The 72,089-nt window shown below is 41.1% G+C and overlaps 1 long non-coding RNA gene across 1 annotated transcript; it reads left to right on the top strand.

Moving 5' to 3' along the window:
• The first annotated feature begins 16,375 nt into the window (after positions 1-16,375).
• LOC140847344 (uncharacterized) lies at positions 16,376-41,211 on the top strand. Its single transcript, XR_012127344.1, has 3 exons — positions 16,376-16,531; positions 18,118-18,253; positions 41,041-41,211. It is a non-coding gene; the product is annotated as an uncharacterized lncRNA (long non-coding RNA).
• The last annotated feature ends 30,878 nt before the right edge of the window (positions 41,212-72,089 follow it).

Here is a 72,089-nt window from a genome sequence, read left to right as displayed (position 1 = left end):
GGGGAGATATGTTCAAGAAGAGGTCACTCATGTTTATGTCTAAGAGGTTTTTGCCTATGTTTTTTTCCACGAGTTTAATGGTTTCATGACTTACATTCAGGTCTTTGATCCATTTTGAATTTACTTCTGTGTATGGGGTTAGACAATGGTCCAGTTTCATTCTCCTACATGTAGCTGTTCAGTTTTGCCAGCACCATCTGTTGAAGAGACTGTCATTTCGCCATTGTATGTCCATGGCTCCTTTATCAAATATTAATTGACCATATATGTTTGGGTTGATGTCTGGAGTCTCTAATCTGTTCCACTGGTCTGTGGCTCTGTTCTTGTGCCAGTACCAAATTGTCTTGATTACAATGGCTTTATAGTAGAGCTTGAAGTTGGGGAGTGAGACCCCCCCTACTTTATTCTTCTTTCTCAGGATTGCTTTGGCTATTCGGGGTCTTTGGTGTTTCCATATGAATTTTTGAATTATTTGTTCCACTTCATTGAAGAATGTTGCTGGTAATTTGATAGGGATTGCATCAAATCTGTATATTGCTTTGGGTAGGATGGCCATTTTGATGATATTGATTCCTCCTAGCCATGATCATGGGATGAGTTTCCATTTGTTAGTGTCCCCTTTAATTTCTCTTAAGAGTGACTTGTAGTTTTCAGAGTATAGGTCATTCACTTCTTTGGTTAGATTTATTCCTAGGTATTTTATTCTTTTTGATGCAATGGTGAATGGAATTGTTTTCCTGATTTCTCTTTCTATTGGTTCATTGTTAGTGTATAGGAAAGCTACAGATTTCTGTGTGTTAACTTTGTATCCTGCAACTTTGCTGTATTCCGATATCAGTTCTAGTAGTTTTGGGGTGGAGTCTTTAGGGTTTTTTATGTACAATATCATGTCATCTGCAAATAGTGACAGTTTAGCTTCTTCTTTACCAATCTGGATTCCTTGTATTTCTTTGTTTTGTCTAATTGCCGTGGCTAGGACCTCCAGTACTATGTTAAATAACAGTGGGGAGAGTGGGCATCCCTGTCTGGTTACCGATCTCAGAGGAAATGCTTTCAGCTTCTCACTGTTCAGTATAATGTTGGCTGTGGGTTTATCATATATGGCCTTTATTATGTTGAGGTACTTGCCCTCTATTCCCATTTTGCTGAGAGTTTTTATCATGAGTTTATGTTGAATTTTGTCAAATGCTTTTTCAGCATCTATGGAGATGATCATGTGGTTTTTGTCTTTCTTTTTGTTGATGTGGTGGATGATGTTGATGGATTTTCGAATGTTCTACCATCCTTGCATCCCTGGGATGAATCCCACTTGGTCATGGTGTACGATCCTTTTGATGTATTTTTGAATTTGGTTTGCTAATATTTTGTTGAGTATTGTTGTATCTATGTTCATCAGGGATATTAGTCTGTAGTTTTCTTTTTTGGTGGGGTCTTTGCCTGGTTTTGGTATTAGGGTGATGTTGGCTTCATAGAATGAGTTTGGGAGTATTCCCTCCTCTTCTATTTTTTGGAAAACTTTAAGGAGAATGGGTATTATGTCTTCTCTGTGTGTCTGATAAAATTCTGAGGTAAATCTGTCCGGCCCGGGTGCTTTGTTCTTGGGTAGTTTTTTGATTACCATTTCAATTTCTTTGGTCGTAATTGGTTTGTTTAACTTTTGTGTTTCTTCTTTGGTCAGTCTTGGAAGGTTGTATTTTTCTAGGAAGTTGTCCATTTCTTCTAGGTTTTCCAGCTTTTTGGCTTATAGGTTTTCATAGCAGTCTTTAATAATTCTTTGTATTTCTGTGGAGTGTGTCGTGATTTTTCCGTTCTCATTTCTGATTCTGTTGATTTGTGTTGATTCTCTTTTTCTCTTAATAAGTTTGGCTAGAGGCTTATGTATTTTGTTTATTTTCTAAAAGAACCAGGTCTTGGTTTCGTTGATTTTTGCTATTGTTTTATTCTTCTCAATTTTGTTTATTTCTTCTGTGATCTTTTTTATGTACCTCCTTCTGCTGACTTTAGGCCTCATTTGTTTTTCTTTTTCCAATTTTGATAATTGTGACTTTATACTATTCATTTGGGATTGTTCTTCCTTCTTCAAGTGTGCCTGGATCGTTATATACTTTCCTCTTGAGACTGCTTTCGCTGCGTCCCACAGAGTTTGGGGCTTTGTGTTGTTGTTGTCATTTGTTTCTATATATTCCTTGATCTCTATTTTGATTTGTTCATTGATGCATTGATTATTTAGGAGCATGTTGTTAAGCCTCCATGTGTTTGTGAGCCTTTTTGTTTTCTTTGTAGAATTTATTTCTACTTTTATACCTTTGTGGTCTGAAAAATTGGTTGGTAGAATTTCAATATTTTGGATTTTGCTGAGGCTCTTTTTGTGGGCTAGTATGTGGTCTATTCTGGAGAATGTTCCATGTGCACTTGAGAAGAATTTATATCCTGTTGCTTTTGGATGTAGAGTTCTATAGATGTCTATTAGGTCCATCCGCTCTACTGTGTTGTTCAGTGCTTCCGTGTCCTTACTTATTTTCTGCCCGGTGGATCTATCTTTTGGGGTGAGTGGTGTGTTGAAGTCTCTTAAAATGAATGCATTGCAGTCTATTTCCCCCTTTAGTTCTGTTAGTATTTGTTTCACATATGCTGGTGCTCCTGTGTTGGGTGCATATATATTTAGAATGGTTATATCCTCTTGTTGGAGTGAGCCTTTTATCATTATGTAGTGTCCTTCTTTATCTCTTGTTACTTTCTTTGTTTTGAAGTCTATTTTGTCTGATATTAGTACTGCAACCCCTGCTTTCTTCTCGCTTTTTTTTGCCTGAAATATGTTTTTCCATCCCTTGACTTTTAGTCTGTACATGTCTTTGGGTTTGAGGTGAGTTTCTTGTAAGCAGCATATAGATGGGTCTTGCTTTTTTATCCATTCTATTACTCTGTGTCTTTTGATTGGTGCATTCAGTCCATTTACATTTAGGGTGACTATTGAAAGATATGTACTTATTGCCATTGCAGGCTTTAAATTCATGGTTACCAAAGTTCAAGGTTAGCCTCTTTAGTATCTTACCACCTAACTTAGCTCGCTTATTGAGCTGTTATATACCCTGTCTGGAGATTCTTTTCTTCTCTCCCTTCTTATTCCTCCTCCTCCATTCTTCATATGTTGGGTGTTTTGTTCTGTGCTCTTTCTAGGAGTGGTCCCATCTAAAGTAGTCCCTGTAAGATGCCCTGTAGAGGTGGTTTGTGGAAGCAAATTCCCTCAGCTTTTGCATGTCTGGGAATTGTTTAATCCCACCATCATATTTAAATGATAGTCGTGCTGGATACAGTATCCTTGGTTAGAGTCCCTTCTGTTTCATTGCATTACATATATCATGCCATTCTCTTCTGGCCTGTAGGGTTTCTGTCGAGAAGTCTGTTAGCCTGATGGGTTTTCCTTTATAGGTGACCTTTTTCTCTCTAGCTGCCTTTAAAACTCTTTCCTTGTCCTTGATCTTTGCCATTTTAATTATTATGTGTCTTGGTGTTGTCCTCCTTGGATCCTTTCTGTTGGGGGTTCTGTGTATTTCCGTGGTCTATTTGATTATTTCCTCCCCCAGTTTGGGGAAGTTTTCAGCAATTATTTCTTCCAAGATACTTTCCGTCCCTTTTCCTCTCTCTTCTTATTCCCATACCCCTATAATACGGATATTGTTCCTTTTGGATTGGTCACACAGTTCTCTTAATATTGTTTCATTCCTGGAGATCCTTTTATCTCTTTCCATGTCAGCTTCTATGCGTTCCTGTTCTCTGGTTTCAATTCCATCAATGGCCTCTTGCATCTTATCCATTCTGCTTATAAATCCTTCCAGAGTTTGTTTCATTTCTGTGATCTCCTTTCTGGCATCTGTGATCTCCCTCCGGACTTCATTCCATTTCTCTTGTGTATTTCTCTGCATCTCTGTCAGCATGTTTATGATTTTTATTTTGAATTCTTTGTCAGGAAGACTGGTTAGGTCTGTCTCCTTCTCTGGTGTCTCTGTGATAGTGGTTTGCCTGTAATTTTGTGTTTTCATGGTGATAGGAATAGTTTGCAGAGCTGGGACTAGTGATGGCTGGAAGAACTTCCCTTCTTGTTCGTTTGTGGCCTTCCTTTCCTGGGACAATAGCGACCTCTAGTGGCTTGTGCTGGGTAGCTGTGCGCAGACAGGGCTTCTGCTTCCTGCCTGGATGCTATGGAGTTTACCTCTGCTGTTGCTCTGGGCGTGACCTGGCTCGGGCTGCTGCTCCAAAGTGGTGTATTTGCATTGGTGGGGGAGCGGCTGGGAGGCCATTTATCTCCGTAAGGGGCCTCCGTGCTCCCTGCAGCCCAGGGGATTAGAGTGCCCAGATATCCCACGATTCCCTACCTCTGGACTAAGTGTCCCACCCTGCCCCTTTAAAACTTCCAAAAAGCACCCCCCAAAAGAAAACAATGACCACAAAAAAAAAAAATGGCCCCTCGTTTTTCTTTATTCTCTGGTGACAGCCTCGGGCACCTGCTCACCAGACTTGCTGCCCTGTTTCCCTATTATTGGGGTCCATATCCTTTTAAGACTTCCAAAAAGCGCTCGCCAAAACAATACAACAACAAAAAAAAAAAAAGAAAAAAAGGTGGCCGCTCCCGTTTCTTTTGTCCTCTGGCACCGGTCTCCAATACCCACTTGCAGGTCTTGCTGCCCTGTTTCCCTAGTATTGGGACCCTGTCCCTTTAAGACTTCCAAAAAGCACTCACCACAACAAAAGAACAACAACAACAACAATAAAAAGAAGATGGCTGCTCGTTTTTCTTTTGTCCTCTGGTGCCAGCCTCCAGTATCCGCTCACCATACTTGCTGCCCTGTTTCCCTAGTATCCAGGGCCCCGCACATGCACTGTGTCTGCGCTCTGGTCGGGATGGCTGGGGCTGAGTGTTCAGCAGTCTTGGGCTCCTTCTCCCTGCCACTCAGACCTCTCTACTTCCACCGGGAGCTGGGGGGAGGGGCGCTCAGGACCCGCCAGGCCGGGGCTTATATCTTACCCCCTTTGCGAGGTGCTGGGTTCTCTTAGGTGTGGATGTGGTCTGGATGTTGTCCTGTGTCCTCTGGTCTCTATTTTAGGAAAAGTTGTCTTTGTTATATTTTCATAGATATATGTGGTTTTGGGAGGAGATTTCTGCTGCTCTACTCATGCCGCCATCCTGGCTCTGCCCCAAATTTAAATTTTTAAAAAATTTTAAGTATGGTCCAAAACGTTGGCAAGACACTGGACTAGATGAAATGTAAATGAGCAGAAGGATTGTACCTAGTTGAATCACATATAATTTTGTGGAGGTGTTTATCTTGATTATAACCTTTTTTCCCCAGTCTCAGGGCCTGTTATGAACTGAATTGTGTCCCTCATCTCCCAGTTCATACACTGAAGTCCTAACCCCCAGTACGTCAGAATGTGACTGAATTTGGAGACAGCGTCTTTAAGGAGTTAAGTTAACATGATGCCATTAAGGTGAGAGCCCTGATCCAGGCAGATTGGTGTCACAGGAAAATTTGAACATAAAAACAGACAGCAGAGATATGCATATGAGGACCCAGAGACCATGTGAGGACCCAGGGAGAAGGTGGCTGTTAATGAGTCAAGGAGAGAGGCCTCTGAAGAAACCAAACCTACTAACACCTTGATCTTGGACTTCCAGCCTCCAGAAATGTGAGAAAATTAATATGTCTTGTTGAGCCACCCAGTTGGTGCCATTTTGTTATGGGAGCCTTTGCAAGCTAATACCAAGCCAGAGTCTGATAATCTATTTCTGAGACCTTGGACAAGAAAAGACCCAAGCCAACTGAATGTCCAGCTGATTTCCAAATGAGAGTTTCTGGATTCAGTTGAGTTCTTCACAGAGGAAAGTGCATAATAAACTCTTATTCCACATGTACCTGCATTATTAGAGCCACTCCATCACTTTAATGAAGGCATGACTTTGGCTTGTTAACTTCTCCAAGATTACATTTCCTCATTTATAAAGTTGGACTAGTAATACCTTTCCTGCAAGGCTGATATAAAGCTTAAGTGATGTAATTATCTAGAATCCCTAGCAGTGGATAAATCATTGAAGTTTTTCCTGTTGTTGTCACTGTGGTTGATGTTTATTAGTGTTATTTATTCATTTTGTGGCTGTTGCAATTCCTGTCTTTCTTTCAAAGGTATGGTGTCTCCTGGAAACATAAACCAAAATGGTTAAGACGTAGAAAGTGGGAATGATGGAAGCTGAAAAGAGCAAATATATTTGTTTCAACATACAAAGGGTTGGCTGGGGAGAGAGATGGTTGTCACACGGTTGTGCAATGCAACACCAGTTCAGGAGATTAAGAGGTTGATTATTAGTAAGTGGATCAGAAATCTAAATAATAATACAAAATAAGACTATACAAAAAATAGAAGAAAATATGAATGAATTATTTTTTAAAATTTTAAGATAATTGTGGATTCACATGCAGTTGTAAGAAATAATACAGAGAGATCTTGTGTACCCTTCACCCAGTTTTTCCCCAATGGTGACATCTTGCAAAACTATAGTACAAACAGCAAATTCAGAGACAGAAAGTAGAATAGAGGTTACCAGGGACTAGTGGGAAGGAGGCAATGGGGAGTTATTACTTAATGGTTATAGAGTTTTTGTTTTGAGTGATGGAAAAATTTTGGAAATACATAGTGGTGATGATTATACCACAGTATGAATATGCTTAATGCCACTGAATTGTACCCTTGCTCAAATGGTTAACTTTATGCTTTGCATTTTATCACAATTAAAAAAAAACATTGCAATAGACTGAATGTTTGTGCCCACCCAAAGTGGGTATGTTGAAGCCACAACCCCAATGTGGTGGTATTTGCAGGTGGGGCCCTTTGCAAGTTAATTAGGTTTAGATGAGGTCATGAGAGTGGGGTCCCCTGGATGGGATTACAACCCTTATAAGAAGAGACACCAGAGCTCTCTCTTGGCCATGTGAGGATACAGCAAGAAGGTGGCCATCTGTAAGCCAGGAAGAGGGACCTTACAAGGAACTTAATCTGCCAGCACCTTGTCCATGGCCTTTCCAGCCTTCAGAACTGTGAGAAAAAACTGTCTGTTGTTTAAGCCACTTAGTTTATAACATTTTGTTACAGAGGCCCAAGCTGACTAACACCTATAGGACAATATCACAACCAGGATATTGACATTGATACAGTCAAGATAAAGAACAGCTCATCTCTACAGGGATCCCTCCTGTTGCCTTTTATTGTCACATGCTCCTTATTCCTGATCTATCGCAACTACTAATCTGTTTCCATTTCTATAATTCTGTCATTTTAAGCATGTTATGTAGATACAATCATATATTGTGTTGCTTTTTGGGATTGGCTTTTTTCTCTCAGACTAATTCCCTTCAAATCTATCCAATTATTCTGCTTTCTTTGGGTTTATTTTGCTCTTCTATTTCTAATTTCTTGTTTTTACCCATTTAGAGGTTCATATTTCCTTTCTAAAGTTCCAAATGCTACAGATGCATTTCATGAAAAGGCTATTCTTCCTCCATTGAGTTCTGTTTGCACCTTTGTCAACAAGCAGTTGAACATATTTATGCGGGTGTATTTCTGGGTTCTTTGTTCTATTCCATTCATCTATATGTCTTCCACCACCAATACCAACACTGTCTTGATTACTGTAACTATATATTAGGCTTTAATACTGGGAAGAATCATTCCTGCCACTTTATTTTACTTTCCCAATATTGTTTTAGCTATGTTAGGGCCTGTGCCTTTCCAAATAGATTTTAGAATAAGCTTTTCTATGCCTACGAAAAACTTTATCGATATTTAGATTGGAATTGCAATAAATCTATAGATTAATTTTGGGGAAAATTAGCATCTTTACTATGTTGAATATCCCAGTCAATAAACACTGCATGTTTCTCTATTTATTTAGTTTTCTTTGATTTCTTTGCTCAGCATGTAATTTTCAGCATGCCGATCTCTTACATGCTTTCTTAGGTGTATACTTAAGTATTTCCTTTTCTTTGGTGACAATGTAAATGGTATTATATTTTGAATATTGGTTTCTATGTTTGTTGTTAGTATGTAGAAATACAATCAGATTTATTTAATTTAAATTTTAACTCAGATTTTAAAAAATTTACATGAAAAAATCAATGGTTAGTCTATTAATTTTTAATAAACAAAATTAATCATTTAATTTAAATTTAAATTTAAAATAATTTAAATTTAAATTTAATTTGAAAACCTTAAATTAATTTTTTGTGCTGATGTTGTATCCTGCAAACTTGCTGAGTTCACTATTTCTAGGAGTTTTTGTATATTCTTTAGGATTTTCTATATACATAATCATGCTGTCTGCAAATAGTGATAGTTTCATTTCTTTCTTTGCAATCCAAATGCCTTTTCTGTCTTTTTCTTGTCTTTTTGCAGTGGTCAAAACTTCCAGCACTTATTGAGTGTGAGTGTTAAGAATGGACATTCTTGCCTTGTTCCCAATCTGAGGAGGAAAGCATTTAGTTTTTTACCATGAAGTAAGATCTTAACTATAAGTTTTCTTAGATATTCCTCAACAAATTGAGATGGTTCCCCTTTGTTCCTAGTTTGCTGAAAGTTTTTATCTTCAGTGGGTGTTGGGTTTTGTCAAATGCCTTTTTGTGTCAGTTGATATGATCATATTATTTGCTTTCTCTAGGCTGTTGATGTAGTTGATCACAGTGACTTATTTTTAAATGTTGAAAACCAGTCTTTCATACTTGAAATAATTCCCACTTGGTTGTAGTGTATAATTCTCTTTACGTATTACTGGATTAGATTTGCTAATGTTTTATTTAGGATTTTTTGTGTCAAAGTTCATCAGAGATATTGTTCTGTAGTTTTTCTTTTTTGTACTGTCTTTGGTTTTGGTATCTGGGTAATATTAGTATCATAAAATGAGTTGGAAAGTGCTCCCATCTCTGCTGTTTTCTGGAAGACAGTGTGTAAAATTGGTGTTAATTTTTCTTTAAGTGTTTGGAAGAATTCTCCAGTGAAACCATTTGGAAATTTTTAAATTACAAATCCATTTTTTTCCGAGGTTATAGGACTATTCAGTTGCCCATTTTATTGTGTTGAGTGTGATAGTTTTTGGATTTGGAGGAATTGGTTCACTTTTAACTTTTTGAATTTATGAGCATATGGTTGTTCATAGTACTTTTTTATTATCATTTTAATGGCCTCAGGATCTGCTGTGATATCCTACGCTTTATTTCTTATATTGGTGATTTGGACTTCTCTCTGTTTTATCTTTGTCTGTCTTGCTAGAGGTTTCTCAGTCTTATTAATTTCTTAAAAAGAATTTTCTTTTTATTTCATTATTTTCTGTGTTGTCCTGTTTTTGATGTCATTGATTTCTTTATTATTCCCCTTCTTCTGCTTTCTTTGGGTTTATTTTGCTCTTCTATTTCTAATTTCTTGTTTTTACCCATTTAGATGTTCATCTTTCGTTTTGGAAGTTCCAAGCCTTCTTCTGTTATCATTTCTTTTCTGTTTGGAGAATCTCCTTTAGCCATTCTTCAAGGGTAGGCTTGCTAGTAATAAATTCTTTTGCTTTCCTTTGACTAAGAGTGTCTTTACTTCCTCTTCATTCCTGAATGATATTTTCACTTAATATAGATTCACAATTGACAGGTCTTTTCTTCCAGTACTTGAAAAACGTACTATTTCCTGCCACGGCTTCACATGAGAAATACCTTGTGATTCAAATCAGTGTTCCACTGTAAGGAATGCATTATTTCTCTCTGGCTGGTTTCATGATTTCTGAAAAAACTCTCTTTGGTTTTCAGAACTTTTCAGAAATTTTGTGTCTTGGTATGGATTTCTTTAGGTTTGTCCTGTTTGGGATTCACTCAGGTTCTTGAGTCTTCTTGAATTTACTAAATTTGGGAAGTTTCCAGCCAGTATTTCTTCAAATACATTTTCAATCCTATTCCCTCTCTCTCCTTTCTGGTATCCCATAATAGTAATGTTAGATCTTTTGTTATTATTCCAGCAGTCCCTGAGACTTCTGTTCATTTTTTCTTTTGTTCAAATTAGGGAAATTCTATGATGTATCCTCAAATTCACAGATTTTATATTCTGTCATCTCCACCCTTTCAGTTATTGTATCTTTTCAGTTTTATAACCTCTATTTGGTTCTTGCATATAACTTCTATTTCTTTGCCAAGATTTTCTGTATTTTTTAATTTCTTTGAAGAGAATTTGTAATTGCCTATTAAAACATTTTTATGATGGTTACTTTAAAACCCTTGTCAGATAATTCCATCATCTGAATTATCTTCATGTTGGTGTCTGTTGATTGTCTTTTCTCACTCATGTTGTGATTTTCCTGGTTCTTGGTATGATGAGTGACTTTTGATAGTATCCTGCACATTTTGGATATTATATTAGTAGACTCTGGATCCTATTAATTATTTTTTTTAGAAAAAATACAGGCAGTCCCTTGGTTGAGGTATAGCAGGAGGGCTGAGTGGATGTATATGTTCAGCTTCTCTTTGGTCTCTGATGATATTCCCCTGGCGAAAGTAGGCACTAAGTCTCTCTGCCTCATTGTAGATGTATGGGGTAGAAGTTCAGCTCCCACCTTGGCTCCATCAACACCTTCTCAATGAAAATGGGGTATTGACTCATGACACCTCTCTGCCTCCTAGTGTGGAGGTGAACATGGTTCCCCACTGGTCTCCACTGACATTAGCGTGGAGGAAAGCTGAGGCTTGGCTCACTGTGTTTTTTGCTCTAGGATATGGACAGTAGCTCAGCTTTGTGCTGGGTCCCTCAGACACAAAGGGAGGGGATGGGGAAAGTAAAATGCCAACAAACCACCTCCTGCTGCCCCAGTGATGCCTGCTGGGTCCACTGACACTGGGGAATAAGGAAGCAAAGTTTGGATTAACCCACTTGCACCATGTCATTCTGCCTCACTAATGCTGGGTGGTGCTGGAAGCCCACCTTTCCGCTGGAACCTGCTAATGCAGGGGTGGGGGGAAGAGGAATACCTACTAGACTTGTGTTATACCCTGTTATTCAATCTTGCTGCTACCGGGTTGTAGTGGAGATTCAGCTTACTACTGGGCCCTGCCAACACCAGAGGCAGGGGAATAGTGGATAGTGGAGCATTGACTGGATCCAAATGGTACCAGATAGCAGTGGATACTTAGCGCCTAACTGCTGGGCCCTGCTAACACTTGGGATGAGGGGCAATCCAAGTACTGACTAGCCCCATATTTCTCTGCCTCATTAAGTCCCCTTGCTGCCCAGTGCGGGTGGAGGCTCAGCTTGCTGCTGGACCTGCTGACACTAACCTGCAGATGAATCAGCACTGCCTACTTCTTCCCCAGAGATAGAAACTCAGCTCTTTGATCAGCTTCAGTAGCACCTCTACAGGGGAATCAGAGTACCACCTGCTTCTACCAATGGGGATGGAAGATTCCACAGGGTGGAGGGGGAGAGTTTTTTTGGTTGGAATAGTGCAAGTATTGCTAAAAAACCTTTCCTGTTGTTATGCCATACTTTTCCTGGTCCTTTGGCTAAGGGTATCAGGCTTTTCTTGGAGCTGTTGTTGTTATTATTATTATTATTATTATTATTATTATTATTATTATTATTATTATTATTATTGTCTGTGCTTGTTGGTAGTTCTCTATTCGAGGTTTCTGTAGGGCCCTGTCTGGGTATAAGGGAGGCAATCAGGAAACCCAGGGAATTCCATTTTGCTGTCAAGTTTGAAGCCCCTAGAAAATCTGTGTTCTTTCCACCTTTCAGAGTCTTCCATGCTTGTTGGTTGAGTTAGGTCCAGGGTTTCTTAAGTTGTAAGGTGAAGGCCCTAGGAAGAATGGGGTGCTCCATCTTGGCCAGAACTGAAAGTTCCTTGTATTTAATTTTAACATGGGAGTGGAGAAACCTTTTTGAACTATGACTCAAAATTTAGAACCAATAAATGAAAGATTAGCAAATTTATTTACATGAGAAAACACAGAATCAAAATCAAGTATAAAAGGACAAACCTGGAGAACATATTTGACATGTACATGGCATACAAAAGATTAATCTCTCTAAAAAATAGAGAAGTTAGTTATTAGGAAGAAAAAGAAAAAAATCTTGACAGAAAAAGTTGGCAAATGGCAGAGTTCACAGAGAAAAGCAAGTGAACATTTGAAAAGACATTTACTTTCCCTCACAATAATAGAAATGCCAATTAAAACTACATGGCTACCATTTTGCCCAAATCACATTGGTCAAAATACCAAAGTTGGACAAACCACAGTGTTAACAGGGCTGTGGAGAGCCCAGGACTCTCATATGTTGCTGGTAGAAGCTTAACATGGTAGGATTCCCAAGGAAGCGGTTTGGAAATGTAACAAAATTATACTTGCCCCTGACCCGGCAATCACACATCTAGAGATTTACCCCAAAGATATGCTTCTATGACTATGAAATAATCAATGCATGGGATTACTTCTTGTGGCATTATTTTTTTGTTTTCAGTTATTTTCCCTATTGAAATATGGTTGACATACACTATTATATTGATTTCAGGTGTACAATATAGTGATTTGACAGTTATCTATACATTGCTAAATGCTCATTATGATAAGTGCAGTTACTGTCTGCCATTACTTCTGATAATGAAGACTGGAACTATCTGAAATGTCCACCAATAAAGGACCTGTTGAATAAATGAAGGAATAGCCTCACAATGACATGGGACATGGGGTGTGGACACTCCAGTCTGATGGTTGCCAGTTCCCCCTCTTGCCAGTCTCTAGAGTAATCAGTGAGATGTACTCCCCAGGCTGGGGGCAGGGAATCAAGCCAGGCATCTCCCCTTCCCACGGCCTGCTCCCTCAACCCAATAGCTAATGGAAGACCTCCAAACATGTTGCAACCTCAGTGCTGGGATGCACTAGGGACCTGGATTGGTGGTGGGTGGGAGGCCACCCTTTCCAAGTTACGTGCTGAATGTGAGGTGGCACTGCTGCCTGGGGTGGGGCACTACCACCATGCCTTGTCCCAAGATGTTGCAGGGCAAGTGCACTCAACCCTGACCTGCCCTGCACTCACACTCAGGCTCCCACCGGGGACAGAGGGCAACAGTGATTGCTGGGAAAGGTTCAAGTTGGGGAGGCTGAGCAGGGATGAGTATACTGGTCAGGGATGTAGCCATCAAGAACCTGTCTTAGGGAGCCATGAGTGTGCTGAGGCTCCAGGCCCCGATGCATGCTCCATTATCCCATTAGATTCCACTTACCAGACACAATCATAAATATAAAATTTCAATGAATTTTAAGGCAGTGATTACAGAGCATTAAAGCTCAAGCACAAGGCCCTTCTGAGCATGAGTGCTAGAGTAACTGTACTGGTAGCTCACCCACGAAGCTGGTCCTTTTATTTCGTGGTGCTGTTCACTGGTCTGGCCTGGAAGTAATGACATCCCAGTAGCAATAATCTAACACTGAAACCAGATCTTGGTTTCTAAACACCATTCCCTAATAAAATGAAACAGTACTTCTTGGAGCAATGGCTTATTCCTGGTTTGGTATAGGCAAAAAGTATAAGGTTAGGCTGGGGCTTCTTATGCCAGAAATCAAGGAAGCACACGAAGACCAAAGACCTGTGTCAAAAGGACAAAGGAGGCAGCTTAGAGGGGCTTTACTTTGTCAAATTTGGGTCAATTGAACATCAAAAAGAATAATGACCATACTTGCTTATAATGGTTAAGTAAAACCATGAATCCACCATGTTGGTGAAAGTAGACAAAAACTTTTTAGTGACTGGTCATGACTATTATACCAATACTTTGTCCTGAACACTGGTAACTCAAAGATTAAAAAATTAAAGAGTTAAGCATTTACCCTGGCTTTTTAGGAAAAGCTTTAGTTCATCTCCATTTGACTCTTCTTTATAGAAGAATGCCAGCTACCAGTTGCAAATGAATTTCCATAATAGCATTATCTTTCCATCTTCTAAGAATATAATGCACTCAAATTGGGTGACAGGTTGTTGGAGGCAGCAGCATACTTATGTGGTACCTAAGTATCACCCCTCAAATTACTTTTTAATTGCAAAGGGAAAAAACTTGGCTTGGTTGTCATGACCTTAACCCAGTGATCACCTAACATCACTTATAGTGAGACAGCCTGATGCTATATGATGTAGTATGATGTAATGAAATGTAAAGTGTGTAACATCACCTGAGTAGTATTCTTTACAAAAATGTTTAACCTGAATCTAATTGAGCCTCTAGACCTGACATCCAGTTTACAGGCATATTAGTTTGCTAGGGCTGCTGTAACAAAGTACCACAAATGGACTGATTTGAATAACAGAAATGTATCATCTCACAGTTCTGGAGGAATGTAAGATTAAAGTGTCAGCAGTGTTGGTTCCTTCTCAGAGTGGTGAGGGAAGGATCTGTTCCATGCCTCTTGCCTAGCTTCCTTCTGGGGGTTTGCTGTCTGCCTTTCACATGCCTTGATGTGTAGAAACATCTCCCTGATCTCTTCATCTTCATATGGTGTTCTCCCTGTGTGAATGTCTGTCTCCGCACTTCCCCTTTTTATAAGGACACCAGTCATTTTGGATTAGGGAACCACCCTATGCAGTATGACCTGATCATAACTAATTACATCTACTACAACCCTCTTTCCAAATAAGGTCACATTCTAAAGCACTGGGGTTTAGGGCTTCAACATATAATTTTGGGGGAGGACACAATTCAACTTACAACAACCAGAAATCTACGAGATAGAAGAATAAGTTAAATACCACTACAAGGAAATAATTAGACAAGTCCAGAATGTGGACTTTCTATGAAGTCTCTTCAAAAAAATAACATCATAAAAAAAGTAAGGGGACTATTCCAAAAAGTCTAAAGAAACCAAATGTATGAACTATAATTGGATTCTGGTTTAAAAAAGAAACTGTTATAAGACATGATGGAAATTGGGGAGACTTGAATATGGACTAGGTAGTCTGAGAGTTAAATGATATTAGGGAATTGCTGTTAATTTTCTTAGACGTGCTAACGGTATGATAGCTATATAAGAGAATGACCTTAGGATATGCAGAGTGAGGTATTTGAGGTGCAGTCTCATTGAGTCTCCAATTTGCTTTTAAATAGATCAGCAAAAATACACATATACATACACGAAGCAAATCTGTATGTATTCTTGTATATATAACATAAAGCAAATACATCAAAAGTTAACATTTGTTAAATTTAAATGGTGGGGATATGGGGTGGTCATTGTATTATTCTTTCAACTTGCCTGCATATTTGAAGCTCTTCATAGCAAAAAGCTGACAGCAAATGAAGAAAAAGTTTTTTGTTCATTTTTCAAAGCAAAGAGTCTGCTCACCTTTCTATTGAAAATGGAGAGTGAAAAAAGAAATGTAACAGGTTTAAGGTAAAGAAGATGAAAATGTAATCAGTGAAAAAGAAAAATTTGCTGTTAGGGTTGTTAAACAGTTGGGCTGGTTTCCAAATGATTCTTTCCCTCAAAGTCTTTATTACCAAGAGTTCGAGGCTAGAGCACAACGCTGTCAATCAAGAATGATTTGAGGGTCCCCAAAAGACCTGCTGACCTCTAAATATTTCCCCTACTGGCTTCCCATGTGGCCTGAAATCCCTGTAACCAGGTCAGTTCTTAGGAATCAAGCATTTTCTTACTCTTCTTGGGCCCCCTTTTAAAATCCAAAGCTGGGAGGATGCTGGGGCCTATTAAGTGGGGACAATTGTCTGAGGAGCCAGCACCCGCCCATAGGCCCTTAATTCTAATGGCTCCTTTCCCAACCCCTTACCACCGCTAAGACTGGACAATGCATGCTCTAGGAAACTGAAATTGGATAATGTGTGCTCTAAGAAACTTCCTAGGTGAAGATACCATTTCAAGAAAGCTTATTTTCCTTGAATAAAATGGGGTGCATGAGGTCATTGGTGTTTTCACTTTCTAAACTGGGTGGCCTCTGAAAGCTGCTTAGAATACTTCAAAGGAAACCTCCTCAACTCTTTGAGTCCTCCACCCCTTTCCTTTGTAACCGAATTCTTACTGACCCCAACACTTTTCACTGAATGAAGAGTTTCCAAGGGGTTTAAAAAATACCTGAGACAGTTAGAGGAGAGAAAACCAGGGGGTCAAGATGAGTTGACCCTTGGCAGAGGATTTACATAAATAGGTCCTAGCCTCTGGCTGTGAATAAAAGGTAAACGTCCCATTAGGGTCAGAACTACAGTTCAAGGGCATTTGCAGGGCCAAGCCTGGCTTCTCTGGTATGTCAGGAATTTCAGGAATGTCACTGATCATTGTGTGTTGGCAGAGAGTAGCGGGTTGCAGCCCAGCTAACAGAAACCCAGCCCTGCCCACTGGATGAAACTGCAACTCTCCCACACAGCAATCTGGGAGTCAAGAGCATGGGCAACCTGCGGGATGGGAGAGGATCCAGAAATAATGCCTTCGAAAAGGGGAAGGATATCTACTCCTGAAAGGTGACCGAATTCATGTTTTAGATGGTAGTATTAACTTGTGAGGTTGGAGGGAGAAAGGACGTGTCCCCCATCAAGAGCTATTTTTGCTCCCTCTGTGGAGCCCAGCTCTGTGAGCAGCATCTGTCTCTTACCTGTAGATCAGGTGACCCAGGATGAGCCTTCTCCAGCCTGAAGGCCTCCACTATTTCCTTCTACTCCTACCCAAGAAAAAAGTCTTAACAAGGGTATTCCAAGAGCATTTTTAGAAAAAAGATAAAATGGTGACTCTCATACAGATATAAAAACAAAGATGTATTAAAGACTTTATTTTACTCATAATAACTAAGTGAACTAGGCACATTTTATAACTCATTTAAAAAAGAAGCAGCCCAGATTTATGTGGAGTAAAGGATGTTAAATGAATTGCAAATGGAGGCATCTCATCTTCCTCTCCATTGAACTTCTTGCTCTAAAGAGAAAACATTAGCAGGATGGGAACTCAGGACAGAGAATCCACTTGAACGCCCTAATCTTGATGGACTCATTTTGCTGAGTCTCCAAAGTGACCCACCTCATCATGGAAACAAAGAGCAGGGATGTCCTGGGTTTTACTGTCAGTAACTTTATGAGTAAAATAAAGTCTTTAATACAAGTCAGCTTGACCAGCCAGGACAGAATTTGCCTGTTTATTCCTTACCTACAATTTATAGTTACAAAATAGCATCTGTAGGAAGCAAGTGCCTCAGCCAGTAAAGAGTTTTCCATTGGAGTATGATTTTCTTTAAAGGGGCAAGAAATTTTGCTTTCTAAATATTGCCTTAAAAGAAGTGTCCCCTCTAGCTGCTTACCTTTTACTCCTGCCTTGCCACCTGCTCCCCTCACCAAACTCGACCAGAAAGTGTTTATACTTTGTAAACCGAAGAGCGTTGCAGACTTGAGAATCTTTGCCTTGAGCTGATTCCCGCTCTGTACAGTTCTCTCCCTTACGTTATTTCCCTATCACTTGAAAGGGCATGCAGTCATGTTTGGGTTGGCCCTTAGGCAAATGAGGATGACAAAGTTTCTGCCTTGACCATCTCATCTTCCTCTCCATTGAACTTCTTGCTCTAAAGAGAAAACATTAGCAGGATGGGAACTCAGGACAGAGAATCCACTTGAACGCCCTAATCTTGATGGACTCATTTTGCTGAGTCTCCAAAGTGACCCACCTCATAATGGAAACAAAGAGCAGGGATGTCCTGGGTTTTACTGTCAGTATGTTTTTCTTTCCTGTTGCATCCGAGAGGTCTGTTAAATTTTCTACAAGTACTAACTCTAACCTGCTATCTTCGTAACTAATGGAAATTTGGGCTTTTAGGTGGTGTTTCTTCCCCATACCTGCATTGAGGTAAAGAGGTGGAGATTCAAAACAAAGTCATGTTGGAGAATTACTTTTCATGCTTGCATTTAACTTCTTATTTTTATATTGTTGCATAAGAAAAGAGTGTTTTCAGATTCAGAAAGTCTTGTTCTAGGCTCATTTACCATAAAGACAAACAAACAAAAACACCAAAACCCCAGCCCGGGCTTTCTCTGACCACTTCTCCCCTCATTCTCCTCTGGAGCAGGGATTGTGAGGCCACTGCATGAATTTTACTCTATTATTTAATGAACAAAGCCAAGGCTGGTGATGCTGAGAAAGTATGAGAGAAAACAAGATGTCACAGTGACAGCACATTTCTGCTGAGCTCCATCTAAAAGCAAGTAAGTGACCTACTTACTGTTCTACAAAACACAAGGCAGATTCTCACGTGGAAAAATGGCCCTCAGAATTATGTGAGACCCTGGTATGTGCATGAAGGAATTTATGTAGGGCTCTCTTCACACTGGCACTGCAGGTTGGCAGACATCCCTTCCTGATCCCTTACCCATTCGGCCCCTGCCCTCTTCCTCCTTAGTGCTTGAGGTACTTTTTTCCTACTTCCGGTGGGCCAGGAGAGAGATTGATGGCATCTTGGCCCTCTCCAAAGAGAAGCTGACTGGGCCCCTTTGCGCTTTCCTTTTGTGGTTAGTTGTTAAGACTTGCGGCCAAGCTGTCAGAAGCCTGGCACAGCTGCCTCTGAGCTGAGACCTCTTGTCTTTCACAGGCTGTGGCACATGTAGACTTTTTTAGCAGTCTGTCAGTCACTGGGCATTTATCAACGAGGCAGACAGTGAGACAGACAGTAATGTAGGGAAGGATAAACTTTTACTCTACCCTCTTAAGTTCAGTACAGGAGACCTGTGAATTAAACTGATAAACACTAGATTAACAGGAGAAATTGATGTTAATAACTTTTACATTCACAGAGTTTTCATGGAAAAGAAATGAAAACCCAAAGAAGTGATTAGGTTTAGGTGCTTAACTGACATTTTTAACAAAGGGTGATAAATTATGGAGAAGTGAATAGATAAAGGAAAGGGGAATGGGTTTTTAGGGGTGATGAATTGTGGGAAGGTGACTAGGGAGATATGGGAGAAATTAATGGTAGACTAGGGCTATTTAATAAAGTTTGTGCAGACTTGTCTTGGTGTCTTCTCTGGCTCCAGTGATGAGTGTTGGTCTCCTCTTGCTGGTATGGGAGAGGGGGACACCTTCACAAGGAAAATTCATGCCTTATTTTTAGGCAGAAAACTCTTCCTGAATTTGCTTTTTCTCCATTGTCTTTGGTTCAGAATAATTCTTATGCCAAAATGGCATGATTTGGGGTGTCATATTCTGATCCCCTTCAGTGAGAAGGACTTTATTCACTAGAATAAGGAAGTGAAATTCTAGTGTGACCTAGAGATCCAGAGGCCATGGCAGGTGAAGCCAACTTCCCCCATCTGAGTAGAGGGCTCAGAGGCCTAGGGGAGCCAAAAGCAGGGATGGGAGTCAAGGATGAGGAGGAGTTGCAGGAAAGGCCTGAGAGAGAGGGTCCTTGATCAAAAGTTGCCCATGGGCCCTAGCTGCCCCCATTGCCCCAAAGCTATATCTTGAGAATAGGGTGAAGAAAGAGTCAAAGTTTAGCATCTTATGTCCTGCAAAGAGGCTAAGAGAGAGAGAAGAAGAAGGAAAAAGGAGTAATGTGATATGAACCTGCCCACTGCCTCAAGTTACTGGAAGTTTCTTGTTGGTTCCAAACCCCCTTTCCTTTGTCTAGTTGCTTCTTCACAACTTATTTCCCTTTGTTAAAAGATCTTACTGCCTTTGGGTTCCATATCTTTTCTGTGAAGTCCCTATGCACATAAAATATTTATATCAAAAAAGAAACACATGTTTTTTCTCCTGTTAATCTATCTTTTGTCAGTTTAATTCACAGGCCCAAGTAACTGAACAGAAGACGGCAGAGGAAGTTTTCCCCCTGCTACACCACCATTAGTATTGCTTTGCTCGACTTTGGCTGCTCAGGAAAAGAGTTACAGGCTCCCTCCAACACTTTCTATATGGTTTAACATTGTACTAGATGAGCAACAATTAGATATTTCCACAGAGGGCCCTCTAACATGTCACTTATTCTGGAAGACAGTAAGTAAGGCTCTCATGACCATGAGTTCAAGGTGTGCTTCTCTGAGGGTTACCACTTTATCCTTTGCTGTGCTGCTTTGCCAAGTCCCAGTACTACAGGAAAATTCCCTGCATTCAGATAGTACCATTATTCTGGAAATCCGTTTTTTTTCCCCCACATGGGCCTGCTTACAATGAGTGACTGTAGACCACTCACTATAAAGTCATGGTCAATTAAAGAAAGTGACTTCTCCATTCTGTGTCTTCAGGGTAATGACAGAGGCCCAGGGACTCCTGAACTGCCAGAGGGAGTGTGGGGAAGTTGGGGTTTCTATGGCCAGGATCCTCACTGAACTTGAACCACCTGATTATATAACTGGCCTGTTGCTAGGCTACCACTTCCAAACCTTCAGGCAATAAGCCTTTATTGTGCTATATAGGGAACTCGGCCCAGTGCTCTGGGTGGAGGCAGAGATGCTAGTGCTCTGACCTCCCGCAGGCAGAACAAGCAGAGTAATAAGCCCTTTCACCCCAAGAACGTTTTGCTGTCAATTTCTTTGATCACACTGAATCCATAGCGAACTTCCCCAGGGCTGAAACCCATTGGCAAGACAATTGGCAAAAGTCAGCCGGGTTCATTGTTGACCAAGGGAAAAGACAGGCTGCCCTTATGGGAGGGATGCTTAGCGGGCTGCCCCTGTGAATGGGGAAACAGTGGATCATCCCCCAATGGGTGTGTGGTCTGAGGTGGCTTGCCTCCTAGAGGATTGAGCCCCACCCCAGGACTGGAGGCAAGTGGAGGTGACACCTGAGGCAGTAGGGTGGCCCTTGGTATAGTAAGCAGATTCTTAGAGAAGAAGAGTACCTGTGAGGCAGCAGGGACTGTGGTTTGGCTGCTTCTCACAGTCTTAAAAAAGTCTACAGAGGAGACCCAAGAAATGGCGGCATGAGAACTCAAGCTGCAAACTTCTGTGGATTCCCGAAGGAGGGAAACGGCATTGATACAAGAGGAGGTGGCATGAGAACGCAAGCTACAAACTTCCATAGATTCCCTGAAGAAAGAGATGGCATTGATATAAGAGCACCAGCAGCAAGGTGCATTGGAGATGAGATGGAAGCACAGCCAGGTGTTCTGAAGGAGGAAGAGGCCATCAAGGAAAAAGACAAACTCCTGAGGGAAGCACAGGCAGAGGTGGTATAGAAAGTCAGCTGCGAAGCATTGAGCTGAAGGTAAGAGACCTTCTGAAGACAAAGGTAGCATTGCTGCGAGGCACAGTAGAAAAGGTAAAGGTTGTAGCAGAGGAGGCACACGGGGGAGGGGAGAGAAAGGTGCCATCAGCCTCAAAAAGGGAGGAGCTGAAGAAAGATGAAGGGGTGATACAGGAGGCACTGGTGCCTCCTGTATTGAAAGCACGCCCAGTGGTTGTAAAGAAAATAAAGACCCAGAAGCTGAAAGTTCCCCAAGGAGAGGAGCAGCCCCCTCTCCAGGTCGTGGAGCTCTCTATGGTCCGCCCCTATACTCAGGCTGAGCCGGTGCATTTGGGCTCCCGGTTTAGGCAGAAGCCCTCAGAGTCAGTATCAGCTCGGCTCCTGCATCAGTGGGACTTAGGGGTGGATGGAATTGTTCTGTCGGGATCAGAGATGGGACAGCTGTCTTCCCTGACAGTGCAGCCTGCCTTGAGGCAGCGATTACAAAATGCACATCAGACCCCAGGGAGTCACTCCCTCCTCGACTGGCTTATGGCTGCACTTTGTGCTGTGTGGCCCAATCCAGATGATCTACCATCCTCTCCTGTTAGATGGCAGACATATGCTGAACTCCAACAGGTACTATGAGAGCTTCACATAAGAAATGCCATCTTTAGTCCAGAGAATTATGGCCCAGATGAAGAGATTTTCACTACCGGGATGAGAAATATTGTACTTCAAATGCCACCTACATCCCTCTTTGGGTCTCTAGTGGCCATTCTTTCCCCTCACTTAGGGCATCCCATAAGTGAGGTGACACGTACAGTAGTAGACTTAGGAGAGGCTGAAGCAATGAGAATCTGGAAAGAAATAAGACCTGTTACTCACAAAAAGAATTTACAGGGCCCCATGAAGGTTACGAGGACTCAGATGTAGGTTGATTTAATACAGGCAGGAGCAGGTGGAAGGAAATTAGATGGGAAGTCAAATAGGATCTTATTAGAAAGCTATGGCAACAGCTGAAACCAGAGCAGCAGTTCCAGCCATTAAGATCAAAGAGGCAGAGGTCAGAGACAGAGCCATGAGGCTGGCCTGTGTGTTTGCAAGACTTCCTGCTGGATAGCGAGCCAATCTCACTTGAGCCCACACAGGAAGGTGATTGTGGAACATGGTTTGACTGAGGGGAAGATCAAGGTATCTGCTCTGAGGGACTGGGGGGGACCAGAGGCCACATGTTGAAATAGCTATCCGTTGGTCCCCAGTGAACATACAACGTGTCCTGGCTCTGGTGGACACAGGGGCTGAATGTTCACTGATTTATGGTAAACCTGAGCAGTTTCCCAGGACCCCCACTATCATAGACAGATATGGAGGTAAGGTTATCAGAGTGGAAAAAGCCCAAATCCCTTTGGGAATAGCATGTCTACCCCCAAAAGAGTGTACTGTGTATATGTCTCCTATCCCTAAGTATATTTTTGGAATTGATGTCCTGCAGGGTCTATGGTTGCACCACCGCAGGTGAGTTCAGACTCAGAGGACATGTGGTGAAGGCAGTTCTGAGGGGACATGCTGGGAACCCACCCATAGCTTTGCCTGTGCCTCCATGGGTGACTAATATCAAACAATGCAAACTGCTGTGGGAAGGATGGCAATGGACTTTCACCATCCACCCGAAGGGATACCTCCACAGCCCCACCATCTGTCATGGACTTGCAGCCCAGGACTTGGCTACATGGGAGAAACCGCCAACGGTGCAGCTGTACCATTATATTGATGATGTCATGCTCACGTCCGATTCTCCTTCAGACCTAGAAGGTGTAGCACCTAGACTGCTGCAACATTTACAGGAGAAAGGATGGGCTGTGAACAGCACCAAGGTTCATGGACCTGGTTTGTCTCTCAAATTCTTGGGGGTCATTTGGTTGGGTAAGACCAAAGTGATACCAGAAGCAGTTATAGACAAAGTCCAGGCCTTTCCTACCCCAACAACTGTAGCATTGCTACAGGAGTTTTTGGGTCTTCTAGGCTACTGGAGAGTGTTTATCCCGCACTTGGCACAAATTCTGAAGCCCTCATACCAGTTAGTATGAAAAGGCGTCAGGTGAGACTGTGATGAGACATGTGCATCTGCCTTTACAACAGCACAATGGGGAGTCAAGGCTGTGTAGGCCTTGAATGTGATAGACCCATCAAGGCCCTTTGAGCTGGATGTTCATGTGACTGAAGATAGTTATGGCTGGGGTCTCTGGCAGAGGCTTGAACAAACTCACCAACTCAGTGGATTCTGGTCACAACTCTGGAAAGGAGCAGAGGTATGATACACTTTGATAGAAAAACAACTGGCTGCTGTGTATCATGCTTTACTGGCTACATAACCCATCACTGGAATGGCCCCAATAAATGTAATAACCACCTATCCCATCTTGGGGTGGGTACGAGATTGGACCCAAAAGCCAAGGAGTGGTGTGGCACAAACACCCACACTAGCCAAGTGGGGTGCTTACCTACAGCAGTGTAGTGCCCTCTCTAGTAGCCCATTGAGTGAGGAACTCCAATGCTTGTTGGGGCTGGTGACATACACTAGTGAAAAGCAGGAAGAACTTGCTTTTGAACCATTAGTAGCAGAGAGTCCTTATCAGGAGGGAACAGCCCCTATACCTGAAGATGCATGGTACACAGATGTCTTCAGCTGTGGGCAGCCCCAAAAATGGAGGGCCATACCTTTCCATCCTAAGACTGAGACAATATGGATGTAAGATGGTGAGGGGTAGAGCAGCCAATGGGCAGAGTTGCAGGCTGTGTGGCTTGTGATCAGCCAAGAGCCCTCCCCTATAGTTTGCTGCACTGACAGCTGTGCTGTCTATCGGGGCTTGACCCTGTGGCCACCAATCTGGTACTATGCCAACTGGCTGGTTGGTCACCGACCCCTTTGGGGGCAAGAATTATGGCAAGACTTATGGGCCTGTGGTCAGACTAAAATAATTACAGTATACCATGTGACAGGTCATTTGCCACCCACATCCCCAGGAAATGATGAATCAGAAAAATTGGCCCAGATACGTTGGTTAGAAGGAAAGCCTGCCTCTGATGTAGCCCAATGGCTACATCAGCATTTGTTGCATGCGGGGCAAAAGACCATGTGGGCTGTAGCCCGTCAGTGGGGTTTGCCTTTGACCTTTGAAGATATTAGTAAAGCCTGGCAGGAGTGTGTCATGTGCTCCAAAAGGGACTTACACCGAGTTCCACAGCAACATGGGACAATAGATAAGGGGCCTATACCCCTCTGCCTGCATCAGAAGGATATCGGTATGCAATGCCTTGTGTGGACACAGCTACTGGACTTCTGGTTGCTTTTCCTTCCCGTTGTGCAGACCAGTAGAGGACCAAAAGAGGCCTGGAGTGTCTCTTTGCTGCCTATGGCCAACCACTGGTAATTGAGAATGATCAGGGCACCCATTTTACTGGTGGACATACACTGCAAGAATGGGTGCGACAGCTGGGAATCAAGTGGAAGTTTCATGTGCCATACAATCCTACCACAGCAGGCATGACAGAGAGGCAGAATGGCTTGTTAAAATGTGGACTAAAGTTAGATGCCAATAGTCTGCGGGGATGGTCAGTCCGCTTATGGACCGTGCTATGGCATTTGAACAAGAGACCCCAAAATGGATCCCTGAACCCCACAGACATGTTAATACATATGGCTGCCTCCCCTATACAACTGCAAGTACAAACCAAGGAAGAATCACTGAAGCCGAGGTTTGGCCACCAGAATAACATCTTGCTGCCAGCACCAACTGCACTGAACCCCGGAGACTCCATTGAGTGGACGTGGCCCTGGACCTTTCGATACATGGACCAATGATGGCTGGCTCTTCTGGCACCTTGTGGACAAGGCCTGGAAGCTGGCTACTGTGTATTCCTGGAATAACAGCAGAGTGGCCACCAAAGGTCACAGTAGTATATCCTGAACGGCCAGAAGGTAGGAGCATCTTACTGGGGAGTTTTGTTTTATCATTATGGCCAGTGCATGCACCTCCAGTAGCACTATATATAGACCCTTCAGTAACCCCCACAGGGAATGGAGTAAAAGTATGGTATACTAGACCTGGAAGCGACCCCCTTCCTGCTATAGTCCTATCACAGGACCACTCTCTTGCATGTATCCTACCTGATGGACAAGATTTGCCTATGTTGGTGGCATTAAAACATGTATCTTATCACCCTTAAAGTCTTGTGGATTGGGAACTTCCTTTGGCTTGAGGATTATTATAACTTTTGTTATTATCTCTAAGTTGTTGTCATCCTCTGTTTCTATTGTGGGATCCGGTTACAGTGCTCCAGCTTTCTCACACCGGGACCATTGCAGAACATTGAAAGCGTGTAGATTGTAAGGTGGGAATCCTGGAGGGGTGGTGTATGGGGAAGTTGGGGTTTCTTTGGCCAGGACTCACTGAACTTAAACCACCTGATTACGTAACTGGCCTGTTGCTAGGCTACTGCTTCCACACCTTTAGGCAATAAGCCATTATTGTGCTATATAGAGAGCTTGGCCCACTGCTCTGAGTGGAGGCAGAGATGCTAGTGCTTGACCTAACTGCTGGAGAACAAGCTGGGTAATAAACCCTTTCACCCCAAAGAACGTTCTGCTGTCATTTCTTTGGTCCCATTGAATCCATAGTGAACTTGCCAGGGGCTGAAACCCATTGGCAAGACAGGGCAGCACTAGGGTAGTCTCCCAGTAAAACTGAGCAGGGAGAAGCAAAGTGAGGACACATCAGGAGAGCCATAATAATTGTTTGGATGTTATGTTTGTAATTTAATTCTATGAATCAAGAAAAGGAAATTCACAGTGGTTCTGTGTAACATGTGATAAACCACAGCATTGGTATCAACAGTTTTCTTCTTTCTTTGTGATCAGTGGCCTCTTAGTAAAAGTGCATATTTTGAGTTTTGCAAGACCTGACACATAAGTTGTAAATAGGGGGAGCTTTTCCCAGGCTAAAGGGTATGGGGAAAGCAGTGATCTCTTATATCTGGGACATTTCTAAGGGGCATATGCTTATCAGAGTGTTCAGTTATTCTATGACTAACTTAATTTTCTATAGTTTTTCTTAAGAAAACATTTGTGAGAATATCCAACTATGATCATGAACTACTTCCTGTGAATTATCTGTGATGTCTACATTGATTTCTCCTGAATATTTATAGAACCAGGTTGCTTGAAAAGCTTGGGCATCATCTCCTCTGATGTGAGCGATTTCCTGTGCAACTGTTCCATGTACCTGATTCTCAAACCTCACACAAATGTAATGTACTCTCTTTCTCCACAAAAATGTCTTTGATGCTGTTTTGCTATTATTCTCAAAGTATACACTCTTTTCTCCTAACCATGGACCCAAACCCCACACAGTGAGGGTGAACCACAGAGTAACAGAGAGAAAAGAATATTGCTTTTACTCCAGGAAGACTTCCCATCAAATTCCACCTTTCTCTTCTATGGACACTATTTTGTTGCTGGGGAAATAGTAGCATCCACAATTTGGTCTTCTGGATTTAATTTGTAACTGTTTCAATTGGTGCCTTTTTCTAAACCTCAAGAAAGCAAATGGCAAACCCTAAATGCCCGTTTTTCTCATCCCTTGGCCCAAAGGGTGCCCCAGGCTCAGAGTCCATCCATCATTACCCACATACGGCTTTGCATATGTTTTTGAGAGACAGAGTTGACTTTGTAATATTTGACAGGCCTGGTCCAGAGCTCTGTGTCCTTTTCTTTTTGATAGTCAGCTTGTATTTGTGACAACAACAGTCACCACGTGGATGAAAGTAAGTTCAGAGCCAGAAAGCAACAAAAAATAAAGATTCCCGTAACTTGGGAGAACCCTCCAAATTCTGACCACCTGACAATCTCATCTTTATGCCTCCCAGTCTCTAGTGATCATAAAAGTGATCGAAGCCCTGAGCTCCTGACATTATCATCAAGCCATTTTTCTTAGTGGGTACCTTGGAGCTGGAGATAGAGAATCCTGTGATCAGATAAAGCCAAGTGGGGGCCAAAAGTTTGCTGGACTGATGTGCAGGGAGCAGTTTACGCTTTTGGAGAATTTCCTGTGTGCTCTTTGAAACCTCTGAACTCAGCTCTTCAAAGTGAGAGCTAACTTATTCTCTTTCCGCTGAACAAATAAAGTTGCCGCTTATCGTCTATTCTATGCCACCGCCACCCTAATTGACTTAGCTAACACTGATTTATCAAAGCAAAAACATTGCCCTGACTGACTCATAAGTTGCACTTTTTACCCAACATTATCTGGGATTTTAGAAATGAAAGCAAAGAAAGAATGGAGGTTTTGTACATAGGTCTACACACACACACATACGTGTGTCTCTATTTGCTTCATCAAGCTTTCTAGATTCCCACTGTTTCTGTCCTCCACCCACTCTCACCCACAGTGGAGAGAGTTGTGTTGTTATGTTTTCTTATGAGCGACTGGGTAATTTTTCAAGTTGAGCCCTATTAACATCAGCTCAAAATGCTTGCTTGTCAGAAGTTCCTTTTGGCAAAACTTGTTTTTTGGTAAGACAATTTCTCTTTCAAGAGCCAGTGTGACATGAGGAAAACCAATTTGCTGTACAATCAAATATGGATGTAGGTCAATAAAAGCTGTCCTTTGATCTAGTGCCACAAAGGATTCATTGTCAATACATTACTGCTTAAGAGGGTTTATGACTGCATAACTGCCCCTTGCAAATGGTACCCTCTGCCACCCTGAACATGTGTGAGAAGTGACAGGTCTGGCTTCAGCCTGTCTGGGTTCTTTTATATTATTCTTGTGGTATAAAATGCATAACATAGAATGTTCCATCTTAGCCATTTTTAAGTGTATTTCAGTAGTGTTAAGTACAGTCTCCCTGGGTTTTACTTCACTGATTGTTTTTTTTAAAATAAATAGCCACAGTATCATTTCATTTGGGGGTATCCCCATGAAAGGACAGCGTTCAGGCAGAGAAAGAGCCTTGAAAGAGCAATAACGACAGAGGCAACAAAAACTTAGTGATAAGATGTGAATAAAACCAGCAAGGCCAGCATTCCTATAGATGAACACTTTGAGTCAGCTCTTGTTATAATCCTGTGTTGAGCCCTGGATGGAGGAAAGGAATTGCCTTTTTCTGGTTCACACTGGGCATCAAACTGGGTCCATCTCTCCTCCAGTCTGAGTCAGTGACTCTCATGTTCCCTTTTCATTGTAAAGAATGCAGAGATGGTCAACAACCTCAAGGGGTTTATGCTCCTGTTGTGGGATGAAGGTATCAGAGTAAATCACAGTCACTAAGATGGGAATCAAGACTTCAATCTTATCTAGCTCACACAGTGTTTGTGTATGGAGGCACTTTACCTTTTACCCATAAATGTATAGTCTGTGTAATCAAGTACCAAAGCAGAGCGGCCAGTTGAAAAGGTCATTGAAGTCACAGGACCTACCTAGGTTTAACAAACAGCCCATGGTGGAAGGGGATTTGGAACCAGCCTCCGCCTGAGTGCTGGTGTGGGGCCAGTGCAGCTCATAGGAGTCTCAGTGGGAGAATAAGGAAGAGGCTTTGGTTCTGGAAAGAAAGTGATGTGACCTTGACTGTGTATTTCAGGTTTGGACAGTCAGTGTCTAAGCCTTCTTCTTCTCAGCTGCCTTCTGATACTGGAAGGCAAACTGGGACCCAAAAGATATAACACCTGCCCCCTAATTACTAGATTGTCAAGACAAATAAAGGAAGACAATCTCCTTCCTTCCTCCTTCCATTTCTCTCTTCTTTGCTTCCTTCCTGCCTTCCTCTTTTTGAAGATATGTCTGGCTGGCTGTGTGATGAACTATTAGAAAATGTGCATCATGAAATCCCTAAAACAAAACTGGTGTGTGTTCCATGGATAAAGACTCTACCTCTGAGATCCCATTTAGATTGTATCCTTGTAGAGTTTATGCTGCTTGCTGTTAAAGTCAGTCTGCAACTACAGGCCATTCACTGAGGCCAAGGTAATCATCTAACAAGTGATAACACATGTGAAAGCATTTATACTCTTTAAAGTGCTAAGCAAATATGAATGATATGGCTTCAGTTGTTATGTTATTAAAATCAACCTTTCAAAAGTAATTTTTCTGCTATTCCTGTAAAGGCAGTGTTGCCCACCCAGGGTCCTGGGGGGAAAGATGGAGGAAAGGAATTGCCTTTTTCTGGTTCACACTGGACATCGAACTGGGTCCACCTCTCCTCCAGTCTGAGTCAGTTACTCTCATGTTCTCTTTTCATTGTTTGCCTTGACCTATGCTGCAATCAGGGGTACATGTGTGCCACGCCCCACCCCTCACGCACCAAGCCAACACACTTGACAAAGCATGTTGAACCACGTTATTGCTATAGTGATAACCTTGGATCTGTTCTACTCTGGGAAAGAACACATCATTCAGAAACTGTCATCCTTTATTATCACTAACAAATTACTTATGACTCACTGCATAAACGACCCAAGCAACTCCTGTGATTGGGATGAAATGTTCCCAGCTTCAGTCTGGTGCTTTAGCAATGGAATTGTTCCATTTTCCCTTGCACTGATTTCAGTTCTGGGAAGCTTCCAGATCTTTTCAGTTCAATGATTTCTATTCAGTTCCATTGACATTGAGCACCTATGTTCAGGTGCTTGGGTGGGTTCAGGGCACACAGACATAAAGCAGACCTGGGTTCCAGCTCCCTGATGCTCACAGTCTAGCAGCAATGGTCTTCCCAGCTTCCTCTTGCCTTTTTCCCTTGGGGCTTTCTGGTCCCAGGTTTCTCTTTTCTGCAACTGAGGTCCCAGCAAGGCTTGTAAGAGAACTTTCAGGGGGTGTCTGAGACTCCTCTTTGCTCTTATACTGGACTTATATTAACAAAGGTACCTTGTATTGCATCTTAGCCTATGTGCCAGGTGCTATATGCTTAGTTCTATTTAATCCTTACAACCCAGTGAAGTAGGTGCAGATGGGGAAACAAGTTAAAAAAAGCCAAGTAGCTTGTCCAAGGTCACATAAGCAGTATCAGAAGAGCCCTGGCCTGAACTAGTCAGTCTGATTCCAGAATCTTTGTACTATGCTAAGAGTTAAGTAAAACTTGGTACCCATGATTTTTAACCATCAGCAGGTTTACAGCATTTAAATTATATTCTGACCATGATTATTTGAAGACCCTATAGTTTTTTCCATTTCCATCTATCCCTGATTCATGACACTGGGTCTTAAGAATATTTTATGACAGCTATATTTGCTGAAATATTAATACATTTATGACAAGGAGTAAAAAGAATACAAATAACTTCTAAAATACCCAGTGTTTATCAATCCCCATCCCCACCTGCTAAAGTGTACCAGGATTCTAGCCTAATAGATGAACACTTCCTATGAGGCCCATCAGCCTGCTGATGACAGAGCGTCCCATGCCAGAGCCCACAGAATGGACTCAAGCAGGGGGCAGAGCCCCAGAAGCTTTTGTGGAGAAGCAGCCTCCACTTTCTATGTGAAGAGGCTTGGCTTTGCTTTTTCTTTGTGTCTCACCTGAGGGGATTGTCCCCAGGCAAGTTCACTCTGGATTTGTTGAGACCAAATAACAACGGAATGTTAGGGGTTAAAGAGTTTATACAAGCTTTATTCTCATGGTGGCAGGTCGAGTGCTGGAATCACGTCTGCTTCTGGCAGGTTCATAATCTGTCTCCATCTCTGCCTCCTGGCAGAGCACTGGGCAGAGCTCTATATAGTAACACTGACAATAATGGCTCATTGCTAATGGGTGTGTAAGTATCAGCCTACTCAGTAGGCCAACTACATCATCAAGTATTTCAGGGTTAGGCGAGGATTGTGGCCATAGGTACTTTCATTTTCAATATACTCCACCCCCCAGGATTCTTGCCTCACAATCTACATGCCCTCAGTCTTTTATAATAATCCCTATGTGAGAAAGCTGGAGCACTATAACCAGATTCCACAACAGCAACAGAGGATAACACCAACATACAGATAACAACGAAAATTACGATACAGATAACAACAAAAATTATAATAATCCTCAAGCTTGAGGAGATTGATTGCCACCAAGTGGCCATACCAACTATAGTCAAACCAGTTCTACTCAGATGAGTTCATGACTCACTTTCCATGGGAGAAATCAAACTTCTGTGATGGTCCCTGTGTGAGAAAGCTGGAACCTTGTAACAACAAAAATTATAATAAAATAGTTGTCCTCCAGCCTGAGGAGATTGATTGCCACCAAGAGGCCATTCCAGCTCTATTAAACCAGTCCCAGTTCATGATTCACACTTTCCACAGGAGGCCAGTAGTGGTACTGATAGGGAACTCTGTGCACACTTAGTGAGTAGCAGTTTTTGTGACAGTGTGTGCCCAATCCACAAAGATGTAAGAGGGGACTAACTTTAAGGGTGATAAGACATGTTTCAGTGATACCAACATAGGCAAATCTTGTCCATCAGGTAGGATGCATGCAAGAGAGTGGTTCTGTGATAGGACTGCGGCAGGAAGGGGATCCCACCCAGGTCTAGCATACCATAGCTTTACTCCTCTCCCCATGGGGGTTACTGAGGGGTCTGTATATAGTGCTATTGGAGGTACATGCACTGGCCATAATGATGAAACAAAACTCCCCAGTAAGATGCTCCTACCTTCTGGCTGTTCAGGATATACTACTGTGATCCTTGGAGGCCACTCTGATTTTACTACAGGAATACACAAAAGACCAGCTTCCAGGCCTTGTACCCAAGATTCTAGGAGGGCCCGCCATCACTGGTCCATGTGTTGAAACATCCAAGACCATGTTCACTGAATGGAGTCTCCAGGGTTTATTGCAGCTGGTCCTGGCAGCAAGATATTATTCTGGTGGCCAAACCCTGGCTTCAGCAATTCCTCCTTGATTTGTACTTGCAGTTGTACAGGGGAGGCAGTAATGTGTGTTAACATGACTACAGGGCTCAGTGCCCCTTTCTGGTGGTTTCTCATTTGAATGCCATCGTGCTGTCTGTAAGCGGACTGACCATCCTCGTAGACTATTGGTGTCTAACTTCAGGCCAGATTTTAACAAACCATTGTATCTCTCTATAAACTCTGCACTGGTAGGATTATATGGTACATGAAACTTCTATTTTATCCTTAGTTGTTGAACCTATTCTTGTAGTGCATGTCCAGTAAAATTGGTACCTTGATTACTCTCAATTATCTGTTGTCAGCCATAGGCTGCAAAGAGATGGTCTAGGCATTTTTTGGTTGCTTGTCTGCGCAATGTGCAGGAAAGGCAACCAGAAGTTCAGTAGCTGTGTCCATGTCAGTCATGACATATTGATACCCCTCTGACATGGGCAGAGGCCCAATATAGTCTATCTATCACCTGAAGTGTGGCATCGACCCCTTAGCTATTGTCCCATGTTGCTATAGGACTTGGTGTAAGTCTCCTTTTCAGCATACAATGCACTCCTGCTGGGCTCTGCTGATTTCTTCAAAGGTCAAAGGTAGCCTCCACCAATGAGCTACAGCCCACACTGTCTTCTGCCCCACATGCAAGAAATGTTGTTGTAACTGTTGGGCCAGGTCAGTGACAGGCTTTCCTTCTAGCCAGCGTACCTGGGCCAATTCATCTGCTTCACCATTTCCTAAGGAAGCCAGCAGCAAATGGCCTGTCAAATGACATGCCATGACTGATTTAGTCTGACCAGAGGCCCTTAAGTCTTGCTACAACTCTTGTCCCCAGAGGAGTCTGTGACCAATTAACCAGTTGGCATGGTACCATGTTGGTAGCCAGAGTCAAGCATTGATAGGCAGCTGAGATGTTAATACAGACAACTATAGGGGAGGGCTCCTGGGTGATCATAAGCCACACTGCCCACAGCTCTGCCCATTGACTGCTCTTTCCCTCACCATCTTCCAGCCATATTGTCTCAGTCTTAGGATGGAAAGCTATGGCCCTCCATTCTGGGGGCTGCCCATGGCTGGAGTTGTCTATATACTATGCATCTTCAGGTATAGTGGCCCTTTCCTCCTGATAAGGACACTCTGCTACTAATGGCTCTACAGGAAATTCTTCCTGCCTTTCACTGGTATATGTCACTGGCCTCAGTAGCATTGGAGTTCTTCAGTCCAGAAGCAAGTAGAGAGGACACTGCACTGCTATAGGTGTGCACCCCACTTGGAAGTATAGGCATCTGTGTCATGCCACTCTGAAGTTGGGTCCAGTCTTGTACCCACCCCATGATGGAACAGGTGGTTATTATCTTTATCAGGGTCATTCCAGTAATGAGCTCCGTAGCCAACAAGGTGTGGTACATGACAGCCAATTGTTTCTCTATTAAGGTGTACTGTACCACTGCTCCTTTCCAGAGTTGCAACTACAATCCGTTAGGTTGGTGAGATTGTTCGAGGTGCTGCTGGAGACCCCAGCCTTAACTGTCTTTGGTCACATGAACATCCAGCTCACAGGGCCTTGATGGGTCTATCACACTCAAGGCCCTCATGGCCTTGACCACCCACTTTGCAGGGGTAAAGCAGACACACATGTTTCATCCCTGTCCCACCTGACACCCTTTCATACCAAATGGTATAAAGGTTTTAGAATTTGTACCAAGTACTGGATAAATACTCTCCAGTAGCCCAAAAGACCCCCAAACTCTTGTAATAGTGCCACAGTTGTAAGGATGAGGAAGGCCTGGACTTTACCTATGATTGCTTCAGGGATAACTTTAGTCTTATTCGACTAGACACCCCCAAGAATTTGACTGACAAGCCAGGTCCCCGACCCTTGGTGATGTTCACAGCCCATCCTTTCCCTTGTAGATGTTGCAGCAGTCTAGGTGCTGCACCTTCCAGATCTGAAAGAGAGTAAGACATGAGCATGATATCATCAATATAATGGTACAGCCGCACTGTTGGTGGTTTCTCCCATGCTGCCAAGTACAGAGCTACAGGTCTGTGACAGATGGTGGGACTGTGGAGGTATCCCTGTGGAAGGACAAAGTCTATTGCCATCTGTCCCACATGTAGTCAAACTGTTCCTGACTTTCTTGTTCTATGTCAATGGAAAAGAAGGCCTTAGCAAGGTCTACAATGTCATGATATGTCCTTAGTTCATGACCATAAGGCCTACAATAGAGGGGACAGCAGCATGCAAAGGGTGTATGACTTTATTCAGTTCTCTGTAATCCATGGTCATATGTCAGGAGCTGTCTGGCTTTTTTACTGGACACACTGGGGAATTTAAAGGGCTATGGTTGGGCTTTATAATACCCACCTTCTCCAGTTCCTGGAGGGTTTCTCTAATTTCTTTATGCCCTCCAGGAAATTTGTATTGTTTGGTATTAGTCACCCACCAAGGCACAGGCAAAAGTATGGGTGGGTGCCTAGTATGTCTCCTCAGAACTGCCATCACCATGTGTATCCTCAGTCTGAACTCACCTGCTGTGGTCTGCAACCATGATCCCTGCAGGATATCTATCCCCAAAATATATTCGGGAATGGGAGAGATATATGCAGTATACTTCTTTGGGGGTATATGTCCTATTCCCACTGGGATCTGGACTTATTTTACTCTGATAGCCTTACCTCTGTATCCATCTATAACAGTGGGGGTCTTGGGAAACTTCTCAGGGTTGCCATAAATCAGTGAGCATTCAGATCCTGTGTCTACCAGAGCCAGGACATGTTGTACATTCTCCAGGGACCAATGAATTGATATTTCAACATGTGGCCTCAGGTTCCCAGCTAGTTCCCCAAGGCAGTTGCCTTGGCACCCCTCAATCAAACCATATTGCCTAATCTTCTTACTGTGCAGGTTCAGGTGAGGTTGGCTCACCCTCTATCAGGAAGTCTTACAGGTGCACAGGCTGGGTTTGTGGCTTTGTGTCCAGCCTTTGCTTCTTGATCCTTAGTGGCCAAAACCACTGCTCTGGCTTCAATTCTTGCCACAGCTCCAGTACGTTCTGTTTGTTTTCCCATCCAATTTCTCTCTGTCTGCTCCTGCCCCTATTAAATCAATCCACATCTGGGTCCTTATGACCTTCACAGAGCCATTTAGACCCTTCCTTTCAGTAGTGGCCTGTACTTCTTTCTGTACCCACATTGCTTCTCCCTCTTCCAAATCTGCCACAGTACGGGTAACCACATTTGTGGCTGCCCTGAGCGAGGGGCAAGAATGACCACTAAGGCCCACTAAGAGGGATGAGGGAGCCATTTGCAGCACTATATCCCTCATCCTTGCAGTAAACAGTTTACTGGGCCACAATTTACTGGGTTATAAACTGCATTTTTCATGCCTTTTATTCCCATAACACCTGTTGGCACTCTGTTTATGTCTTCCATGTAGTGAGGGAGGATGGTAAGTCATCCTGATTGGGCCATACAATGCAAAGCACAGCCATTACCCACTCAAGAGGTAAATGATTCCCTGGGGTCTGGTGTGTATTCTTCAGTCACTGCTCCAAGGGAGGATGAGTTGTCAGAGAAGCCAGCTTTCCCATCTCTGAACCAGACAGAATGATCCCTTCCATCCTGTGGGGAATATGGAAGTTTTTGACCGGAATTCCCACCTGGCCTTAACAGTGCCCATTGTATACACAAATCAGAGCCTGTTTGCACATCAGTGGGATGTTTGCTGGTGGCAGAACCATTAGTCAGTCATGGAAGTTCTGGCCCTGGGGGGTGAGATGGAGAGGCTGTCCTCTCCTGAGTTCCTATATGTAATTGGGTGGGCTCCTGCCAGTCACCTGGGACTCACTCACAGAGTTCTTCTGGGGAAAGGAGTGGGGGTTCGGAGCAGAACACAGTGTAGCAGGAGAAAGAGAGCTTGGGAGCTGAGTGAGAAGGGGTAGAATGCACCGGGAGAGAGCCAAGCAGTTGGGATTTGGAGTGTGTGGGACGAGACTGAGCTGTGAGAGTAAATCTTTAAACCCTTTCATTTCCAACCCTTCAATCTTGTTTTCCTTTGGTCTCACTGGTTTCATATATAGAGCTTGCCTCAGGTGGGGAACTCCCTTCCTCCCAGAACTACACACCCCTACATCCCTAAGGCACAGGAGCCAGGCTCATATGGACTCAGAGGATTTCTGCCAAAACCAGGAGCCCAAATCTACCAGCTCCACCTGTGTATAGGGGCAGAGCACAGAGTGCTTCACAACCTGGGGCAGTGGTTGCACCTCTCCTGGAGGATCCCATGGTTGCTGTGTCTTTATTGTTTTGACTATAACTGAGTGAGATTTCTATAGAGGAGGGGTTGGTGCCTCTGAAATCACTCTACCTCCTTGTTCTTCCCCAGGTCCATTGCCATTTCCAGGGCTGATGGCAGCTCTCTCATTCTGTTCTGTGTGTGCTTCTCACAGGAGCAGGTTCTTCTCCTTTATTGCCTTTCTTAACGCTGTGAGGAATAGCCAATCCACAGTTCCGGCTGCCTCCTAGGCACTCTGTTTCTTTAAGGAATTCCCTATTTTGCAGAGGGTCTCCTCTACTGCATCAGGCACCACCTCCTCCCCACCACTGGTCTTGGAGTGGGGCCCAATCCTCTAGGAGGCAAGCCACCTTGGACCACATACCCACTGGAGGATACCAGAGTGTCTTCCCATCCATAGGAGCAGTCTGCTGAAGTACCCCTCCCAAGAGGGCAGCTTATTCTGTTGTGTTTTTTTTTTTTGGTTTGCAGCAAATCCTCCTGACTATGCCAATTGTCTCGCCATAGGAATTTTCATTTTCCCTACACTTTGTTATGAGAAATGGCCAGAGAGCTGCCTGATATATTAAGTAAGATAGAATCAATGAGAAAGACATTTCAGGAATGGAGGCACCAACATTAGCTGGGTGGTTAATCTGTAGCACTTGCCACCATGTGAGCCTTTGTGAAGCTTTGAATCCTGTAAATACAAATGGATTTTTCAATGCATTTTGCATTTAAAACCACCCAGATCTGGAAGAAATTGGTTGTTACTATGGTAGCCAGCCTGCATAACAGAAATTTTCTAATGTATTATTTTCTTAGCCTAGGCTTTAATTAATTACTTGTGGAGAGCTTCTACAGACCGTGATTATGCTGTGATCCACAGTCTAACAACTGAGCACATATCACGTCTTTCATCCACTTATGAAAGGCTAAGGCTAAGGACTGGACGGGCCATACAGGGAATCTGGAAGGTTTCAACTGTGTTTATTTTTTTTGGTGTGAGTAGTGTTAAGATACAATCAGAGCTAGCAAAAAACCCCAGAGGAATACACACCTGCCATTGTGTTCAAGAATACTTACAAATACTCAAAAAGATCGGCCCAGTGTTGGAAGAAATCATGCCTCTCTTCTTGTTAAAAATCTTACTGATAAAGCAGGATGCATTGCCTGAGATCACTGAAGATTGTGTTGTTTTATCCTATTCTGCATAAAGCAAAACAGATAAAGAAATGGGGTTAGGCACTTTTCCTACATGTTCCCCCAGGATTCCCTCTATTGTAATTATCTATTGACCTGCTTCCAAGCCAGATTGCTAATTTCACAGGGACCAGAGCTGGACCTGTCTTGTTTGTACCATAGCAAGGGTTCACTAAATATTTGCTGAAATGATGAAATGACTGAATGAATAAGCTTTAAAAATGCTAATTTGATGAACAATTGATAATAGGCCACATTCTGTACGTAATTCAGTGATTTGATTAGAGCCAGCAGAGAGAGAGAGAGGAAAGCTGTTGAATTTGAGGCTCAGGGTACATGCCATTTTGCTTAGAGTTGTGGTGAACACTGGGAAAGGAGCATCTTGGCTGATCAGAGGCAAATCAGTAAGAAAGGCAGGATGGGGTTTAGATATGCAAAAGAGAAAAGGCCCAGGTGAGTGTGATTTTTAATTTGGGGAGCATAGAAGCACAGTGGGAAGGGGTGTGTGGAGACAATCCAGACTGAAATGAAATCCTAGAGAGCTGGCCTATGGCTGGAGCAGGGAGAGCAGGAGAGGAAATCAGCTGAGACAAAAACTGAGCAAATTGAGCACCATCCAGCTGGTTCCATGAGCAGCCAGGTGTTGCTCATGCCTGATACACTCCTGAGATAACTTCACAGCCAGATTTGCACCAAGGAGCTGACTCAGTGGTGAGAGTCCTGGAGGGGCTGCCTGCATCCCAAGGGTGTAGACCCATGGTAGGCAAACTAGGGCCCACCAGTATGACATCTGTTTCTATAAATAATGTTTTATTGGCACACAGCCATGCCCATTTGTTCACATACTGTCTGTGGCTGCTTTCCTGCTACAGTGGCACAGTAGTGACAGTGATCATATGGCTCACTGTCATGCCAATGGGTTTCAGCCCCAGGCAAGTTCGCTATGGATTCAATGTAACCAAAGAAAATGACAGCAAAATGTCCTTGGGGTAGAAGGGTTAAACCCAACTTTATTCCCAGGTGGCAGGTCAGTCATGAAAATCCCATTCACTCAGAGCGAGTCTGCATGCAGCAAGGTGGTCTCTGCCTCTGGGCCCCTCTGCCCGCATAGCGTCACGCACAGCCGTCCTCCAGGCCTCTCTGCACAGTTGTCCCACACAGCCATCCTCTGGGCCTCTGTTCTTGGTGCTGCCACCACTCCAGCCTCTGCTCTGCTCTTCTGCACCCTTGCAGCCCTGCCACCATGTCGCGCCCAGAGCACTGGGCAGAGCTCTTTTTATAGAATCAACAGCCATGTATTGCCCACAGGTGTGCAGTGAGTTAGTCAACCACAGCCAGGTGAGAATCCTGACCACAGGAACTCACATTTTATCCACACTCCACCCCGCTAGGATTCTCTCCTCTCAATCTATGTGCCCTTGGTCCTCTGCAATGGTCCCTGTGTAAGGAAGCTCGAACATTGTTCTCCAGCCTCTACAACAAAAAGTCTTACAGACACACAGGCCAGACTCATGGCTCTGTCTCTGACCTCTGCCTCTTTGGTCTTAATGACTGGAACTGCTACTCTGGTTTCAGTTGTTGCCATAGCTCCAGTAAGATCCTATTTGGCTTCCTGTCCAATTTCCTTCCATCTACTCCTGCCCATATCAAATCAACCCAGATCTGCATCCTTGTAACCCTCACAAGGCCCCTCCAATTCCTCCTGTAACAGGTCTTCTTTCTTTCTGGGTTCTTGTTGCTTCAGCTACTCTACGTGCCACCTCACATTTTGTAATCGCTGCTTCAAGGCAGGTTGCATTGTCAGGGAGAAAAGAGCTTCCCCATCTCTGATCCTCACAGAACAATTCCATGCACCCTTAAGTTCCACAGCCACTGGCTCAGCCTGAGTATAGGGGCGGACCACAGAGTGCTCCATGACCTGGGGAGGGGGCTGCTCCTCTCATTGGGGAACTTTCAGCTGCTGAGTCTTTATTTTCTTTACAACCACTGGGCATGCTTTCAATACAGAAGGGGCCAGTGCCTCTGGCAGCACCCCTTCATCCTTCCCCAGTTCCTCCATTTCTGGGGCTGATGGCACCTTTCTCTCCACTCCCCCAAGTGCCTCCTCTGCTACAGTGCCTCACAACAATGCCAGCTCAGTCTTCAGAAGCTCTTACCCTCAGCTCAATGCTTCGCAGCTGACGTTCTCATGCCACCTATGCCTGTGCTTCCCTCAGGAGTTCATCTTTTTCCTTGATGGCCTCTTCCTCCTTCAGAACACCTGACAGCACTGCCATCTCATCTCCACAGGCACACTGCCGGCGCTCTCGTGCTGCCTCCTCCCACATCAAGGCCATCTCCTTCCTCAGGGTATCCACAGAAGTTTGCAGCTTGCGTTCTCATGCCGCCATTCCTTGGGTCTCCTCTGTAGACTTTTTTAATACTGTGAGAAGCAGCCAATCCACAGTCCCCACTGCCTCCCGGGCACTCTGCTTCTCAAAGTATCTACTTATTATATGAAGGGCCACCCCTACAGCCTCAGGTGTCACATCCACTTGCCTCCAGTCCTGGGGTGGGGCCCAGTCCTCTAGGAGGCAAGCCACCTCAGACCAGATACCCACTGGGGGATGATCCACTATTTCCCCATTCACAGGGGCAGCCCACTGAAGCACCCCTCCCACAAGGGCAGCCTGTCTTTTCCCTTGGTCAACAATGAACCCTGCCGACTTTCGCCAATTGTCTCTTGCCAATGGGTTTCAGCCCCGGGCAAGTTTGCTATGGATTCAATGTGACCAAAGAAAATGACAGCAAAACGTTCTTGGGGTGAAAGGGTTATACCCAACTTTATTTCCAGATGGCAGGTCAGTCACTAGAATCTCATTCACTCAGAGTGAGTCTGCATACAGCAAGCCGGTCTCTGCCTCTGGACCCCTCTGTCCACAGGGCCATCCCGCACAGCCATCCTCTAGGCCTCTCTGCACAGTCATCCTCTAGGCCTCTGTCCTCAGTGCTGCCACCACTCCAGCCTCTGCTCTGCTCTCCCGCACCCTTGCAGCCCTGCCACTGTGTTGAATCCAGAGCAGTGGGTGGAGCTCTTTTTATAGAGTCAACAGCCATGTATTTCCCACAGGTGTGCAGTGAGCTAGTCAACCCCAGCCAGGTGAGAATCCTGGCCACAGGAAGTCTGATTTTATCCACACTCACAAAGCCTAAACTATTTAATATTGGCTCTTTACAGAAAAAGTTTGCTGATCTTGGTGTAGACGATCAGTCCTTAGGGCCTCTCTGTGTCTTTCATTATGATGAGCAGGGAGTGGACTGAGTACAGTATGTGGTATGGATGTGACCTTCCTGTCCCTGGCTCCATACAAGACACTTAACTTCCCTGAAGCATGCTTTGCCAGTCATGGTATGGATCATAATTACCAACCTTTCTACTTTGCAGGGTCCTGTGAAAAGCAAATAGGAGAATCTGTGGGAAAATGACCTACAAAGTGCTCCAGTATGTTGTCCCCCAGGACGCCAGCCCAAGCATTAAGGAGCTGTTTGCCACATGGGGCAGGCATGGAATTTTTGTGTAATACATCTTATCTTCACAAATCTGTGTCAAAACGTTTATCCCATGATTTTTTTTGCATTTTAAATATACAGATGTATTAAATGTATTAAATGTATTAAATGTATTAAATGTATTCCTAATGTTGTGCAACCATCACCACCATCAATTTCCAGAACTCTTCTCATCTTACAAAATTTAAAGTCTGTATTCATTGAACACTTAATCCCCATTCTTGCCTTCCTTAGGTCCTTGAAGCCACCATTGTACTTTGTGTCTGTGATTTTGATTACTCTAAGTACCTTATACAGGTGGACTTATACAGTCTTTGTCTTTTTGTGACTGGCTTATTTCACTTACGTAATGTCCTCAAGGTTCATCTATGTTGTAGCATATGTCAGAATTTCCTTTCTATGGCTGAATAATATTCCACTGTATGGGTAGACCACGTTTGCTTATTCATTTATTTGTTGATGGACACTTGGATTGCTTCCATGTCTTAGCTATTGTGAATAATGCTGTTATGAACATGGGTGTACAAATATCTCTTCCAGTCCCTGCTTTTAATTCTTTTGGGTATATATTGATTTTTTGATTGAGTTTCATCACAGAAAACTGGGAGTTATTCATAAAGCTTGGGAATTTTCAACCGTTATTTCTTTAAGTATTTTGTCTGCCCCTTTCTCCCTTTCTTTTCTTTCCAGCACTCCCATTATGCATTGTTGTGTGCTTAATGGTGTCTAAACTGTCTCTAAGACTCCATTTATTTCTTTCATTCTTTCTTCTTTCTTTTCTTCAGATTGCATAATCTCTTTTGATTTATCTTCAACCTCCATGATTGTTTCTTCTGCCAGCTTAAATCAACTGTTGAGCCCCTCTAGTGACTTTCATGTATCAGTTATTGTACTTTTCAATGTTGTACTTTCTCTTTGGTTCTTTAAAAAATGTTTATTTGTATTGATATTCCTTATTTCATGAGCCATGTCATCATGCTTTCTTTATTTCTTTAAACATGCTTTCCATTGGTTTTTCAACATATATGTAATAGGTGCTTTGAAGTCTTTGTCTACTAAGTCCAACATCTTGGCTCCTTCAATGGCAGTGTCTATTGCATGATTTGCCCTGTTCATGGGTCAGTTTTCTATTTCTTTGACTATCTTACCATTTTTTGGGAAAATTAGACATTGTTATAGCATGTTATACTAACTCTGTATTCTGATTACCTTGTTCCATTTACCTCCTGACCCCTCTTACCAGGCTTCTTGTTGTTGATGCTAATTTTATATTGCTTATTTGTTTAGTTATTTGCCTGGGCTAATTCTGTGAAATCTACTTCTCTTGCAGTGTGTAGCTTGTGATATGACTGTGATAATTTGGTAAGAATAAGGTTTTTTCCTTATTCTTATTTTGAGCCTGGCATCTTAGGGGTCACGCCTGGTCAGCAGAGCTTATTGGCCAGTCAGTGATTGGCCAGAGGTTGTGTTTATGCCCCATGAGCTAGTAAGCCTTCTGCCCTTAGCTGTTGGATCTGTGTGCAACTTTCAAATTCTGATTTTATCCACACTCACAAAGCCTAAACTATTTAATATTGGCTCTTTACAGAAAAAGTTTGCTGATCTTGGTGTAGACGATCAGTCCTTAGGGCCTCTCTGAAAGAGACTTTGAAAGAGGACTACTTTCAAAGTTCAGAGATTTTACAAATATGTTTTATATTTAATCAGAGACTGGAAGCCCACAACCACCTTCTCTGGCTGCACCTAAGAGGGCATGGTCTTGCACATGCACACAGCTTTCTGGAGTTCCAAGGATGACTATGATTTCAGCACGGCTCTGTCTCTTTTCTTGGATCTTCCTGTGAAATTTCTGACTGCTCTGCCATTTTGTTTGCCTATAATAGTATTGTGGGGCTGTTATCCTTCTCTGATTGCTAGCCAGTATGATCTCCATTGTTTCCAGCAGTACTCCTGGGTATAGATTTCTCCATACTGTTTCAAATAAAGTCATCCCTCTTAGGCAGGGCCTCAGATCTCCCAGTCTTCACAGTTTCCCATGCCCTCTCCTCACCTTTTCCCACCCCAGGGAGAGTTGCAGCCATAGGGACATATAGGAGCTGCTATTCTTCACAGCCTGCTTTTCCTTCCCAGAGTTAACCCTCTGTGCTACAGATCTGGAGTTGTAAGGTGGATGTGGATGGGAAAGCCACCTGGCTTCACGTGCTGCCCCGCCTGGAGTGGAACCTCCAGTCTGTGGAACCAGAGCTGGAGGAGGATGGGAGCTGCTGGTCTTCATGGGCTACCCTACACACTCAGAATAGATACACAACACAGAGCTGGTTGGGATGAGAGCAGCCCCTGGCTCAGATGTCACAGGTTCCCATTGTTCTTATTGAGATTCAGTAGATTTTCTTGAATAAATGCTTCCCAATTTATTGCTGTTTTTGACAATTTTCCCAGTTTTTTCACTGTTTTGCCATGGAGAGGACTTGCTGAATTCCTTATACAGCGACTCTGGAAGTCCCAACTCCTGCCCCATGTTTTGACAGCAACAGTTGAATACTTCCTGTCCTGTGAAAGCATCTGGTTCATGGAATTTGGGGGAATGTCTTCAAAGTTTATATGGAAACTGGCAGGTTAGTTCTCTCAGGTTATATTCCCTGGTAAGGCATGTTACTTGAGCCCTTTACTGAAGTAGACAGTTTTTGTCATACCCTGTGGGGCCCCAAGTGATCCTTTGCATCTCTGTTACAAGTGTTTGGCTTAGTGGATAGAATCTGTGCATCTCTAGTTCAGGAAAGATTGACAACCTGATAACAAAAGACTGTTCACATCCTTTTAGGAGGCCCTGGTTAGGCTATCCCGACCTTTGCATACACCTCTCAGCAAGTTCAGTGAGCACACACCCAGGTCATCTGTGTCTCCATTCTCTGCATCTTGCTCTCCTCCCATTTGCTTTGCCCAGATTGATTACTCCAGATACTCCTGGTCCAGCAAGTATCACACAACAGATATTGCTATAAATCGGTTATACCTCTGCCTCTCTCTCGCCAGACTTGCAGCCTCTTTGAGGCAGAGAACCTCATCCAGGAGAGTACCTGATGTATCACTGAAGTAATTTTTATATTAGTAATATAATTTTTATATTAGTAATATTATTATAATGATATCTAAAGTTAAGCACTAACTGGAACTGTTCTAAACACTTGACACTTACTAACTCAAGGAAGCCTCGCAATAACCCTATGAGAGGTGTATTATGATTATCTCCATTTTGCAGATGAGGAAATTCAGGCACAGAGCATGTAAGTAATCTTTCAATAAACCTTTCCTAAACTATATCTGCTAATGAAATAATAATTTTAAGAAAAAGAGTCAGATGCAGGAAAGCAGCCAGGCCACCTCAAGTCTCTATATAATAAAGCCCAGGGGTGCAAGGGGGACAATGGAGTTTGCTGAGCTTGGTCTGATGTTGGGGAAACAATGATTTTGTGGCTCTAAGGCTTTGAAGCAGAACCATCTCTCAAGGATTGGTCTGTGACTCGGCTCTTTTATTCAGGAGCTTTGGGGTGCTACTTGGTGGGAAGTGGGTGTTGGAGTCCCCCTGCTGCCCTCTCCCAGAATTGTCAGGGCAACCTCCTGAGCATGGGCTACTCTGGTCATGAACCACCTCCTTGCAAGGGGCACATGTGCTTTCAGGCCTGAAATCTTTTGTCATTTAAACTTCTTCGTGGTGGAGCAGCCATTTAGTTTTGAAATTAAAGTTTTTTCTTTTTCTTTTTTTTTAAAGTTTAAGTTAGAAACCTGTGACAGACTTGGAGCCCTTTCTTTTCTGGTTTCTAGCTTTTTGAAAAAAAAGTGTAAGAAGAGTTAAGCATCAGTGAGACGGGCATAAACTAGACAGATGGAGGGATGCAGAGGTGGGCCTTCACACCAGTCTGATCATTGTGTGTCCCAGGTCAGAGCCCTGACATGATGTCGACTTTTTCTCTTTCACCTTATGCATTACTACCCATTCGCTTTGCTATGGTAACCCCACAGCTTTCTCAAGCAGTGACGTGGAAGAGCCTGTAGGAAAGCATTGCTCTTTCCTTGCAGCTGTGACCATTTTATTAATTTCCAGGCACAGAAGGCATGAAGCACCAGCCTTCACTCTGCCTTTCTTCTTGGTTGTCAGAGACCAAAGTGCATGACAAATCAAAAACCTTAGAGACCCAGAGATCTCTGAAAGAAAAGGGTTTATTGAGCCATTACAGATCCTCACCAGAAAAGGGGCTGAGTCCCGGGACAGGAAGTTTCTGCTTCACCAGCAGCAAGGACAGTTACAGAAACAACTTGTCTGCCAGATTCAAGACACAGGGCACATTTAGGAGGGATCTCAAGGAAAGACCCTTGTTTAAATTCACATGGACTACAGATAAGGAAGGGGGGGCTAATGACAAGTGGGGGAAGTCAGGAATAGGTGGTTAATCCACAGAGAAGGCACATGTTTGGTTGTTGATGATGGTCAGACACTGATCATGCCCAAGAGGAATGTGGTGCTTCTGGGGACCTTCTAGATGATTGTTGAATCACTTCACCCAGGGACTTGGAGTCAGCCAGAGCCCATGGCTATTGACTGACAACCTTCCCTTGTCTCTCTCCCTCTCATTCTCCCATCCTTATGTCACTTTATTTTAGGACATCTCAGAATTGTCCTTATCATACACTTAGTTGCTGCTGCTCACTCTGCCTACAAAAAAGAAAAACTGGAAGAGATTTTACCCTTCAGGGTCACAGGTACTTTTTGGGCAGGGGGGCAATTGCAGCTGTGAAATGGTAGAGTCAGGGAATTTCCTGTCTTTAAGATGACAATGCTAAGGGCTGGTGTCATTGGTGACCTGAAGCCTTCCCTCTCACCCCTTAGTCCCCCAAAGACCTCTTATTGAAATATCTGTCTCATATTCCCAACTCCTTCCTCTTGAAGGCCCTTTCTGTTATATAACAGAAGTCAGATTGTTTCATTTTCTTGAATTGAACCATATGGAATGGCTGGTATTTGATCACTTCTTACGTACAGAATGGTTCAACCTCATCTAGTTTGAGGTTTTCTTTTGAGCCAGAGAGAGAAACATCCTAGTGAATGAGAATTGAAGACAGCACCACCTCTTGGAGGGAGGCAGCGAGGCCAGAGGAAGGGATTCTCAGCACCATTCCCAGGTGTGAGCACTGCCGATGGACCACCCAATGCCCTGACTTCAGCCTCAGTCTGACGGGTACATGCTGGTTGAAACGGAGAGGAGAAACACCAGGCTCCAAGGGACATCGGTTTCACTGATGAGTCACACACCCCTACTAAGTCAAAGCAGGTTGTTGTGGTTGAAAAATGCAAAACAACTGTGTCTTCATTGGAGTTACAAAACATTGCCTATATGCACATGCACAGGAGCACTTTCAACCTGCTGTATTACTCTTGCTTGGGCAGATGTCAAGCTTCGATTTTTTTTTTCTCTCATGTTCTTTCTGGCAGTTGCTTTCCTAGATTAGTAAAGTTTTCATTTCCTCACATCTTTGTCTCAGGCTAAACATGCCTATTACATTACTTGAATAATAACAAAACAAAACAAAACAAAATGCCAGTAGCTCTGATAGAGCACACAGAAACTAGTTGGTTGGGGAATGAGTGTAACCTACTAATCTGTAAAGGAGTGAGTTCTAAGTTGATCATGCCAATGAATAACTAGGAAAATGAAGATCACAGTTTGAAATGGCAGACCTTTGCTTTGCTTGCATAGCACCCCATTACAGTGTGGTCCATGCCTGTGTTGTTTGTAGCATTGGACACAGAGGCTTTTATTGGGATTTATTTACCTAGAGGCCACTGATTGCCAGAATTCTTTGGATTTCATATCTCCTTCAGGAACCAGCATGCTAAAAATGATAGATCCTTTTCTTGTGTCCTCATGAAATTTACACCAAGTAGCGAGAGACACCAAAGAAAGCATTCCATTCTTGGGCTGGGTTCCCACCAACCACTGTATTGAAGGCCTCTCTGTAGTGTCTCAGGAAACTGACTGTTCTCTGGTTGTGGTTCTTTTTCAGCAAACTAAATTATGCAGCGCCACATTAGTGATCCTGATCCTGATCCTGGTTCTGCTGTAGAAAACCTGTTACTTGAACCGAGCATCTCAGAGCACTCCTGAAAATAGTTGGCTGGACTAGATAAACACATGCTCTCTAGTAATCCCCTGTAAGGATTGTTATCACTGGAATAGGAATTGTAGTTGTAGTTTGACTATTCTCTCAATTAATTAATAAAAAGTTTTTTTCTTCCTTAATACTGGTGTAATGATACTGCCTTAGAAAGTTGTTGCTATGAAAATTAAGACAAGGTTAGTTTGAAAAAGAGCTGGAAATGGCTGACACATGACAGATGCTCAAGAAATGTTTATTATTGTCAACTAAAAAAAAGAGAAAGGAAGCCACCAATAAGGCATTCACTGTGAGATAACATATGGCAACTGAAGTGGAGGGAAATTCTACCTCACTTCACTTGGCTGCTGGTTCCCTAACAATCACAGAACTTGGACACCTGGCATCAACCCGCGTGGGCCCCAAGCTCAAGCTCATAAGCGCACGTTCCTGTGAAGCGAGCCCCAGTATGTGGCTCACCAGCTCTCCTGGAGGGCAGCTGTTCTCAAAAGTGTGTGTGTGGGGGAGGTGTACAGTGGGGGATAGGGGTGGGGACCAACAGCAGCAGCAGCAGCACCTAGGAGACGTACTCAGTCAGACACCCTCGGGTGGGGGCCCAGCAGGTTTTGACAAGCTCTGCAGGTAATTCTCATGTACTGACTGTGACAACCACTACTTTCAAGTGTGGACCACAAAGAGAGGTAAGGGCAGTGGGGGAAGTCACTGCTTCTTTCCTCTGGGGGGTCCTTTCTTCTTCCTCATCTTGAGAGAAAAAAAACCCCCTTGCTCTTACTAACAGATATCAGTAAATGCCTTTCACCCACCCCTCAGTTCCTAAATGTTTCCTGTCCCTCCAGCAACCTTGAGTTGCAGCTCCAAGGTCCCCTGGCTGGTGTGTTCTGGGCACCAGCAGTTCACCTCTGGATGTTGGGCTTTGGGCAAGAATGACTCTTCTCTGATTTTCCTGCCTGTATTATGATCAGAGTCTGGCACATTTCCCCTCAAAGGCCTGACTTCCTGCCCAGCCCTGCCGTGTCCCTCATCAGTGCTTTGAGTCCTAGGAGGTAGGGAAAAGGGGTAGAACTGGACAAGGGGAAGGGTAGATGTCTAGAAAAATGGGGAAGGAATGAAACCTATTAATCTCCAAAGGAGTGAGTTCTAAGTTGATTCATGCCAATTAATACCTAGGAAAATGAAGATCACACTTTCAAACAGCAGACCTTTGCTTTGCTCCCATAGCATCCCAAACAAAACCCCTGGGTTCTGCTATTTAATGGTGAATAAGAATTTTCAGACCAACTTCTTATCCTGGAATTCATTTCAGGTTGTTTTATCTAAGGCCCTTTGAAGCCCTCCCTTCTACTCCCTCCCCACCCAACCTCCAGGACACTCCTTCACATACTTTAGGAGTGAGTCTGTCAGCTGACATGATTAAATCAGGGGATACAAAGGCAATGTCCATCTGAAAACAGGTGCTCTCAAGGAGGGAATAAAAGAGGCCTGGTTTTTCCCCAGAGTGAACTTTTTTATTCTGATCAAAGCAAAAGAGAGAAACAAGACAAACGAACAGAGCACTAAGATTCAGGATTAAAGATGGTGGCGTCAGAGGTGAGACAGAGGCTTCCTCCTAAAACCGCATATAATATGAAAATATAATTATTACAACTAACCCTGAAAGAGCAACAGGAAAGAGGACTGTGCCAGACTGCATACACCTGGAGAAAAGAGCAGACTTCACAGAACAGGGGAACGTACCAAAGCTGTAGCCCAGTGAGACCCAAGCCCTTCCCCCACCCAAGCTCACTGGCTGGAGAAGAGAAATGGAGTGGGGAGGAAGTGGAGGCCTGGGATTTCTGAATACCTAACTCCAGAGATCTGCTCTGGGAGCACAAACCTACATTTCATGGTGCTTTCATGATACTCTCATGATTAGGGGCCTGGAAAGCTAAGACAGGCAGAATTCCTGGAGAGATTGAGATTCCAGCCACTTGAGGAAAGCAGGGATCCATATCCAGCTGCTCTGGGACAAAAGAAAGGCAGGTAGTCTGAGAGAATTCCTAACAAGGAAGCCCTTAGCAAGAGGGCTGCTATAGGGGCAAAGATTGCACAGAGCTTACTGGGCAGGAGAAAGGAAAGGTAGACAAAATTGTCCAGGTGCACTCTGCCCAGCAGGTTGGGAGCTTTCACGATTTCCAGGTACTCCAACGCCCTGGCTGGCTACACAGCTCCAAGGACCCCCTCCGTGATACGCAGCCTACTGCGCCTTCCTCCCGGCCAGGCCCACCTGGCTCACAAACCAGCAAACCCTACCCTGGTGTTAGGCCAGCAAGAGAAAAGATCTGTCTATAGCAACTACAAATGCAAAGCATAGAGGCTTATAACTACACAGGCCTACTGGTTCAGGCAGTGGAGACAGGCATAGTTGCTGGGAAGCAGGAAACAGCTCTTTCCTCCCCCCCAGGCATCAATACTACTCCCCTGCAACCCCCAACCTTGCTTCAGGGCTGGGCAGGTCCAGAGAGTAGAGCTTCAGGACACTAGATGGCACCATTTACAAATATGAAATGCCAAAGGAACCTGGTTCAGAGTAAAATTAATATAACTCCTGAGAAAGATGACATAGGCCTCATGACTCTTCCTGAAAGGGAGTTGAAAATAAAAATCATTAACATGCTAATGGAAGTATGGAAAGATATTCAAGAACTCAGGGATGAATTCCAGTCAGAGATCCAATCATTGAAGAGAACAATGGAGGGTATTAAAAAGAGATTGGATATGATGGAGGAGATGATAAATGAAATAGAAACTAGAGAAGAGGAATACAAAGAAGCTGAGGCACAGAGAGAAGAAAGGATCCCTAAGCATGAGAGAATATTGAGAGAACTGTGTGACCAATCCAAACACAACAATATTTGCATTATAGGAATACCAGAAGAAGAAGAGAGAGAGAAAGGGATAGAAAGTGTCTTTGAGGAGGTAATTGCTGAAAACTTCCCCAATATGGGGAAGAAGATAGTCTCGCAGGCCATGGAAGCCCACAGATCTCCCAACACAAGGGACCCAATGAAGACAACACCAAGACATATAGTAATTAAAATGGCAAAGATCAAGGATAAGGACAGGCTATTAAAAGCAGCCAGACAGAGAAATAAGATCACATACAAAGGAAAGCCCATCAGGCTAACATCAGACTTCTCAGCAGAAACCTTACAGGCCAGAAGGGAGTGGCATGATGTATTTAATGCAATGAAGCAGAAAGGCCTGGAACCAAGATTACTTTATCTGGCAAGATTATCATTTAAATTTGAACGAGGGACTAAACAATTTCCAGATAAGCAAAAGCTGAGAGAATTTAGCTCTCACAAACCATCTCTACACTCTATTTTGGAGGGACTGCTATAGATGGAAGTGTTCCTAAGGTTTAATAGCTGTCACCAGAGGTAATAAAACCACAGTAAAAAAAGTAGAACAGCTAATGCAAAATTAAATTAACTATCCCCAAAGTCAATCAGTTGATTGATTTATCAAAGAGTACAGAGTATGATACCTAATATATAAAGAATGGAGGAGGAATAAAAAGGGGGAGAAAAAGAAAAGAACCTTTAGATTGTGTTTGTAATAGCATATTATGTGAGTTAAGTTAGAATCTTAGATAGTAAGGAAGTGAACCTTGAACCTTTGTTAAACATAAATCTAAAGTCTGCAATGGCAATAAGTACATACCTATTGATAATCACCCTAAATGTAAATGGACTGAATGCACCAATCAAAAGATATAGAGTCACTGAATGAATAAAAAAACAAGACCCATCTATATGCTGCCTACAAGAGACTCAGTTTAAACCCAAAGACATACACAGACTAAAAGTGAAGAGATGGAAAAAGATGTTTCATGCAACTAATAGAGGGAAAAAAGCAGGAGTTGCAGTACTTGTATGAGACAAAATAGACTTCAAAACAAAGAAAGTCACAAGAGACAAAGAAGGACATTACATAATGGTAAAGGGGTCAATCCAACAAGAAGATATAACCATTATAATTATCTATGATCCCAACACAGGAGCACCTACATATGTGAAACAAATATGAAATGAATTAAAAGGGGATATAGATGGCAATGCATTCATTCTAGCAGAGTTCAACACTCCACTCACTCCAAATGACAGATCAACCAGACAGAAAATAATTAAGGACACAGAGGCACTGAACAACACATTAGAACAGATGGACCTAACAGATCTACAGAACTCTACACCCAAAAAAAGCAGGATACACATTCTTCTCAAGTGCACATGGAACATTTTCCAGAATAGATCATATACTGGGCCACAAAAAGAGCCTCAGTAAATTCAAAAAGATTGAAATTCTATCAACCAGTTTCTCAGACCATAAAGGTATGAAACTAGAAATAAATTATGCAAAGAAAATGAAAAAATCCCACAAACACACAGAGGCTTCAAAACATGCTCCTAAATAATCAATGGATCAATGACCAAATAAAAGCAGAGATAAAGCAATATATTGAGACAAATGACAACAATAATTCAAAACCACAAAATCTGTGGGATGCAGCAAAGGCTGTACTAAGAGGAAAGTGTATTGCAATACAGACCTACCTCAGGAAAGAAGAACAATCCTATATAAGCAGTCTAAACTCACAATTAATGAAACTGGAAAAAGAAGAATAAATGAGGCCCAACGTCAGTAGAAGGAGAGACACAATAAAGATTAGAGCAGAAATAAATAAAATTCAGAAGAATAAAACAATAGAAAGAATCAATGAAAGCAAGAACTGGTTCTTTGAGAAAATAAACAAAATAGATAAACCCCTAGCCAGACTTATCAAGAAAAAAAGAGAGTCCACACACATAAACAGAATTAGAAATGAGAAAGGAAAAATCACAACGGACACCACAGAAATACAAAGAATTATTAGAGAATACTATGAAAAATTATATGTTCACAAACTGGATAACCTAGAAGAAATGGATAACTTTCTAGAAAAATACAACCTTCCAAGGCTGACCAAGGAAGAAACAGAAAATCTGAACAGACCAATTACCAGCAATGAAATTGAACTGGTAATCAAAAAACTACCTAAGAACAAAAGGCCTGGACCAGATGGCTTAGCCACTGAATTTTATCAAACATTTAGTGAAGACCTAATACCCATTCTCCTTAAAGTTTTCCAAAAATAGAAGAGGAGGGAATACTTTCAAACTCATTCTATGAGGCCACCATCACTCTAATACCAAAACCAGGCAAAGGGACCACAAAAAAAGAAAATTACCAACCAATATCCCTGATGAACATAGATACAAAAATACTCAACAAAATATTAGCAAACCGAATTCAAAAATACATCAAAGCAATCATCTATGATGATAAAGTAGGATTTATTCCAGGGATGCAAGCATAGTACAACATTCAAAAATCCATCAGCGTCATCCACCACATCAACAATTAGAAGGACAAAAACCACATGATCATCTCCATACATGCTGGAAAAGCATTTGACAAAATTCAACAGCCATTCATGATAAAAACTCCAAAAAATGGGTATAGAGGGAAAGTACCTCAACATAAGAAATGCTATATATGACAAACCCACAGCCAACATTATACTTAACAGTGAGAAGCTGAAAGCTTTTCCTTTAAGATCAGGAATAAGACAAAGATGCTCACTTTCCCCACTTCTATTCAACAAAGACTGGAGTTCCTAGCCATAGCAAGAAGACAACACAAAGAAATAAAAGGCATCCAGATTGGCAAGGAAGAAGTTAAACTGTCACTATGTGCAGATGACATGATATTGTACATAAAAAACTCTTAAGAATCCACTCCAAAACTGCTATATCTAATATCTGAATTCAGCAAAGTTGCAGGATACAAAATTAATACACAGGAATCTGTGGCATTCCTATACTCTAACAATGAACTAGCAGAGAGAGAAATCAGGAAGAAAAATTCCATTCACAATTGCATCAAAAAGAATAAAATACCTAGGAATAAACCTAACCAAGGAAGTGAAAGACCTATACTCTGAAAACTACAAGACACTTATGAGAGTAATTAAAGAAGATACCAATAAATGGAAACACATCCCATGCTCATGGATAGGAAGAATTAATATTGTTAAAATGGCCATCCTGCCTAAAGCAATCTATAGATTTAATGCAATTCCTATCAAAATACCAACAGCATTTTTCAATGAATTAGAGAAAATTGTTCTAAAATTCATATGGAACCACAAAAGACCTCAAATAGCCAAAGCAATCCTGAGAAAGAAGAATAAAGCAGGGGGAATTACCCTCCCCAATTTCAAGCTATACTACAAAGCCACAGTAATCAAGACAATTTGGTACTGCACAAGAACAGACCCATAGATCAATGGAACAGAGTAGAGAGCCCTGATATAAACCCAAACATATATGGTCAATTAATGCATGATAAAGGAGCCATGGACATACAATGGGGAAATGACTGCATCTTCCACAGCTGGTGTTGGCAAAACTGGACAGCTGCATGCAAGACAATGAAACTGGATTATTGTTTTACCCCATACACAAAAGTAAACTTGAAATGAATTAAAGACTTGAATGTAAATCATGAAACCATAAAACTCTTAGAAGACAGCATAGGCAAACATCTCCTGAATATAAGCATGAGTAACTTCTTCCTGAATGCATCTCCTTGAGAAAGGGAAACAAAAGCAAAAATGAACTCATGGGACTACATCAAACTAAAAAGTTTCTGTATGGCAAAGGACACCATCAACAGAATAAAAAGGCCTCCTACCGTATGGGAGAATATATTTGTAAATGACATATCTGACAAGGGGTTAACATCCAAAATATATAAAGAACTTACATGCCTCAACACCCAAAAAGCAAATAACTCAATTAACAAATGGGCAGAGGATATGAAGAGATAGTTCTCCAAAGAAGAAATTCAGATGGGCACTAATCATCAGGGAAATGGAAATTAAAACCACAATGAGATATCACCTCATACCAGTAAGGATGGCCAGCATGGAAAATACTAAGAACTGCAAATGCTGTTGAGGATGCAGAGAAAGGGGAACCCTCCTACAATGCTGGTGTGAATGTAAGCTAGTTCAACCATTGTGGAAAACAATATGGAGGTTCCTCAAAAAACTGAAAATAGAAATACCATTTGACCCGGGAATCCCACCCTTGGAATTTACAACTTCTCAGATTCAAAGAGACAAATGCACCCCTATGTTTATCACAGCACTATTTACAATAGCCAAGATATGGAAGCAACCTAAGTGTCCATCAGTAGATGAATGGATAAAGAAGAGGTGGCATATATACATAATGGAATATTATACAGCCATAAGAAGAAAACAAATCCTACCATTTGAAACAACATGGATGGAGTTGGAAGACATTATGCTCAGTGAAATATGCCAGGCAGAGAAAGACAAATGCCAAATCATTTCCCTCATTTGTGGAGTATAACAATGCAGCAAACTGAAGGAACAAAATGGCAGCAGACTCAGAGACTCCAAGAATGAATTAGTGGTTACCAAAGGGGAGGGGTGCAGGTGGGGCGGGTGGGGAGGGAGGGAGAAGGGGATTGAGGGGTATTATGTTTAGTACCCATGGTGTGGGGGATCACGGGGAGAACAGTGCAGCACAGAGAAGGCACATAATGAATCTGTGGCATCATACTACACTGATGAACAGTGCCTGCGTTGGGGTATGGGTGGGGACTTCATAATATGGTTAAATGTAGTAACCAGATTGTTTTTTCATGTGAAACCTTCATAAGAGGGTATATCCATCATAGCTTAGTAAAAAAAAGGCAAACAAAAACACAAAAACTGAACAAAAAACAAACAGAAGTTTGCTTTTTCCCAGCACATCTCTGTGTCACCTACTGCTCAAAAATGGTTCCATTTAAATGTTAACCCATGAATGGTGATAAGGGATGAAAATCACATGTGTAAAACATATGGAATATATATGTATATATCTTTACTATTTATTTTAAAAACTCCCTTGTTTCATTTATGCCTCCTTCCGCATGTCTCCTTCCCACACTTTTTTGAAGCAAATCTCAAATGTCGTATTTTATCCATCACTACTTCAGCATGGATCTCTAAAAGGTAAGGGCTTTACAAATATATATACAGCCACAATACCATTATCATTAAAAAGGTAGAAAAGTTCCTTAATGTCATCAAATTCATTATGCAAATTTACAGTTTTCTCACAAATAGCGTAAATTATTTGTTTTAGTCAACATCCAAATCGCATCCACACACTTTAAGTGGTTATTTGGCTTTTAGGTCTCTTTAAATCTATAGATCTCTCTCTTCTTGCAATTTATATGTCATTTAACATGTTTTGTCCTCTGTATTTCCTGTAAAATGTTATTTGAACTAGACTTTATCATATTCAGGCTTGATTTTTTGGTAAGAATATTTCATATGTGACATTGTATATAGCATATTTCACAAAAAAATATTAGGGATTATAGGCTTCTCAGGCATTTTGAGTTACTTGAATCACTATTTTATGTCCATCACAGCAGATTCTTGAGAATCTGTAGTATTTCCCAGTATATTTTAAATCAATTTTAATTCTTCAGAAATTTAATGATTTTTTTTTTCTGCTGAAGAATTCTGTATGGTTGTGTAGGGTGTGAGGGCATGAAGTTTTCCAGAGGCAAAAATGTAGCATAAATCTAACAAACAAAAGGTCATGCAATTTTCATCAGGGTTCTAATTCAGAATGTCTAAAGGTATTCCTGACAGCAATAAACTATTCATCTATAACAACTTATTAATGTTTTCTACAACCTCAATTTCCGTATCTAAAACAGGATGATGTTTGAGAATGCCACCCAAATCTGCTATTGACTAATTGTAGAACAGTTCCTAAGGCTTTATCTTCCTAAATTTTTACCTGGGAATAAAGCTGGTCCAAATTATGCTTGCAAATGAATGTGTGTCCGTGTTGTTGCATCACACACAAAGGAAATAAGATTCTAATAATGTTTGATCATAAAGGGCAAATGCCTATCTGTAGGACTGATTCAAATTTCTATTAACTTCACATGTGAGCTTGGAAAATCATTTTCTAGTTGTATTAGTTTTCTATGTCTACTGTGACAAGTTACTATACACTTAGCGGTTTAAAACAACACAAGTTTATCGTCTTCCAGTTCTGGAAGTCAGGAATCGAATATGGGTATCATTGGGCTAAAAGCAAAGCTTTGGTAGGGTTGAGATCCTTCTGGAGGCTCTATAATAGAGCCATCTCCTTGCCTTTTACAGCTTCTAAGGGCCATCCGCACTCCTTTCCTCATGGTTCCCCTTCCTCCATCTTCAAAGCCAGCAAACAACAGGTTGAGTTCTCTGTGTCATTTCAACCTCCCTTTCTGAATCCCTCTTCCTCTTTTAAGTACTCTTGTGATTACATTGGGACCCCCAGATACTACACATAATCTCCTAATTAAGGTTGGCTGATCAGCAACCCTAATTCCATCTGTAATCTTAATTTCCCTTTGCCATGTAACATAACACATTCAGAGGTTCTGGAGATTAGGATTTGGACATCCTTGGGGTGATGGCATTATTCTGCCAAAAAATATTTGAGATCGTTGTAGACTTAATGAAACCAAGTAGCTGAGTTAAATATTGGAATGAATTTATTTTTGTGATCTTATATTCCTTTGAGTAAGGCAGGGTATAAATAACCAAACCAACTGTTGTTTTGATACTGAAGATAAACATAAATAATTATCCTAGTTTGTACCAAATAAGAATGAACATGGGTCTTTACCTTGCATCCTTGTTTCTGTTTATTGCCTTTTATTTTCCAAAAGAAACCTTAAGTACAGTTAAATAGATCTCTCTGAATTTCCAATTAAAATCACAAATTTTTATTGTCTTTAGCTTTCAGAAATTTGATTTTAATTTGGTATGGATATGGGTTTACTCTATTTGGGTTTTTCTCAGATTCTTGAATTTGTTCATTAATGTTTTTCACTGAATTTGGAAAAATTTCAGCCATTATTCCTTTGAATATTTTTTTCAGCCCCACCTTCTTCTTTTTTTTCTTCAGAGGATATGACTGTTAGATGTTTTGTTATTTTCACACAGCTGTCTGAGGCTCTGCTCTCTCTCTCTTTTTTCCAATCTATTTTATCTCTGTCATTTGGATTAGGTAATTTCTTTTTTATCTATCTTAACATTTACTGATTATTTCCTCTATCATCTCCATTTTGCTACTGAGCCCTTCTGATGAGTTTTAAATTTGGTCAATGTATTTTTCAGTTCTGAAATTTCCATTAGTTTCTTCTTTATATTTTCTAATTCTTTGCTGGGACTTTCCATTTTTTCATTTGTTTCAAGAATGTTCATAACTAGTTGGTTATTAAGCATTTTTATAGTAGCTGTCTGTAGATTTTTTTTTTACCTATACATCCTGTCATCTGGGAATAAAGACAATTTTATTTCTTCTTTTCTAGTCTGTATGCTATTTGTTTTCCTTGCCTTATTGCTCTAAGTAGTAATTACAATACAATTTTCAGTAGGAGTTGTGAGAGAAGATAATCTTGCCTTGTTTCTGATCTTGGGGAGAAAGCATCCAATCTCTCATCAATTATAATGTTAGCTATGGGTTTTCACAGATAACCTTTATTTAGTTAAAGATGTTCCCTTCTATTCTTAGTTTGTCAAGAGTTTTGTCATGTGTGGATATTGAATTTTGTTGAAAGCTTTTTCTGCATCTGTCAGTAAGATCGTGTTTTTTCTTATATAGGTTTTTAATACATTTAAAAAGTTTTAATACTAAGTTTTGAATGTTGAACCAGCTTTCTATTACTAGTATGAACCCCACTTGGTCTTTATATATTATCACTTTTATATACATGGATGGCCTCAATCTGCTAATATTTTATTAAGAATTTTTGCATCTATGTTTGTGAGAGATACTGGTCTGTAATTTTCTTGCAACATCAGAGTGTGCTTTTGATATTAGGATAATGCTAACCTCATAAAATGAGTTGGAAAGTATTCATTCTTCTTTGATTTTCTATGAAATATTGTACAGTATTGATATTGTTTCTTTCCTAAATGTTTAGTAGAATTCACCAATGAAACTATCTGTGCCAGAATTGTTTTTTGGGGAAAGTTTTAAACTACCAATTCAATTTCATCAGTAGATATTGAGCTATTCAGGTTTTCTGTTTCTCCTTGAATGATACTTGGCAATTTGTGTCTTTTATGAAAGTCATTAAATTTATGGTCATAGTGATGTCCACGGTATCCTTTTATTAACCTTTCAGCATGGTTGACTGTTACCTCTCTTTTTTATTCCTGATATTGACCATTTGTGTCTTCTTTTAAATTTTCTTAGGCTGGCTAAAGGTAACCAATTTTGTTGATCTTTTCAAAGAGTTAGCTTTTGATTTTATTGATTTTTCTCTATTTTTTCATTTTTAATTTCTTTGACTTTTGCTTTAATTGTTGTTATTGCTTTCCTTCTGCTTGCTATAGGTTTAATTTTACTTTTTCTTCTCTTATTTCCTAAAGTCTAAGCTTACGTTACTGATTTTAGATATTTATTTTCTAACATTTTCATTTAATGCTATGTTATAAATCTCCCTCTCAGCACTGTTTTATCAGCATCCCACACATTTTTTTTACACTTTCTTAATTAGGGGTATGATAAAGATAACACAAAAGTTACCACTTTAATGATTTTTCAGTGTACAATTCAATGGTATTAAGTACATTCACAGTGTTGTACAACCATCAACACTATCCTTTTCCAGAACTTTCTATCATCATCTCCCCTGAGCCCCTGGTAACCTCTATTCTACTTTCTGTGTATGAATTTGCCTATTCCAGGTACGTCAGTGAAGTGAAACTATATAACATTTGTCCTTTTGTGTCTGGCTTTTTTTCACTTTGCATAACATTTTAAAGGTTTATCCATGTTGTAGAATAACACATTTTTATATATTGTATTTTTATTTTCATTTTAATTTAAAGTGTTTTAAAGTTTCTTTTAAGATGGCTTCCTTTGACCCATGAGTTACTTAGAAATGTATTGTTTAATATCTTCATATCTGGTGATTTACCAGGTATCTTTCCATTATTGATTTCTAATTTAATTTTGTTATGGTCTGAGAATGTACTTTGTATGATTTCTATTCTTTTTATTTTGTTAAGGTTTGCTATATGTCCCAAAATGTGATCTATCTTGGTGAATGTTCCATGTAAAGTTGGGAGAATGTGTATTCTGCTCTTGTTGGATGAAATGTTGCATAAATGTTGAACAAGTTGTTTGGTAAAGGTTGTTTGATAGTCCTGTCCAGACCATCTATATTTCAGTGATTTTATGTTTACTTGTTCTATCAATTACTGAGAGAAATGTTGAATCCTCCAATGATAATTGTGGATTTGTCTGTTGCTTCTTTCAGATCTATCAGTTTTTGACACTTGTTAGGATGTTTAGGAAGTCTTCTTCATTTATTTTGAAAATTTGGTTCTTTAGGACATGACTAACGAAACACATGGGAAAAAAACCTCTTAAACTATAACTGGAAGCACAGAGTCTTGAACTTGGAGTTGAATGGTTATTTGGTGAACCATTCTTTTGTTTTACCAAGTCCCTCTAGTATGAAAAGGAATCCAGAAACTGCATGTCTCATGGAATTGTTGGCCTTCAAGTTCTTAATCATGTGGCCAAAGTAAATTTAGGACTAGTAGAGCCAGTTCAGTGGTACAGATTTACCAAACCAAGACTCTTAAGTGTTTGAAGGTTATAGCAACTGGTTTATGTCCCAGAAAGGGGACACAGAGTGGCTTCCTAGGGTCAGGGTCAGTGGTGAGGTGACAGTTTTTCTGTAGCTATTTTGTATGTACATATGTATGTATATTTATATTTCTCTTTCACTGATTGCAATCAGCAGAACCAGAATACAAAGCACTTACCATCTCTCCTCTAGCTTGTACAGTGACTGCATGCCTCTTACAAATATGGCATAGCTATGTAACTTGACCTTGGCCCCAACTCTCCTGCAGTTCTGGGATCCAGAAGAGGATCCAGAGTATATGCTATGCTTCCCTACAGCTCTGTTGTTTCAACAGGGATTCGCAGTGGGTCTTCAGGGCAGTGGTTTCCTTTGAAGGAAACATATCTTCTGTACCATGCATTAAATGTGGCTGTATGTTCTTTTCCACTTCTGCCACCAAGAGATGGAGTTGATTTTCCCTCCTCTTAGTTTGGCCTAGTCTGTGACTTGCTTTGACAAATAGAATATAGTTTAAGTGACACCATGTAACTTCCAAGGATGGGTCTTAAGAAAGGTGCAATTTCTGCTTTTGTATACTTGGAAGGCTCCCTCTTAAGACTCCTTTGCCATGTAACTAGAAGGCCAAGTTACATGGGTAGGCCGTATTTAAGATGTTCAGTCAGTAGCCAGTACCAACTGCCACCATATGAGTGAGTCATTTTGGATGTTTCAATAGAATTCAGTCTTCATATGTCTCCAGCCCCAGAAGACATTATGTGGATATGCAACAAAGGATAGGCTTTACCCAAAGAAGGCTTTGATTCTTGCCCAGCTTCTGAAGGGGTAACCTCTAAGGCCTTGGAATGTCTTGTCTGTTAAGAGTGTCTTTGTTTATCTGGGGGGCATGGGCCATACCAGATAGTTTTTGCTAATAATGTGATTTATGGTGGGGCCCTTGGGCCATGAGGTATCAGCTTGATCTCTGAAGGGGCCAGAGAGTAAGGTCAATCATGTGGGAGGTCAGTCATACCTACATGACTGAGCCCCAAGAAAATCTGGACACCAAGGCTCAAGTTAACTTCCCTGGTTGGCAATATTATGTGCATGGTGCTACACATCATGGGAGAATTAAAGTTCTGGCCATACAACTTCACCAGGAGAGGACAACTGAAAGCTGCATGTCTGGTCTCTCCTAGACTCTGCTCTATGTGCTTCTACTGTTTCTGATTTCAGTCTGTATCCTTTCACTATAATAAACCATAAGTGTGAGTATGATGGCTTTTCTGAGTTCTGTGAGTCCTTCTCATTGAACTTGAGGATAGTCTTGGGGACCCCTGAATGGCATGGAGAAGCACTGTCCAGCTGAGCCTAGCCAACATACAGAATCATGAGCAATAGTAAATAAATGGTTGTTGTTTTCTTAAGCCATTACTTTTGGGGTGGTTTGTTATGCAGCAATAGATAAATAAGACAACTGTCTTCTCTATAGATTTTTGAGAGACAAGATAACTATAACCTCTAACTCTTTTAGTATAACACCTTATACATTGCAGGTATACAGTAAACATTTGTTAATGTTAAATTGGGATAGTTAGAGACACCTTTATAGACTGAGATGGGGATTTGTAGAAATATTATATTATTTCTATCTGTTTATAAAATAAGGGAATCTCCACCCTTTTGCATGAAATCTAAAGATAATTGCAGTTTTTCAGGATTGCTGTGTTAGTAATGATTTGTTCTTTCTTCTTTCAGAATAGTTGTACCATGGTATAAAGAATACTGCTTGAAATATAGCAGTTCAAGCCCCAGTCCTGCCTTTGTTTGGCACTCTTAGGGACTTGGGTGAGTCTCTTCACCTTATCAAATTTCATCTTGAAGTAGTGATAATGGCAATCCTACAGAGTTGTCATGAGGTTTTAATGCATAAACAATGCTTTGGGGAATGTAAAGTGCTATGTAGGTCTAAAGTACAGTTGTGTGGAGACTTTGGATTGATAGTACTTGCCTAATTTTTGTCCTTTTCAGCCCTTCTAGGCCATCATCTCATAAATACTTTGAAATCTGACTGGCATCTTAATAGCATAGGGGATATAAAAATTTGTAAAATAGCAATAAAATGACTTTTAAACAGTAGTTTTCCCTCTATTTTTCTTACATCACATCTTCACCACCACAAACTACTTCATTTACTTCTTTTTCAGAAAAGAATGGAGAAAAATAATCAGAGAAGCTGCCACTGAAGCAGGATATCTTTTCTCCCACTTACATCATGTCTCCCTACCTCACCTTCTCACTTTGCATATCAACATGCCTTTTAGTTCCACAAAGAGCAACTGCAAGGTACTGACAAGATATTGTTTGTTATGCCCCAACAACATTAATGAACTCTGGGCGCTTCTCAGTTTTCCAAAGTGGCTGAATCACTTATATTTTCCTCAGCAATGTATGAAAGCTTTCATTTATCCATATCCTTGTCAACACTTCTTACTGTCTCTTTGATTATAGCCATTCCTGTGGATGTGAAATGGTATTTCATTGTGATTTTAATTTGCATTTTCTAGTGATTTAGAGTGACTAGTGATGGTGAGCATTTTTTCATGTGCTTATTGGCTATTCATATATTTTCTTTGGGGAAATATCTGTTCAAATCATTTGCCAGTTTTTAACTTTTCTTTGTCTTATTGGGTTGTAAGAGCTGTTTGTGTATTCTGGACACAGGCCTTTTATTGGATATGCATTTTCTCCCAGGCTGTGGCTTGTCTTTTTATTTTTTTAATGGTATCTTTAACACAACAGTTTAACATTTTAATGAAGTACAATTTATTAATTTTATCAATTTTAATCAATGTTTTTCTTTTATGAATCATGCTTTGAGTTTTTACTTAACACAGCTCTGTAGAATCCAAGGTCTTGAAATTTTTCTTCTAAAAGTTTTATAGTTTAGCTCTAACATTTAAGTCTACAATTCATTTTGAATTAATTTTGTTTATGGTGTTAGGTAAGGGTCCAAGTTCATTTTTTGGCTTGTGATGTCTACATGTACCAACACCATTTGTTGAAAAGACTATCCTTTTCTGATGAACTGCCTTGGTACTTTTGTTGAAAATCAGTTTATCATAAATATAAGACTAGTTCTGGACTCCCAGTTCTGTTCCATTGATCTATATGTTTATCTTTAATGTAGTACCATATTATCTTGATTGGTGTAGCTTCATGGTGGGTTTTTAAACTTTTATCATGAAAATCTTCCATATTTCTATTTAAAAAATTGTTTTAGCTACTCTGGGGCTTTTGGTTTTTCATACATATTTTAGGACAGTCTTATCAATTACAGAGAGAAAGAAAGAAAGAGAAACCCTGCTGGAATTTTGATGGGCATTACACTGAGCCTATTGATCAATTTTGAAAGAACTGCCATTTTTAGCAATAAGGAGGCTTTTAGATTTTCTTTAATTTCCTTCACTAATATTTTGTAATTTTCAGTGTACTTGTCTTGCAATTCTTTTGTTAAGTCTATTCCTAAATTTTTATTCTTTTTGATGATATTTTAAATGGAATTATTTTCTTAATTTCACTTCTGGATTATTCATTCTTCATGTATATAAAACACAATTGATTTTCATAAATTGGTGTTGTGTTTTGTAACCTTGCTGAACTTATCAGTTCTAACAGTGTTTGGGAATTTCTTAGGAGTTTCAGTACACAGGATTATGTCATCTATGAAGTTTTATTTCTTCCTTTACAACCTTAATGCTTTCTATATTTTTCTTATATGATTGCACTGGCCAGACCTCAAGTGCAATATTAAATACAAGTAGTGAGATGGACATCCCTTTCTTGTTCCCGATCTTAGAGGGTAAGCACTCAGTCTTTCACCGTGAAATATGATAGCTATAGTGTTTTCATAGATGCCCTTTCTCAGCTTGAGGAAATTTCCTTCTATTTCAAGTTTGTAGAGAGTTTTTATTATGAATGGGTATTGGATTTTGTGAAATATCTGATTTATGTCTGTTGAGATGTTCATGTGGTATTTGCCCTTTATTCTCTTCATATGGTTTGTTAAATTAATTGGTTCACCTTTAAACCAACTTACACTCCTGAGATAAATCTCACCTGATTGTGATGTATAACCCTTTTTATATCTAACTAGATTTGGTTTAATATACTCATGAGGATTATAGTGTCTATATTCATGAGGGATGTTGGTCTGTAATTTTGTTTTCTTGTGATGTCTTTGCCTGACTTTGGTATGGTGGTAATACTGCTTCATAGAATGAATTGGGAATTTTTCCCTTTTCCTCTATTTTCTGGAAGAGTTTGTATAGGATTGGAATTATTTCAACTTTAAATGTTTGATAGAATTTGCCATTGAATCCATCTGGTCCTGGGTTTTGCTCTGTGGGAACACTTTAAATTACCAATTCTATTTCTTTACCTGTTGTAGATCTGTTCATATTTTCTATTTTTTTTCTGAATCTGTGTCTTTCTTGTACATTTCATCTAAACTGTCTAATTTGTTGTCATAAATTTGTTCATGGTATTCCCTTATAATTCTTCTATATTCCGCAAGGGCGGTAGTAATGTCCTCTCTTTTTCATCCTGATTTTGGTGATCCGTGTCTTTTCTGTTTTCTCTTGATCACTGCAGCTAAAGCTTTATCAGTTTTGTTGATCTTTTCAAAGAATTAACTTTGGTTTGTTGATTTTTCTTTAATGATTTTTCTGTTTTGTGTTTCATTGATTTCCACTGTAATATATTATTTTCTTCCTCATCCTTTTCTTATGTTTAATTAGCTCTTTTTTGGGGATTCTTAAAGTGAAAGCTTACTATATTAACATCTTTCTTATTTCCTAACATAACTGTTTCTGGATATAAATTCCCCTTTAGCATTGTGTTAGCTGTATCCCATACATTCTTATGTGGTGTGATTTAATTTTCATTCAGCTCAAAAATACTTTCCCTTGTAATTTCTTCTTTGACTCACAGGTAATTTAGAAAAGTGATATTGAATCACCAAATATAGGTAGATTTCACAATTTTTTTGTCTTTTATTTTTAATTTAATTCCATTGTGTTTCAGAGAATACACTTTAAATTATTTCAACCCTTTTCCATTTGTTGGTGCTAGTTTTATTGCTTAGAAATGATTTATCCTGCAGAAAGTTCTATGTGTACTTGAAAAGAATGTGTATTAAGTTGTTTTGTGGAGTGTTCTAGTGATGTCATTTTCATGTTAAATTGTTTGACAGTATTGTACATATAAGGCACAGCAAGTCTTATATAACCTTGCTGATTTTTCTGCCTAATTGTTCTTCAGTTTTGGGGAGTCAGTATTGAAATCTCCACATTTATAGTTGAATTATATATTTCTCCAATTTTCTATCATATATGTAGGCTTAATTATGGTTCCCCAAAAGATATCCAAGTCATAATCTCTAGAATCTGTGAATATGGTATGTTATGTGGCAGAAGAAAATTAAGGTTGCAAATGGAATTAAGATTGCAAATCAGCTGCCTTTATAGTATCTGAAGTAGCTCTTAGTCTAAAAATGAATCATCATCCCTTCCTGCCTACAAAACCACAGAGAAAAACACCAAATTAGAAAATGTTATAGAGTAAGGGAACAAGATCCAGATTCCCATTCATTATATCAGGCAGCAACAGATTTGGACTCTTTAGCGTTTTGTGTGACATTGAGCAAACTACTTAATTTCACTGAACTTCAATTTTGCATCCTTAAAATATTTTGTACCTATTGCAGGATACTGTATATTAAATACTTGAGCTCCTCACAGAGATGTTAAGAAGTAAAGAGAAAATAATCTCAAACTCATTTCATGCAATGAGAACAGTGGTGTGTTTGAAAATGTTCACTGCCTGGGCACTGGGAGGCAGCAACTCTTTTTTACAAAAATGCCAAGGGCAAAAAATAGAGAAAAGCTTGATACTGCTCTATATCTCACAACAAATGACATTCACAACCAATTCTGGTTTTCTTTCACATTCTGTACATTTAGCTCCAAGGGAAAACTGCCTCACTCAGGCATCTGAACAACTTTGTGCTGCCATGCTGAAGCAGAAATTCTACCCACACCCTCATCTCTTCATCGTTTGACTTAGAAAATTTAAGATGGTAATATCTCAGCTTTGTGTCTTCTTCTTTAATACTGAGAGTGAGCCCCTCAGAGAATCCAACTACCACCTCTTTTTCTGAAACCCCTCTGCGTTCCCTTAATTTGGACTTGCCACTGTCAGTCTGCTTTCCAGCACCTTCCCCACCTTGCCCAGCCCTTGCTAACACACACCCACTCATGCAATTTACACCCACACTATAACTCCAACATAAAGTGTAGGCTTGTGAAGCAGCAGACTTTTTGAAAACCGCAAATGCAGATATCAAGGCAACCTGCAGTTACATAAATTGCAAGGCCCAGTGCAAAAGAAAAATCTGGGCCTCTTGTTCAAAAGGCAGGAACTAAGTGCCATTAAAGGTATTAAAAGGTAAAGCTTTGTCTTTTCTTCCCTGGTCTCTCTCTCTTTCTCTTATCTTGTTGTGATGTTTTTTACTTGCTATTTAATGTAGTTCTAAATAAAGAAAAATAAATCATTTGAATTACTCACATGAATTTTACCACTCACCTTTATATCACCCAATGTTACTTTTAAATGCAAGTCTAAGAGTATTTAACCCATATGCAGAATCACCAAAATTGCACAATTAATGTTTTGTAGCTCACATGTGCACAGGTTTCTCATTCTTACCACAACCATGGAAATTCCACACAAAATGAAGGCAGATATTTTCATTTCACTTTTTGATATGCTCACCTTCTACCAGTGTCCTGCCTTTGGCTTCCTGATAAGCAAGGAAAAACTGAAAGGAAGCATATTGTGCCTCTGTTCTCTTCTCATATACCATTGTTCCATCAGATTTCTCTTACAAAGCACAAGTGTGAAGATAAAATTATTAAGAATTTCAAGACAGTGACAATACATTACCAAGCACAAGACACTTCTGAATATGGGGCCCTGTTTGACTGCATAGGTCACTATCCCTGGAGGAAAAATCCTGGGGCAAAATACCTTTGAAACCAAAATCAGTCAAGGGGAGAACTAAAGTGGGAGAAACCTGTTTATTTCTTACAAGCAGTCATCCTGCATCTCTCTGGACAGGCTACAGAAGAAGAGAGCTCCACCCAACCTCTCCTGTCCAGGTAAGCCCTTGCTCACCCATGTAATTACCTATTGATATGGAGATGGATACTCTCCACCTCTTGGAAACACCTATTGATACGGAGATGCACTAAAGGCAGGCAAGAGATACTGGAAATATTGCAGTTTTACCCACAGTCTCACATCCAGGAATTCCTCCCTACAGCCGTCTTGTCCTTCAACTTCCTCTCCTTTAGCAGGTGTGTTAGCTTTGCTGCTTACTTCCTGTCTGAATCATTTTTTGAAGCAGTTTATAAAGACACATATGTATCTATCATCATCAGTTGGCATGCCAAGGGATAGGTGCTTAAGCAGGATTGTTCTTTCTCCTCATTTGCCCCCACAAATTGCATTCGGGCTGGAAGTTTTAGGAGACTTTCGTGAAAAGAACACCCTTTGTGATCTTGTATTGTGCCATGTGTAAGGCTGGAGATACCAGAGGGAGAAGGGCGAGGACAATGCAGACGGAACAGAGACAGCACCAAGTCGTTCTGTGCCGTGATGTGCCGACAAACCCCGGATGCAGAACCCCTCCATCTGGAAGGAAGAGACCTGTGGCTGTCCATCACCCGACCCTGAGCCAATAAAAATTCCCCACATACCCCTAGTGCGGCCCACTTTCCCCTCCCTTCCCTGTTCTCTTAAAACGAACCTCCGCCTCCCCTCCTGGGCACGACTTCACCAGCCTGTGTTTCAGAATGGTGAACCTTACCCCAGAGTTGCGCTCAAATAAACTGCCTGGCCCTTTGTCGCCTCTCGTTGCCTGCTTATTTTGGCTAGAATTTATCTTACACCATGGAGCTACACAAATGGGTTTAAGGAATGTTGTAAGTAGCCTGAGGGCTTTGGCCTTGATGTCTCCCAGCAGATCATGTGACTGCCTATACAAAGGTTGTAGATGGCAAGTATTCTTGCCTCATCTATTTTTTTCTGGTATTTTGTTATTATTTATTATACTTTCATAACAGCTGTTCAAGATATAATTCACATACTATAAAATTCATCCTTTTAGAGCATACAATTCAATGGTTCTCAGTATATTCACAAAGTTGTACAACCACTGCCACTATCTAATTCTAGAATATTTGCATCATCCTCCCAAGAAACTCCATATCCATCAGTAGCCATTGTCTGTTCCCTTTTCCCCCTCCCAGCCCTTGGAAATCACGAATCTATCATCTGTCTATGGATTTGACTATTCTAAACATTTAATATAAATGAAATAATATAATATGTAGCTTTTTATGCCTTTAACAGCATAATGCTCTCCAGGTTCCTTCATGTTACAGCTTGTATCAAAACTTTATTACTCTTCACAGCTGAATAATATTCCACCATATGGATATACCAGTTTTGTTTGCCCATCCATCACTGGGTTGCTACCACTTTTCGGTCATTATGAAAAATGCTCCTATAAACATGCATGTGCAAGTTTTTGCATGAACATATGGTTTCAGTTCTCTTGAGTATTCAACTAGGAGTAGAATTACTGGGTCATATGGTAACTATATGTTTAACTTTGCGAGAGGAACTGAGAGTGTTTGTCCTGTGGCTGCACCATTTACATTCCCACTAGCAGTATATGAAGGTTCCAATTTCTTCCAATTCTTTCTAGCACTTGTTATTCTGTCTTTTTTATTATGGCTATCTTGGTGAGTGTGAAGAGCTATCTCATTGTGATTTTGAAGTTTATTTCACTAATGACATTGAGCATCTTTTCTTGTGTTTATTGGCCATTCGTATGTCTTCTTTGGACAAATGTTGATTCAAACCTTTGCTCAATTTTTAATTGGGTCATTTGTCTATTTATTTTTATGTTGTAACCTCTTTTGTTAAGTTTATTTCTTTTTATTCTTTTGGATGGTATTCTAAATAATGTTCTCTTAATTTTGTTTTCAGATTGTTCATTGTTAGTATATAGAAATACTAATAATTTTGTATATTGATTTTGTATTTTGCAAACTTTTTGAACACATTTATTAGTTCTAATAATTTTGGTGTCAGGTCCTCTTGATTTTCTGCATATAAGACCATGTCATTTGTGAATAGACATAGTTTTACCTCTTCTTTTATGATCTGTGTGTCTTTCATTTCTTCTTCTTTCATGATTGCCCTGGCTATAATCTCCATTACAATATTGGATAGAAGTTGTGAGAATAGACATCTTTGTCTTGTTTCTGACCTTAGGGAGAAAGCATTCAGTCCTTCACCATTATGTTAGCTGTGGGTTTTTTGTAGATGTCCTTTCTTAGGGTGAATAAGATCTCTTCTATTCCTAGTTTCTTGAGTGTTTTTATCATAAAAGTGTGCTGGGTTTTGTCAAATGCTTTTTCTATTGAGATAATCATGTGGTTTTTGTCCTCTACTGTATCAATACAGTGTATTACATTGATTTTTGTATGTTAAACTAACTTTGCATACTGTGATAAATACTTGGCCATGGTACATAATCCTTTTTATACATTGCTGGATTCAGTTTAGTATTTTTTAAAGGATTTTTGCATCTATATTCATAACCGATATTAATTTGTGATTAGTGACTTTCCTGGACTCATTCTATAAAATCTATACTATTTGTTGTATATGGCCACTGAAATCTGCGTGGTTAGTGTAATAGTTACCTATCTGTGGAGCAGGGATTTTCTTTAATGCTTTGAACCAATAAGTCTTCCAGCATTTATTGACAGGCTCTATACATATGTTGGGGCATGTTTTGAAAGCTCCATCAGACTGTTTCGTCTTCTGCATTAGCCTTCATCTCCTGCTCAAGATAAACCAGAAGTGAGAATTTAGGGCCTTCTCTGAGGTCTTTTCTGGGCATGGGCACAACCCAGCATTTCCACATGGCATTCTAGATTCCTGAGAGCATGTCAGAGCTTTACAAAAACACCTTATGGAAATCTAATTTCCCAATTTTTTCTTTAAAATTTTTCAGTCAGCCTCTTGTTAGCCACAGTTGGTAATATTATCTCAGGCAGCAATGATATGTCAAACAATTGCCAATGATTGCTTTCAAATGTGCCACAGGTAGGGCTGTTTGCATGGAGAAGGTTTTGAGTTAGGTCAAATAAAGATGAACCCTAAGAATGGAGCATTTTAGTGAACTGCCAGACAGGTCAAATAGTGACAATTCTCTGGGCTTGGGTCTTTTGGGGACTTTCAAGCTTATTCTGCTTACTCCAATGAAAGCTAGGCTGTTGGGTCTTCCAGATCCTAGAGTTGTGCTTTTGTTGGTCTTCAAGGCTACTATGGGGATGGATCAGGGCAAGTTAAAATGCCATAATACTGGTGTTCTTACCAAGATTCAGCCACTTTTCTTCAATAAACATTCCTAAGATTGTTGTAAACCTCTAATTAATTTCCAGAGTCCTGAAAAAGTTTATTATGATAGTCTTTACTAGTGTTCTCTTTGCTTTTATAAGGAGTGGATTTTTGGATTTCACTTTTCCAGAAGTTCAGGTTGGGCTGCCTAACCTTTTTTAGAAAAAAAAGAGGGAAGGAGGGCAGGCAGGCAGGCAGGACATGGAAGGAAGGAAGGAAGGAAGGAAGGAAGGAAGGAAGGAAGGAAGGAAGGAAGGAAGAAAGGAAGGAAGAAAGGAAGGAAGGAAGGAAGGAAGGGAGGGAGGGAGGAAAGAGGGAGGGAGGAAGGAAGGAAAAAAGAAAAGAAATTTCCTCTGTACTCACATAAAAAGGAAATCCTAATTTTTCTTTTCCTCCCTGTGCTCACACCTGGTGCCTATCAGAAATAAAGGGTATTCTCAGGCATTTTTCTGCTAGCTACCTTTCATTAGGCTTGGGACTGGGCCAAGAGTGGGGAGACCATAAGGCATGGCACTGTTCTCCAGAATCCCATCCTCTACTGAGCTTCAGTCTCTTCTTAAAACCACCTTGACTGACAATCAGTCAGTTACATGTTTTGTGACAATTCTCAACCTTTATTCTGCTGGGACGTAAATGACATACACCATACTCTCATGGAGGTACTCAGGATAATGAATGCTTGCTTTATAGTCCATTGGCTTTCCCATCCAGGAAAGTATGTAGGTATCTTAGTTTGATTTACCCCAGAATAGACCTTGAGAAAAGGATTAGAGGGCTAATTATTAATTTGGGAGTGAATCCCACAGAGCACTGATTGGGGATTGGGTGTAGAGGACAGGGAAGGAAAGGAAGCCAACAAACGGTGTATTTTTTTAAGTTACCACTGTGGGAAACTGGAGGTCAATTCTATTGGAGAACTTTAGGAGCAGTGTAGAAGATATACCTTAGAGTTATCTCAACCAAGGGGACAGATATGTAACTATCTGGGGTATTTAACTGCTGACTCTTTGGATGAGGGCTTTCTAGGGAACATTCATTCTTTAGCACTTGCATTTTGCCATGCACAGGGTCTTGAATGCTCTGGTAGGCAGCAAAATACTCTTTGGGAGAGAGTCACAGATATTCACAGTAAATAGCCTTTAGTGTGTGGAGATGAGGGCCAGTGGGATTTGGGCAGGGCACCAAATGTCTGCTACAGTGCTAATAACATTATTATTGGGATAACTTCAGATTCTGTATAATAAGAAGTAAATAATGTATTTAACTCTTATTAGTAACATACAACTTAAGATTATTTTACAGGAGAAGAAGAGGCTTACTGCTTTACAACAAATATTATTAAAAAATGAACCAAACACAGCTGCATTAGGGAGTTTGGTGACAGCCACTTTGAGCTAGCAATTATAACTATAATAAGAATAGAGTTGTTCAACAGGCTTATGCCATCATAATGAGTTTATG

The sequence above is a fragment of the Manis javanica genome, chromosome X (assembly GCF_040802235.1).
Source record: "Manis javanica isolate MJ-LG chromosome X, MJ_LKY, whole genome shotgun sequence".
Taxonomy (NCBI): domain Eukaryota; kingdom Metazoa; phylum Chordata; class Mammalia; order Pholidota; family Manidae; genus Manis; species Manis javanica.
Note: the sequence above shows the minus strand (reverse complement) of the source record. Positions and strands in the feature narration are given on the sequence as shown.